General features: G+C 33.5%; 2 protein-coding genes across 2 annotated transcripts; one reads left to right on the forward strand and one right to left on the reverse strand.

The window, feature by feature from the left end:
* The first annotated feature begins 6,207 nt into the window (after positions 1-6,207).
* On the forward strand, positions 6,208-12,800 carry LOC127858598 (acetylcholine receptor subunit delta-like). Its single transcript, XM_052395797.1, has 4 exons — positions 6,208-6,270; positions 6,786-7,166; positions 11,963-12,110; positions 12,694-12,800. The coding sequence occupies exons 1-4, from the start codon at positions 6,208-6,210 to the stop codon at positions 12,798-12,800; spliced, it is 699 nt and encodes a 232-aa protein (XP_052251757.1).
* A 44,793-nt stretch (positions 12,801-57,593) lies between these two features.
* On the reverse strand, positions 57,594-58,671 carry LOC127858599 (neuronal acetylcholine receptor subunit alpha-9-like). Its single transcript, XM_052395798.1, has 2 exons — positions 58,609-58,671; positions 57,594-57,995 (listed from the first exon to the last, which is right to left on the reverse strand). Exons 1-2 carry the CDS (start codon positions 58,669-58,671, stop codon positions 57,594-57,596), a joined length of 465 nt encoding a protein of 154 aa, XP_052251758.1.
* Between the last annotated feature and the right edge of the window lie 13,418 nt (positions 58,672-72,089).

Raw genomic sequence — 72,089 nt, forward strand, 5'->3', positions numbered from 1 at the left:
CTATACTACTAAAACTACTTACTACTACTACTACTACTACTCTACTACTACTACTAACTACTACTACTACTACTACCCTACTACTGTCTACTACTACTACTACTACTACTACTCCTACTACTACTACTACATCCTACTACTACTACTACTACCACTACGACACTACTACTACTACTTCTACGACTACTACTACTTACTACTCCCTACTGCTACTGCTACACTACTACTACTACTTACTACTAACTACTAACTACTACGGCTACTACTACTACTACTACTCTCGACTACTACTACTACTATTACTTACTTCTACTACTACTAACCTTCACTACTACTACTACTACTACACCTACTACTACTACTACTACTACTACTACTACTACTACTAAACTTCTACTACTACTACTACTGCTACTACTACTGCTATACATTTCTAACTACTACCTACTACTTCTACTACTACTACTACTACTACTACTACTTCTACTACTACTACTACTACTTCTAACTACTACTACTACTAGCTACTACTACTAATACTACTACTACTACTACTACTTCTTACTACTAACTACTACTCCTACTACTACTACTACTACTTACTACTAACTACACTTACGACTACTACTACTATATACTACTTTACTAACTACTACTACTACTACTACTACTACTACTACTACTACTACTACTACTACTACACTACTACTACTACTACTACTACTACTACTACTAACTACTACTACTAACTTTTTACTACTACTACTACTACTACTACTACTACTACTACTACACTAACTACTACTACTACTACTACTACTACTACGTACTACTACGACTACTACTACTACTACTACTACTACTACTATACTACTACTACTACTACTACTACTACAACTACTTACTACTACTACTACACTACTATCTACTACTACTACTACTACTACTACTACTACTACTCTACTTACGAATACTCTACTACTACTACTACTACTACTACTACTACGATACTACTTACTACTACTACTACTACTTACTACTACTACTACTACTACTAGACTACTACTATACTAACTACTATACTACTACTACTTACTACTACTACTACTACTACTACTACTACTACTACTACTACTACTACTACTACTACTACTACTACTACTACTACTACTACTACTACTACTACTACTTTTACTACTACTACTGCTACTACTTCTACTACTACAACTTTTACTACTACAGCTTCTTCTACTTCTACTATTACTGCTGTTTGTACTAATACTACTGCTAAATCATTCGTTTTTTTGAAGTACAAGTTTTATCATTCGTTTTTTTGAATTACAAACTCAGTAAATCCAAACGACTGAAGGAAACAAGTTTTACAAAACTTTTTTATATAAAAAAAAAAAAAAAAAAAAAAGTTTTATAAAACGTTAACTCGCTTTGCTTAAAACATTCTATGCTTGTGATTTGAATATTAATATTGTAAAACTACGTATACAGAAAGAGTGCTCTAATGACTTTTGAACATTTACATTCTCTTAAAATTATTCATAACTCAGAATAAGATAATAATCCTTGTTGGAGTACATCTAACATATGTGGATACGTCATGCAACCAGTCGCTTTAATGTGTCAATAAATTAAGAATCGCAAAGTATAGAGACGTTATACCAAGACGTTTCTGCTTAGTCAAAGTAACTTTTTTTATGTACTTGCTTAACTATGCGAATGTTATGCTGGTAAACCTTCTGAAACAGGGAGTGTGGGCTCATTAAGTTTCCACCACAATATAGACGTCATTTATTTGTCAAATTTATATAAACAAAACAAGAAACCTGACATTAACAGCCCAACCATCCCTCCGAAAACACGCCCTAACCATGTAACTATGCAAATAGGGTATTGCTTATTAGGATGTTTTAGTCAGATGTATAGGGAAAGGTGCCACTCATATATTGGAACGGTTAAAGCAAAGCATAGTGGGTTTAAACCGGTTGAAAGGATTCCAAACCAAACACGAGGCTCAGAATTAATCATAACACGTACAATTGTGAATAAACATTAACCTCATAGCAACGTTGTTTTAATTTAAAAAAAGTCACTAAAAGAGAATAACAATTTGATTTAATTACTATTTATTCACCAAATGGTTAAGAAAATACACGAACAACAGAATAACAACTTTTTTAAGCACGGGGGAAAACATGTGTACAAGTATCTGAAAAATCCCTTTTTTATAAATGTATTTTAATTATCAAATAATGCATTATCGAACTGTATCTCATGAAAAAGTAGTAACATTTCGTGTTAAATGCCCCATAACTTATTTAAGATGTATATGCATGATACACATATTCGATATAATCTATATTGACAGTGCATTTAATGGCTGATTTTAAAAGCACACTTTAAACAAACTATGGAGCCTGTATAGGTAGGTGAAGATTGGGTTATAAAATATGCATTTGTAAACCAGCAACGAAGCGTTTCAAAACAGATCAAATACCAAACGAATAGACGATGCATGTGAACTGTATGAGCAAAAGTAAAACCTAGTATTCATCATTACAATATACGTACGGATGTATGCGGCTGTGGTATTAACATGCCCTATGAGTTCGTTCGGCTGCTTATGTTGCAATGGATTTGTACCACTGGTTTTGTGACTTCAGAGACAGCGGATGATGTCAAAAACCTAATCAAAAAGTTGTTTCACTCAGATGGATATAGCAAAAACATTCGCCCTTTAATAAAGCAGAGCGATGTTGTTGAGGTTGAAACACATATGATTTTAAATAGTAAGTTATTTGTTTTTTAGAATGTATTTAACTTTTAATACAGCAAATATATGGAGCAGGTTGTTTCTACAAGAATTTATGCGTTTTTCGGATTATTGACAAATAAATAAATTAAATCGTTTTTTTTGCTCCGTAAGTATAAGAATGGGTATAAGGAGCATACAAATAATGACAATTATTTCTCGGTGCATAAACAAAGACATGTGTCTATATATATATATTATATAGACACATATAAGCGGTAAAAAAAAGAACACACATATATATTTCTTTTTTAAACCGCCTAGCCATTCATCCCATTCGCGTTTTTTTAGAAGCACATGCTTCGAGATATTTATAAATTTATTTATTTGCAGTAATAATAATTCAGTAAACCGTACAATGTATGATTCAGACTCTTCATAAGAAAACAAAGCAAAAAAATGCAAACTGTCCGACGTACAGTGAGGAATGTCAATAACTATATTCTAACCGAGATCAATGACAGATACGTGCAATATTAACGATAATAAATAATCCCCTTTGTATGATAACAATTTGATTAATTGATCATAGACGTATGTATAATTTCGTCCAATAGTTGTTAAATGCCATATATATTGGCATGGGTTTCAATTACTGTTGTAAGTTTACTTTTCGGAGATTGTCTTATACATATTTTGACCTTTTCTATAGGATGTTGGAGAAATTTCAATTCAGAATAAATAATTGTTTATATTACATTCACTACTGTAAGATAAGTTCACCAATTCGTTAGCTAAATATAATTTTCGATTTGAGTCGAAGTTTTAACATCTTTTTGATCAAGTTGTAAATCAGACCTATCTTTTAAAAAGGCTCTCTTTTTAAGTTCTCACTCAGACCTCTATTTCAACATAGTTATTTTCAAGTTGAAAGCCAGACTAATAATTAAACATGGCTTTAATCGACTTGTACGTCAGAACTTCCTTTTAACATGGCTCTTTTCCAGTTGTCAGTCAGGCCTATCTTTTGGCAAAGCTATGTTCCAGTAGCAAACAAGAACTATATTCTGACCTTTTTTAATATAGTTATCCTCCAAATGTAGGTAAGAAATATCTTTAAACATGGCTTCGTCCCAGTTGTGAGTCAGAACTTTCTTGTAACATGGCTATGCTTCAGTTGCTAGTCAGACCTATCTTTTCTCCTTCGAGTTGTGAGTCAGAACTTTCTTTTAGCATAGCTATGTTCTACTTGTAAGTAAGACCCATATTTTGCACAGCTATGTTCCAGTTGTCATGCAGACCTTTATTTAGGATAGATATGTTCAAGTTGTTAGTCATACCTATATTTTAGCATAGCTATGTTCCAGTTGTAAGTCAGACCTATCGTTTAGCATAGCTATGTTCAAATTGTAAGTCAGACCTATCTTTTAGAAAAGCTATATTACACTTGTTTAGACTGGAAATATAATCATAAAAGTAGTTGTCTTTAAATGAAGAAATCTAGCATCATCCAGCACTAATTTTATTTATGCCGAATGCAGCAATACATCTGCTCTTTGTATTCTTTATGCGCTTTGAAGTTTCGAGGCGGTATTGTTTTTACTTTATTTATATAATTTATTTTCATACAAATGAACATAATTTGTACATTTGACTCTTTCCTTATTGTTTCGGTACACTATTAAGACGCTGACTATATTTCAGCGACTTTTCTAGTTGGTTTTTATAAGGGAATGTACCGTTTAATAAGTGTAATAGTGATGATATGTTAACAATGTAGTATGTGTCTGTCTTGGTAAATGGGCAATTTACGTACTGATTCAATCATATCTTTCACAGCGTTGAAACCGTCGTGATTGATCCTGCCTAACACTATAAGCACCAGAACACGAAATCGTTTTTCGTTTAATATCATCAAATGGTTACTGAAAACCTTTGTGCTAAACATTTCTTGCATAACATAGACATAACTTTTCCTTGTTTCCATTTAAGCTATTATTGATTTCAATGAAAAAGAAGAAAGCATAAAGATCAGCGGATATCTTGGAATGGCATGGTATGATGATTTTCTCAAATGGAATCCAACAGACTACGGAGGACTGGGTCGTCTTTTATTTGTAACAGTTTATTCATTCGTTTTTATTTGATATATGTAACCACACCTGATTATGGACAAGTGGGGCTAATTGAGTATGTGATAAACAGAAAGTCAATATTGTGTAAGTCCAATTTAAAGTGACCTGTTCAATTTAGCTTGCTACTAAAGGACATTACAAACCATACAAATGGGGTTTTACTGTGCATATATGAAATGTGAAAGCACAGCGACAAAATATTGGCCGATATTTCGATATTTAGTAAAAAATATGTAGCCGCTATTTCATTTACATTTGATACACATACCGGTCACAAAAGTGTTAAAAATTTTATCTCAATATTCATGATGCCTAACTTCTACTAAATCTTAAACTAAGAGGTATAGATCAGTGTGAGAAATATCATAAAGTAAATTCGGAGACTAAAATCATACTCATCTTATAAAGAATCACTTGACATTTTAATATTGTTCAACAGTCAAACATGTTAAACAGTTAAAAGTATACAAAGAGAACTGTTGATTTATGCCGTCTTAACAGACACATGACGGCTTAAATGACTTTTTATATCATAAACAGTTGTTGTTATTTATTATTGAAAATAATAGGAAATCATAAGAATTTAATTCGTTTATTATCTTCTGTGATTAAAAAGGCAACGTATAATATTTTAATGTGTCAATCTTATTATTAATATTAATACAACAATTACTTTATAATACATTATAACACGCACGGTTTTCGTTATTTAATTAATCTCCATTTTGTTTAAATGAAGTATTGTGTACCATGCTAATTTGACAAACCAAATATAATAATGTTATTAATTCTTTGCATTTATAGCCACAAAATGATGTCTGGCGACCGGATGTTGCTCTTCATAACTCCTTCCGGAATTTTACCGGTCTCGGATCCAATAATTTGTTATTGGCTGTGGATAACACTGGTGCAGTTACTTGGTATCCTTATCAGGTACGAAACACTATCGGTCGATGATGATGTAAATGTATATCACTGTAAGCTTATGTCTATGTAGGTTATTTGTAAAAGGGAATCTAAATTAAAATATATAAATTATATTTCAACATGCAATATTGACAAGTATCACCTGAACAATAAACACAATGAACAATGAGCAAGCAAAACAACATATTTTAGTTGCAACAAGAACATCAGCATCAAACTAATGGCAATAACTTTATACACATTTGGACTTACGCATATGTATGTATCTATGTACAGATTCTGGAGGCAACGTGTGACGTAGACATCACATATTTCCCGTTCGACACACAGGAATGTCCTCTCAAATTTTCCGCTTGGAGCTATACTATCGATGAAGTAATAATGATTGAAGGAGAGAAAGGCATCATTACTGAACAGTTTGAAGAAAATTCAAGATGGTCGCTGGTACAATTTGTTACTTTTTAACAGATTAATCCAATGCTAGCATCACTTACAAACCATCTATCATAGCCTTAATTCATTGCGTAAATTAAAACAAAGTTAAAAAGTATTTCCTATCACTCTACCCTGTAATTAACGGTCGGTAAAAAGGTCATAATCGGCATATGGAATTTATAAAGTAAACAATATTTATCCGTTAATAATTGTTATTGTCGAATGCAGCACTGTTAATTTTTGTGTATTTTAAAAAAAACTTAAGATCGCAAATTTCAAACTAACACAGCCGTTTATTTTAAAATATATAAAATTCAAATACAATGAATAAATAACTGTCCATCCTGAAATCAACTGTAAGTTATTACAAACGGAGTTTTCGATACATAATATGTAAAGGAATTATTCTAATAGCAAAACATGTGCATATTCAAAAACGAATACGATTAGGACATGTAATCTTTGTTTACACATTTCGCGTAAATTTGGATAATGTTGGTGAGCTAAATGCTGCATATTTTCAGGTTAACACAACAGTTGAGGAAGTCAAAGGTGTTGATGCCATGGTTATTTTCAAGATGAAACTGAAGCGAAAGTCAACATTTTACGTGTTCAATATACTCATCCCCATGGTTCTACTTTCGTTTTTAAACGTCCTCACATTTGTACTTCCGGTATCGTCTGGCGAGCGCGCTTCCTACGCTGTCACAGTGTTCCTGTCTTTGGCCGTGTTTCTAACAATAGTAGCGTCTGAGATTCCAAAAAACTCCAACACCATCTCCATCGTCTCAGTTTACATGACGGCAGTGCTAGCACTAAGATTTGCTACTGTGATGACGTCACTGTTAGAATTGCGACTGGCGTCCCGAGCTAAGGACAAGGACTTAATCAGCTCAGGATATATGGCAATCTACCGCTTAGCTCGGATTTGTCAATGCAGACATGACGGAAAGAGCCGATCCGCAACTGAAATTGGATGGACAGATGTTGTTTCCGCATTGGACTATTTCTTGTTTTGGTTATTCATTGGGCTTACCTTCGTAGCAACTGTGGTATTGTTTGTAGTGGCGGTCAAACGATAACGGGGCTAGGCATCTACCTTTAATGGGTATTTCTACCACTGTACTGAATGAAACATAAACATATTTTACCATTATAACGCACTGAGATGAAACAAATTGCTTGTTATCTTGATATGTCCTACATAAACGTGTGGTTAACGAACTGCCTCGATGGTTTCCGATTTGAGCAAATCAATGTATATTCTAAACTGAATCTCAATAGTATCATAATTTCTGTATGAGTATTGAAAGCGTCATTAAAATCGTCGCGACAAAATGGCTCAATCCTCTACTTATATTCATCTCCTCTAGCTATATTCATCCACGAGGTTGAACAACAGAGATCGTTTTCATACAAATCTCAAGCTATTGATAACATTGCAGGCTAAGTGTCTAGAGGTGAACATATTACGCGCCAGGACCTTTTTATAAGTATGGCGGCAGATTTCATTCATATGGTCCTGACGTTTTTGCGGCTTTGAATTAGGCCGAAACTCCCGGACACAACAGAACGACAAATAAACCCGCGTATACAAAACAACTAGGAAATTTGTTTCGTTTTTTTTCTACCTTGTTAAATCGTTTATTTTTTGCAATTTTCTGCGAAATGTACTATTCTGTTTCATTATTACATAAAATTATGTCAGCCAATTTATCATACCCATAATTTATCATAACGGACTTTTTTGCTATGCAAAACGTATAAACATCATACAGTTTTATTTATTTTATTTTATCTTTGTACCAATAGTTCGTATATTTATTCGGTATCTTTGTATGAAAGAAGGCCTCATTTTAAGTCTCCACATTCAGCGCTTAACAACATCACAATAGAAAACCAAATAGCTGCTTCATACAAACTGCGTTTATCTCATGAACGTTGCAAATGCTTTCGTTCCAAAGAATGATTTTGATGTTCATTTTAAGTGTTGCACATCAAGTTTGGAATCTAGCTCGCTTAAAGTACCTTTTCTTCTTATTTTTATTGTAGTTTGTCATTCATCAACGCTTGAATTGTTTGTGATACATAGTACGCTGTTTTGGCTTTCAATAAATAAAACATTATGTTTCTTTTTTATTTCATTCCTTTTAAGAAACCGGTTCATCTGTAATACACAATTCATACAATTCGAAAAAAGCATGAAGGAATTCAGTGTTAAAAAATGTTACCTCGCATTGCTTAAAAGGTAATATACTCTTGATTCGATCATTATTATTGTGAAAATATGAATATAAAAAGAGTTCTTATACGCATATTTTAATGTTACCTTCTCTGAAAAGTTTTGCAAACTCAGAATTGAATAATACCTGTGTTGGAGTACAACTTACATCTTTGAACACGCATTAATACGCAATCGTTTTAATATAGAGGTGATATAATTTGACGTTACTTCCCGGCTAGTTTGTATTTACTCGCGTAAAAAGGGCATGTCATAATGCTTAACCTTCTGAAACAGGAGAATAGGCGTAATTTAAGTTATCGTCGCAATGTAATGGTAATTCCCCCCCCCAAAAAAAAAAAAGAAAAAGAAAAAAAAACACACACACATAGACATGCACTCATGCACTCGAAATGTAACCATAATACTCAAATGGTATTGCTAGGTCGGATGTCTGAGTTAGATATAGAGGGAAAGATGCGACTCATATATAGGAATGGCCAATGCAAACCATTGGGGTTTAAACCGTTTGAATGGATTCCAAACCAAATAGCCCAGAATTATTGTCAATAAACCTGAACCTTGTTAAATCGTTGTTTAAAATAAAAATCATTTACAGCGAAAAACAAGTTCATGTAATTTCTATTGTATCACCCAATGGTAAAGAAGCACCACAAAACAGAATAACAACTTTTTACAGCAAGGTGAAAAAAATCTACATTTGAACAAGTATCAGCAAAATCCCTTGTTGTTAAAAATATTTTCGAATTTAGTGTCATATGCTACATTATCAATCTGCATCTAAGGAGCAGGCAGTAAAGTTGCGTGTTAAATGCCCCATTGGTAAGTAAGCATGTATTTGCATGATACATATGTTCGATATAATCTATATTGACATTGTATTTACTGGCTGATGTTAATAACAAAACCTTTTACAAATTAAAAAGCCTGTAAAGTCAAGTACAATTCGGATAATAAAACACACATTGTAAACCAGCCATGAAGCGTACCGAAACAGATGAATTGTTAAAAAGCGACGCACATAGTAAATCTTGACGCTGCATGTTAACTGTACGGGCAAAAGTAAAACATTATAATCATCATTATAATAAACGCACGGATAAGTTGTACTCTGGTATGAACATGTCCTGTGCGTTCGTACGCATGCTTATGTTGCAATTGATTTGTACCACTGGTTGTGTGACCTCAAAGACAGCGGATGATGTCAAAAACCTCATCAAGAAGTTGTTTCACTCAGATGGATATAGCAAAAACATTCGCCCTTTAATAAACCAGAGCGATGTTGTTGTGGTTGACACAGATATGATTCTAAATTGTAAGTTATTTGTATTTTAGAATGTGCTTACTCATCCAAACCATTGTTTGTAGCGTACGGTGTAATTATTTCTATTATCAATTTACAAACGAACGAATTAATGTTGATATGTTCATATGAACGTACTCTGACAATTACCTTCATTTTGGTTGTATTTTACAAGCATCACAAACATAATAAAAAATGTGTATAACAATACTAGTAATACTTGTACTATTACTACTACTACTACTACTACTACTACTACTACTACTACAACTACTACTACTACTACTACTACTACTACTACTACTACTACTACTACTACTACTACTACTACTACTACTACTACTACTACTACTACTACTACTACTACTACCACTACTACTACTACTACTACTACTACTACTACTACTTCTACTACTACTATTACTTCTACTACTACTTCTACTACTTCTACTACTTCTACTGCTACTATGACTACTACTACTACTACTACTACTACTGCTTCTACTACTACTAATACTAATACTACTACTACTACTACTACTACTTACTACGACTACTACAACTACTACACTACTTACTACTACTACTTACTACTACTTACTACTACTACTTCCTTTACTACTACTACTACTTCTACTACTACTTCTACTACTAATTACTACTCTACTACTACGAACCTACGACTAGACTACACTACGACTACTACGACTCCTACTACTACTACTACTACTACTACCTACTACTACTACTACTACTACTACTACTACTACTACTAATACTACTACTACTACTATACTACTCACTACTACTACTTACTACTGACTACACTACTACGACGACTAACTACTACATACTACTAACGACTACTACTATTAATTATTATTATTATTTTTATTATTATTATTATTATTATAATGTTGAAACAATTACTAGTATTCCTTTTGAAATAATTTAATCAATTCTCCGTTGCGAAAACGGATTCGTTTCGTTCTGCGATGCGCGATTAGCATGTGGGCAATATAAAGCATTAAATGTGATTAAAATAATTTGTACATGGATTTTTTTGCAATCATAATGTTCGCCATTTTAGGAATATTTTTATTTTAAAAGAACAATTTTAAAGTTTACAAATATTTGTCCTGATTACAAAGTTCTAATTTTATTGGACCATTGGAAAGTTTTATTGGAAGAATGTGACCATAAAGAATAGCAAGCTATGACTTCGTTTACAAAAATCGTTCAGTTTGCTTCTTAAGTACAAATATGGAATACGTAAAAATAATTATTCGTGCTTATAAAAAGACTTGTGTCTTTAATATTGATTGTTGGTTTACAAAACAAATGTGCGTCGGTTGGTTATACATAGGTTACTGTTTCTCGCTGGCATATTCGTCCCTTCGCGGATGATTCACAAACACATGCTTCGAGATATTTAAAAGTGTCCCAATCCCCAACAATAACATTGCCACAGTATTTTTTCCAGACAAATAATGTGTGCAAACTAACCGAATTGTTCATGAATTATTATTGAATAGGAAAACAAACGGAAACAATAATGTCTCCAGAATTGTTTGTTCACATGTGCATTTCACCCGCATGCATTAACAAGAGCAACGCATAACTGGTGCCACGCTCGGCTACGGGTGCAGTTTTTAATAAATTAAAGCTTGTCAGATTTTTTTTAAAGGTCACAGTGACATTGACCTTTGACGTACTGACCCCAAAATGGGTGTGACGTGTAGAACTCATCAAGGTGCATCTACATATGAAGTTTCAAAGTTGAAGGTGGAAGCAATTTGATTTTAGAGCCAATAATCAAAACCTTAACACAATATTAAGGTTTTAGCACGACGCGGACGGCGGAAGTCAGACGGTGGACGTCAGACGGCGGACGTCGGACGGCGGATGACACGACAAGCTGGCTATGACAATACCTCGGGTTTTCTCCGAAAACGCCCAGCTAAAAATCGAAAAAAAAAAGTCAAACAAAATACACGCTTAACTTCAGCACAGTATATCGAGATTTAAATGACAAACTGGCTGATCAGCATTATATATTTGAACTTCTTTATCTGTTGACAGGTTAACACACTGAACGTATTGAGAATCCATAATTTATACTAGTGCGTTGATATCTGATGTTCTCTCCATTTAAGAACTCGGGCATGTCCAACTTCCTGTACGCTACACAGGGTTGCCCGTTGTGTCTACTAGTCCAACAAGTCACACAATTTATCTCAAAATCAGTGTATGATTATATCAATTTGATGGCAGCGCAAATGTTCGTTCTGTCTGACATGACGTGTATGAAAACATGTGTTGGACGTGCGGTAAAAACTTGCGTTCAAATGAGTTCATAGGATCGAACAGCCTGCAATTGTCTTGGTTTTGTTTCACACAACTCCAGCCACATTATTAAACTAAACTACCGCCTACGTCCTTAAAGTTGTCTCTTCAATACGAATGTATCGCTTATATACATGCAAGTAAGGCCCTAACATTATTAAGAGTAAAACAACTCATTTCCGTAACTATGCGATTCTAATACTTTACTAAGGTGTATATATATAAATAAGTGGCTTTGAAAATTATATTATGTTTGCAAATGACGAAATAACATGGGCCCATACAAATAAATTGAAAGACCGTTAGCGTATCATGTTAAAATTCATGCATGTTCACACTATCTCTGATAATCTACCATAATAAACGACTCATGTCGTTATGTTGCATAGCCTTGAAACCGTCTAGAGTATCCTGCCTTGCACTCTAATTATCAGAACACGTGATCGTTGTGTTTTGTTTCTTTGAATATCGTCAAAGGTTAATCAAAACCTAGGTGCTAAATATTTTTTGTATTGTTTAGAACTTATATTTCCCCTTTTAGCTATAATTGATTTCAATGAACGAGAAGAAAGCATAACGATTAGCGGATATCTTGGAATGGAATGGATTGATGAATTCCTCAAGTGGGAACCAGAGGATTACGGATGACTTGATCGGCTTTTATTGGTAACACGCTTTTATCATCATATGTACATTATTACACTTAGTTTACTGCATCGAAACACGACTCTGCAATTCATCCATTCTATTATATTGACTATACGTTTAAATTAATTAATATAAGTTGGTAAAACGTATTATCATTCTTTCCACCTGATTATTGATACGTGCGGCTTACTGAGTATGTGATTAACAGAATGTCAATATTGTATATGTCAAACCGATAGTTACCTTTTCAATTGAACTAATTACGAAAGTATATTACAAACCATACAAATCACGTTTTTATTTGCATATATGATATGTGAAAGCAGAGCGACCAAGTATTGGCTGGTAAATTAGTTAAAATATGTTGCTGATATGTCATTAAAATTTGGGACACATACCAGTGTGAACACTTTAATACTCAATTCCATTTTGCTTGACTCATATTTAAGGTCTAATAAAGAAAAAGAAGTGGAACCGGTAACTTTCAGCAAAATCTTTAAGTACGTTCGGAAAATATAAACATCCAGAGTTTATAAAGAATCAAGTAACATTTTAATAGTGTTATTCAGTCAAGCATATTTTAACTGTTTTACAAAGGGTGCTGTTAATTGATGCCGTTATAAGAGACACGTGCATACTAAAGTGACGTTCTAGATCATATAAAGTTGTTGCTTTTATCAATCAAAATAAATGGCAATTATAAGAATGTAATTGTTTGCTTTTTTTCTTCGGTGGAAAAGTAAAAATTAGTATGTTTTATGTGTCAAGTTAAGCATACATTTATGTATTAAACAATAGTTACTTCGCAGGACAATAGCATAGTCATTGGTTTTTATTTTCGCTTATATCACCTGTTTGTTTCCATGTATATTGCGTTTGCCAAACTAATTTGACAAACCAAATATGATTAAGTCTGGCGACCGGATATTGCTCTGCATAATACCTTCAGGAATTTTACTGGTATGGGATCCAGTAATTTGCTGCTGACAGTTAAAGTGGTGAAGTGTCCTGGTTTCCTTATCAGGTAAGAAAAAATATGTCAATTATGATAAAACGTGATTAATGTAATTTTAATACAGTACCTATTTGTCTGAATTTATATATATGTTATTTTTTGGTTAACAGAATTACAACAAATAAATTAATCATTCAATGTTAATATGAATATTTAAGTATAATTGAAATACTAAACACACGCACGCAAGCATGCACACACACACGTACGCACGCACGCACGCATACAAACACATTGCCACAAGAAAAATCATACTTATGTCGGTTGCTTTAAAAAAAAGAGGCACTGACACATATGTATGCAATTATGTACAGATCCTGGAGGCTATACTACGTGTGACGTTGACATCACATATTTCCCGTTCGACACACAGGAATGTCCTCTCAAATTTTCCGCTTGGAGCTATACTATCGATGAAGCAGTAATGATTGAAGGAGAGAAAGGCATCTATTTGAAAGAATTTGACAACAATTTAAGATGGTCGCTGGTACTTTCTGCAACGTTCTAGATTAAACCAATGCTATCATCAAAAACTAATAACATAACAACGCCAGAATTCTACCTATGGATCTTTAATCATTTATTTCAAGGGATGCATTTGAGTTGCAAACGTTTAAAATCATTCAATAGTTTTTCTTGTTAATTTAGCTTGTACAACTGTAATAATAGGTAAATGACATTCATATATTAAACAAAATGTGTCCTTTATTAATGGTTATCATGGAATGCAACACTGGTTTTTTTTTGTTTAAATTGAAAACTTAAACTCGCAATATCAGCCTTACACTGAACTTTAGTTAATTATATACATTAAAATACAAATATAATCAATACCTTCGTTTTCCTACTGGAATTGAGTTAAATCGATTATGACAGAATTGTAACATTTACACACACATATCTCTATGTTATCTGAATCGTACTTGGACGTAGATGATGATGCAATTGTTATTTTTAAGATTAAGCTGAAGCGGAAGTCAATATTTTATTTGTTCTATATTATAATGCCTTTGGTTTTACTTTCGTTTTTAAACGTCCTCACATTTGTACTTCCGGTATTGTCTGGTGAGCGTGCTTCCTACGCTGTCACAGTGTTCCTATCTTTAGCCGTGTTTCTAGTAAAAGTAGCGTCTGAGATTCCGAACATTTCCAACACCATCTCTATCGTCTCAGTTAACGTGACGGCCATGAAAGCACTAAGCACCGCGACTGTGATGACTGTGTTAGAATCGCGACTGGCGTCCCGAGTTAAGGACACGGACTCAATCGGCTCAGAATATATCAAAATCTACCGCTTAGCTCGGATCTGTCAAAGACGTATCGGAAAGAGACATTCCGCAAATGAACTTAAAGGGATCTTTTCACGGTTTGGTAAATTGACAAAATTGAAAAAGGTTGTTTCAGATTCGCAAATTTTCGTTTTAGTCAGGATACTTGTGAGGAAACAGTATTACTGAACATTTACCATAGTCCAATATAGCCATTATATGTATCTTTTGACGATTTGAAAACCTAAAAATTATAAAGCGTTGCAACGCGAAACGATTGAATAATTTGGAAAGTTCTGTTGTTGTCGTTTAAATTTACGAAACAACGAAGATTGCTTATATAATGTATAAAATACTCAAACTGTGTATACCCGGCGTAATAGTCGAGAGGGCTAATGGGTTTTTACTTCAGACTAACTCCAGGACTCCGGGGGTCACTGGTTCGAGCCCTGATACCGGCTACATTTTTTTCCTTTTTTAAATTTATTCTTGATTTTTTACTGGAGCTTTTAAGATCCAATGACATTAAATGACAAACTTCAAAATATGCCAAAATCTGTGAAAAGGTCCCATTAAATGGGAAGACGTTGTTGCCACATTGAGCTATTTCTTGTTTTGGTCATTTTGTTTGCTTACCTTCGTAGCAATTGTGGTTTTGTTTGTATTGGCGAACACACGTGTCGATTAAGAAAGCAAATGATTTAGTGCTACTGTATATGCCACCAGTAACAATACCTGTTTTAACCCACCAATCGCAAAGGTACACTTTGTGTTATTTCTTATAAATTCAGACAGGAATTATGGTTAAACACAAAAGAATTCAAACCATGTCTCATGTTATGCAGGGATAAAAATATGTTATAAACAAGAGGCAGGCGTCCCTATATTACGAAAATACATTCACATCCACTAATTTTCACAGATGTTGGTATGGATTAAAGTTTGTCATTAAATGTTTGAAATTGATAAATGGAAAAATCGGTAACGGTATAACGTATCTGCATGTTTGATAATTTTCTTGGCTGTCTTATCAACTAATTGATGAAGCAAGTACTCTGCGTCTACGTATTGATAATAATACTGGTAAGAGTCGCCGCAACGTGATTACAACGAGATTTTAGTATAAACGTTTAGAAAACACGAGATTTTAAATGGGGTACATCCACAAGGCTTACACTCGTGTTAAAGATCATAGTGTACCATAATTTTGAGAATCATCTCCAGTCATTGTGGTATATTTGTTCACATAATTTAGTCAGAAATAGAGTGGTACTGGATATTTTTTATAAGAGGCAACATGATCCAATATAGTCAAATACTAAACATTACGGTCGCAGGTGTTTATCGTTGTAAAGTTTGTTGCAAAACTTGAGCATCCATGTATTTTAATATACAAATATCAAACAATTGAATGGTATAGGATGCTTTTAATTTACGACTAACATTGCCATTAGGCATCTACCTTCTCGTGTTTTTTTTACCAACGATGTGAATAAAACATATACATACTTAACAATTGTAACGCACTGAGATGAAACAAATTGCTAGTTATATTGATATGTATCACACAAACGTGTGATTAACGAGCCGCTTCGATGGTTTTCTGTTGATTTGTCAGCCAAAAATGAATCGACTCTTTCATAAAACATTTAAAGTATTTTACAAGTAATATGTTAAATAAAAACAATATCTTTGCTTGACTGCATTTCACTAGTATGCTAATGGCTGTATCAGTATCGATTAAAACATCAAAAACATCTCGACAAAATGGTTGAATCCTCTTACAATATTCATCTTCTCTTACTACATTCACCCACAAATCTGCCTTAGTCAAATAAAGAGCTCCTTCTAACACATTTCATAATAAACATGAAGTTTTAATGCTTCACGCAAACAGAAAACAATATGAAAGTACGCACCAACACGATATTTATGACATTGTTCATTGTAAATAGTAAAATATATAATAAAATATAAAATATACAAATTTTTTATAGTAAAATAAAAATTGAAGCACTTTGTTAATGTTTAACTTTGCTGTTTGTCATTCAATTCGATAAGTACGATACAAAGTTCATTTTCATGGTTGTGTTTATGGATATGTCATTTAAGGTTGTTTATTATGTTAGTATTAAATTCTGCGCATGTCTTTTAAACGGCCATCCATCAGAGTGGCTTGCCACCAATGTCAGTATCGAGTATGATCCGCATTGTTCTCCAAGTGCATTAAGGGTGGTATCGGACCTTGGACCATCTTCGTGATAAGTCACATGCTGTGTAGATCACTGACTAGCGTATGCGAATCCCCTTTGAGGTAGCTAATATTATGAATCCAACAGTGGATGTTAAATCCGTTAAAATAATTGGTTGCGTTTAAAAGAAAAATTAACAAATGAATCTTACTTTTTGTTGTGACATACACACGTAAGAGCGTCTTAATTAACGAAATCATAGATGGAAAAAAACCCATCCCTTACATATGCCTTACGATAGCAAAACATACGAACATTTCGCAAAAATTATCACACAAGGGGAACCAAACGGGTCCGCGTACGCGATTAGAGAAGAGCTTGAAGCATAACGACCGGTGTTTTTAGGCGTTTGTCTTGTTGGTCTCGGATAAGCAACAATGATCAGAATTGGGGCACATCTTATTTGTAGGAAACATAGGCTTCTATATAAATTGAACGAGAAATGCATACACAAAACCCTATTAGCCTAAGTTGTTAGAATTTACCAGCATTACAACTCGTATACCATTGTCACCATCATCAACATAATTATTGCTATTTGATATTTGGGTTTCCATATCTAACGCTCAAACATAAACAAAACGATAACACATATTTCAGTGTCAACTTTATCAACATAATAACTGCTATCTGAGAGTAAGTCTTACACATCTCACGGCTAGATTAAGCCATGTTAACACCACCACTACCATCATCATCATTAGTATTGCCATCTGAGAGGTGGCATTAGCAATCTTATTGGCTAGACTTATGTCCATAACAACACTACCATCATAAGCATTATAATTGCTCAATGGTTCATTGTCGACCTGAAATGGCCCACAAGACTAGCGGGGATTGACTATACGCCGATTCTTGTCACCCTAGGGTGACTTCAAGCCGACGCTAGACACCTTCGGTCGACATGAAGCTGATTGCAGTCATCGGGGTTGACATGAAGCCGATTCTTCTCAACCGGGGGTGACTTCAAGCCGATTCTAGTCACCCTCGAAATCAGCATAAAGTCACCCTAGGCAACAATTTTACTTTTCAACAAAAAATACATGATTTGGTCGTTCATATGCGAGGGAATTTGTGTACAAATATTACAAAAACGAACGTAGAGTTGAATGTCTAAAAAAACAAAGACACAATAGCCTATATTAGATACCTGCAAGCGGTGCCGTTTGATAAAAAATACACGGGTGACTAGAAGCCGATTCTTGTTACCCGGGGATGACTAGAAGCCGATTCATGTCAACCTGGGGTGCCTAGCGTCGGCTTGAAGTCACCCTAGGGTGACATGAATCGGCTTCTAGTCACCCCCGGGTGACTTGTGGGCCATTTCAGGTCTACAATGACCCACTGAGCATTATGCTTGCCATCTGAAAGTAAGTTTTTTAAATCTCATGGCTAGCTTAAATCTAGAAAAGAACACCCTTGCTAATGGTATCAATATCGTTATTGCCATCTTACAGAGTCTTGCAAAGCTCACGACAACAAATATAGTATAATGGCACCACTAAAACCATATTTAACATCAGTATTGCTATCTGAGAGTTAGTCTTACATAGCTCACGACTAGACCTAACCATGTCAACCACATGTTTATCACCATCAACATTATTATTGTCATCTACATATTGCACATTACAAGTTGGCGGCTACCCTTGCCATATTAAAAGCACCTCTACCTTAGCAACCATCAACATCATTATGCTATCAGCAATTTAGCCTTTCAAATGTCACGGCTAACTATTTGATCACAAAATCACTACCACAAACATAATCATCAATATTGAAATTGCAATATGAGCGATGGTCTTGAGAATCGCATAGCTAGTATAACTTACAAACATATGACACAATTACAAATAGAAAAATATTTTTCTTTCGCACACTGCCAATTTTACATTTCTTTTAACACATAAACATGAGAAACATAAAACATATTTACATCCACTAACATAATCAGTATTAACATAATAGAGATAGTAAAATTAATTAAATGCAAAGTTGCTTACATATATGACGTATGACTTATTAATGCAATTATCATAGCTGCGAGTTGTTCTTTAAACCCGTACATGTGTGTACTGATTGATCTCGTTATTCACGGATCCTTAATTTTGAACTGTTGACGCTTGTTGATATTAACCCAATCAGCTTGCTTCATAAACAGAGGAAAAGTTTCAAAATAGAGAAAGTTCACTAAATGATCATTTTATTTTTTCCATATGACTGAATTCAGAGTATAACAAGAACAGACTTAAACACAGTCCAAATTAAATAATTAATATAACATGTAGTACAATTAATGAACTAAATTGGACGTTTGGTTCACCAATGAAAATTTTACGAATCGTTCTATTGTATGTTTTCTAAGCTTGCTATTATTGATATGAAACTGTTTTTCACCCCTAACTTAATAACAAAAGGGGACCATAGCTCTTTATCAGAGCCAATATTAACAAGCTCTTCAAGAGATAACTCTTCCCCTATGACTGGTCCATTTCCAGGCAATCGTACTGGATCTTTACTTGTATTTATCTTAAACGAGCAAAGAATACATAGAGGAAATTTGTTGGATTCGATGGAATATCGATTTTATTTCACGAGTGATCATATAAAATAATATGTTCACGAGTGGCGCAGCCACGGGTGAAAATATGTATTTTTATGATCACGAGTGAATTAAAATCGATATTCCATCGAATCCAACAAATTTTCTTTTTATTTTATGTTTTTTTTTTCACCGCTTATTTACATTGTATACGAGTTTAACTGGATGATTTCGATGGATTTATGACGTCATTTCGTCGAAAAAATGACGTCATTTTTTAGTAAAACAGTGAAAAATATCGATTTTTTTCATTGTTATTTATCACTGATTAAAACAGTGAAATACCAGTTTTATTATACTGATATTTCTCTATACACCACCGGAAAACATAAAAGAAATAGTTGTATAACACATTTTCGATTTTATTGTGCATAAGTTAGCGATAGACAAAAAACAATGATCATAGTAATGATAAATATAATAACCATAAACAACCATGTTCACATTCATCACTAACAATATTTCAATAAAAGGTTTGGCTTATTGTGTTATTTATGATGACCATTGAAATTAAATTAGAGCTTTTGATGAATTTATCTCTTAATCCGAAAAAATGTATTTATGTTATGAATAAGTTTTTAAGATATGTATTGTAAATGTTACTAATATATGTCTGACATTATTAATTATATGATATTTTTGTAATGGACTTTAGATGTAAACATAATATTTCAAATTATTTATTTCTGTATTGTACTGACAGTTTTTACCTTTGAATTATAATATAATGAGGAGGTTTGTTTTCAAACTGTAAAGGTGTGTCTCAAAATCAACCTATGTTCTGCTAATATTTCATATTTTATTTAACATGACTTCTTAAAAAGTATTTGCTCATGATACCGCCTATAAATACTATGTAATCAATACATTTATTAAGACGAGCAAAATCTCTCATTACATGAGCTTCATGATGTGTATTTACTTACAATTACTGTCTCTCTGATGTAGTTATTTCACTTTAAATAAAAATAAACGCCACACTATTATGCATAATTGATGATTGCATGTTTACCTATGCTATATCTATAAATTACCAACAATACTTAGTAACATCATGTAACTGTAAGCTTCTTTCATGGTAATGTAATATTATTTTGTTATTGCAAGGAAATATTGGTACTTGGTAAATAAAATGTCAGTTTATCAACATTTACGGTTGTCATTTAAGTATTAGACATTCAATTAAGGCCATATGAAAACTGGCCATATATTTGAATTGTTATTTAAATTACAGCAATATATTCCTCACAATGGTTCATAAAAACAGACCTGTCAGTCTCTGCTGCTCAAACTCCCTTTGGTAAACCTTTATTTTCGATTTTATGGTCAGAAAATAAAAAATGTACATCTCGCGTCATATTGTCATGTTGACACCTGGGAGGAAACTAAGCATATACAGGCATGCTAAACCATGTACGAGCATAAGAAATACATCCTCGAATAAAATGTGGATATCTGTTGTCCTTTTTCTCTTAACGTAAGACATTTTATTGAACTGCATTAGTGTTTATTAAGTAACACATAATAATTTGCTATAATAATTAAGTATTAAATAATGACTTATCGATTAGTCAATTTTAGACTTATGTTAAGCTAGGCATGTGCATTGCCTTATATATTTGGTGGTAATTTAAATTTATAATGAAAAATAGTATTATTACTTTTCATAAATGTTAATCTTCTGTGAATACGTGTTGACATTATTCTTATTCAAATGATGTGTTTAGACTACTTACTTTCATGGTTAGTAACTTTATACAGTAATTTTAACATTTGAATATCTAAATTATTACTAGTATAAAAATATTTTCATATAAAGCTTATATATTAACAAATGCAGCTTTGGTTGTTATTGTATCTGTTATAATTAATGTTCAGTCATTAATATAACATATTATATAGTGTTTTGATTATATTACCTTTTACAGACAAGCGTGTTCACAGCACGAAAGCTTATTTTCCACAATAATATGTTATAATGAGAACATGTTTAATTATTGGAATTCCAATATGTTTATAAATTATGTTTTTTTTTAAACTTTTTGTATATAAAGAAGAAATAGCTGCTCGATGCAATCATGACATCTGCTCTTCAGTATACGCAACGACGCATAGAACTTAAACCAACTTAAGAATTACAGTTTCATATTGTTTCCCTTGAATAATATCGCTCAACAGACAAATATAGATCAGTTTGTCACGTTCTACCGGAGTTGGCCTCCATTGAAAATCAACAGTCACTTCCGTCTATAGTTATAATCGCTTGCGAAGTAAAGCAAGTTCTTATGATTCTGCCTATTGGTAAAGCCTGTGGACCTGACGGTATAAATGTCAAATTACTTGTAGAGGTATCTTATGAACTCTAAGTGAACCACTTTTGATATCTTTAATATGTCTGTCGTTGTCAACAGTGCCATATGATTTGAAAACGTCAAACGTATGCTTAATATTAAAAAGCGGACTTCTCCACTCCCTCGAATTATCGTCCCATTTCACTTCTAAATATAATTAAACAAGTACTAGAACGAATTCTCTTGAAACATGAATTTAACTTCTTTCTAGATTCTATTTTTTTAACAAGACTTCAATCTGCATTTACGCCAGGTGACTCTTCTGTTAACCAGCTTACGTACCTTTACAATACGTTTTGTAAAGGCTAGATGGTGGATTTGAAGTAAGGGTGGTGTTTATCGACATACGTAAAGCCTTCGGCTAAGTATGGTTTTGCAGCCTTTTATTGAAACTGAAACATGCCGGTAACGATAAGCTTCTGAACTGGTTTTCTAACTATCACTATCAAAGGCATCAACGGGTAGTGGTTCCAGGTGATTCTTTTGCAAGCCAGCTAACGTACATTTACAATACGTTTTGTAAAGCGCTAGATGATGGATTTATTGTCAGGGTGGTGTTTTCTGACACACGTAAAGCTTCCGACAAAGTTGACATCGTGGTCTTTTATTGAACCTGAAACATGCCTGTGAATATAATGAAACTGAAACATGCCAGTGAATATAACCTTGTGAACTGGTTTTCTATATATCTCTATCAAAGGCATCAAATGGTAGTGGTTCCCTGGGGCTTAATCAAGGCTGTTCCACGGGGCTCCATTCTTGGTCCCCTATAATCCCTTGTATATATTAACGACATTATAAATGACACTGAAGCTCATATAAATTCATTTGCAGACGACACTAAGTTATTCGTAGTTGCTGACATTCTAAATAATGCAGCCGCCGTTTTAAAATGCGAAATAGTTGGAATTAAAGTAAGTTATATCCCGTAAGAGGGACAAACCCTTTTATATGCCTACCCATATGTACGATACTCCAATACCTTCAGAGAATAGTCATTAGGGCGTTATTCTGTCAAACGATGGACACCGGCATCAACATATTGAGTGTGTTAAATTAAAGGCCTTGTCAGACGTCAACATTTTTAAAAAGCTTCGTTTACGCCTTGATTCAAGATATCTGAAATAATTGACTTCACGTTTATTTGACATGTTCTAGAATATGCCGATGTTTTATAGGATAATTGTACGATGTAAGAAATAAATAGATAACATTCAAACTGAAGCTGCCGGGATCATTTCCAGACTTTTATCCTCCAGATTTCTCCAGATTACTTTGAACGAAGTTTGCGGAGAAAATCTGGGCACAACAAGGTCAAATTACGCACGCATTCTTTTTTCAAAATGGTCAAAGATCAAGAATATTTGCCCTCACTGTCAATACAATCAGTTGGGGAGCGATCTACAAGATCGTAACGTAATCAATTCCACTAAGATTGTGCTCGAACTACGATTTCTGTGTATCAACATTCCTTCTGAATAAGATTGAAGTCGTGTACACAGGTCTAAAAAACATTATAAAATAACTTACAGAAACCGACTCAATATGTCACGTGATATGCATTTTACATGTCTGCACATAACGATCTCTTGCAGTATTTTACTGCTATTTCCTAAAACGCCATTTATTCAGTGTAATTATTGTGCAATATAAACAAAAATTAAACAGTCGATGTATCTGTTTAAAGCGTCATTATGTCCGTTTGAAAGTAAAATCAGGTTTTATTATATATTTTTATGTTTGTTTCAATGAATTTATCAATTCATGATTAATTTGCATACACTCACAGTGTAAGTTTCCTCCACAAACAAGTATATTTAACCATTTATTCATAAAATGTTGATGTTAAATAGGGTAATTCTGCTTAGGAAGTTTGTTGCATTTTATTTTCATTTAATAAAGTCATAATAATGTTTAATGTTTTACAATAAAGAATAATTTATTTATTGTTATTTGGCTCTTCGCGATGAAGAACCAGTACCGTTTGTCGTGTCCGTTCAAAACTCCCTAAAATAATGATGGAATAGCTAAAGTTTTACGTGGTTCATATTGAACGGGTAAGGGTTGAAAACCAATGAGGAATTTTCGCCATGCCAACAAAACAATCTGTTTGTTTAACCACATGTATTTGCCCACATATATACATGTTAAGAAGTATATACAATACAACAATAACATAATGAATTGCTAAAATTACAAAGGAATTAGAATGCATGGACACGTGGATGTCAACAGGCATTGCTTAATAATAAATTTTGCTGCAGTATGCTACTAGCTTAAAAACAATCGCAGATATTAATTATACAACAATTCACGAAAGGAACAATTATAATATAAAAATAAAAGAACAACAACAACACAAAAATAAGCAACTAAATAACAACATGTAACACTTGCTCAACAGCAATCGTATTCAAATACAGAAATACGTAGTATATAGTTACGAGAGAGATCGTGTGTGTCAATAACATTTTCTTTAAAGTTATACAGCGTCGAATACAAATAAATAAGATAAACTATTCCGAGTAGCATTGCCATAAATAAAATATTTGATAGAATTATAGCAAGTCGGATATCTGAATGCACAAGTTCAACTAATGTAATTATGAGTTGGACACGAAGTAAAATGCATGTACCTATCTCCCAACGTCCTTCAGTGGCAAATAATGTTAGTTTTAGTTTAAACATAATTTATTTCAAGAACAATCATATTATATGCAAAGTATGCATACATAGTTACAATTGATTAACATGTTCTGAAAATGGATAAGAGCGAAAGACCAAGTCTTGTAAAGTTCTTCTCCGTACATATTTTTAGCAGGATTATAACTTTACGATTCAGTGGGTGGTTATAATGTTTTAGTAAACATACAATAAGACATTTTAAGCAAAAAAAGGAAACTTGTTATATAGAAGGAAAAAATAAAAATAAAAGAAACATTTTGTAATACAATAAGAAGAAGCGAAACAAGACATTGAGACCGGGATCGGACGAAGGAAGCTAATCAAACGTACCGATATAGTGTGGAACACAGATGTTTGAAAAAATGATTTTTGTTAGTTTTGATTGTATTTTAATTTGATGTTTTTGATGTGACAGGTATCAAAGCGTTTACTATGCTTAATATACTTATGAACTGCATCAAACAAACGAGTGTTTTTCTCAAAGTCAATACTTTCATCTCCATACAATGATGTGTTGAGAGATGTAGGTGCCAAAGGGGTAATTGTATTGATTAGAACTTCACATTGTTGCCTGAAACGGTCGCATTCTAGAAAATAATGATATACGGTTTCGATAGATCCACAACTACATAAGGGTGACTGAACAATATTGCACATATAAAGGTCTTGATTTAATGAAAAACAACGAATTCTGAGTCTAGTATGGAGCATTTGTTGGCGTCTTTCACCATAGTAGTACAGTGAATTAGGTTTAATAGTATCGCTAAAAGGCGATCCATCTTTGCTATCTAACTATCGACCTATATCTCTGTTAAATACTCTTGAAAAGATTTTTGAGAGGATACTCTACAAGCACATTTTCAACTTCTTACATGGAAACTCTTTTCACCCAATCCCAGTCTGGTTTCATCCCAGGTGACTCTGCCGTTAATCAATTAACTTCCATCTATGACAAATTTTGTAAAGCCCTGGGCAATGGCCTCGAAGTTAGATTTGTCTTCTTTGATATAAGTAAGGCTTTCGACAAGGTTTGTCACAAGGGACTTCTATACAAACTGTTTGGGATTAGTTTATTGGTAACACATTTTCCCAATCTCTCCTGTATAAGAATTTCTGATGTAATGACATGAGGTTGGTTTATTTTTATTCTTTTATTTCGAAAAAAAATTCCGAATTAATATTGGAGGAAATAATTATCTAGTGTACGGTAATGGAATTTTATCCTGTCACATGTTTTTAAATCGGCCCGATAACCAGTTAACCTAATATCCCAAAAGATAATGGGCTAGATGGCCAGGTAACCTAATATCTCTGTTTTACTGTGAAATGACGTCATTTTTTTATGAAATGACGTCATTATTCCAGCAAAACTCTCCAGTTAAAATCTTGTACAATGAAAATAAACGGTGAAAAAAGCATACAATTAAAAGAAATTTTTTACAGGATAAATATAATGATAGGTTGGTGCCATTCTCCATCCACGTCACCAACCTATTATTCTCTATATACATGTAAATAATGAAACATATAAATTGTGTACTAAAATATATCTCACAAACTTTATTCTAAATACAATAATACGAATTGAATCATACTGTGCAGACTAAAATATCATAATAAAATGTATGTATGTTATGTCGTTTTTGTTTCCAAAAGATAATATGATTAAAATATTTATTCCCAATCGATTGAGTCAGATAGAAGATATTAAGAGTTTTAATTTGGAAGCAGCGATGGCTATTCCAGCTGCCTTGAGTGTTAACTTGTAGTAAATAAACAAACTTAAATATCGGCTATGGTTGAAATTTATATCGTGACTCAGTCCATGTATTTCAACGTCGGATCTGAGAACACCGTAAATAATATTTTTAAGACAAAAAGCCATTCGGTCAGTTCAATATTTTCTAACCAGAAAAGTGGCATTTGCAGGATATATCGTTTAATACTACGATAAAGCCATATTTCAAAGAAAACGATGATTTAGATGGTAAATTCAGCATCGATTAGCTTGATGTTATTTAAATACTCTGGATAATATAAAGAACGTACGTGGTTTGAAATCAGACTCAAATCTGATCGGAAGATATCTTTGACACATACAAATGTACTGGAGAATTCAGCTGCTGCTGCAATGGATATAGGTCAATGGTCAGGACGAAGGCCCCTTGATAGCTGTTTTGTGTTATTGGATGCAAATACGAAAAATTCGTTTTCTTACCTCGGGTATGCTCACTATTTTACCACGTCCGAATCGTTCAACGTATGTTCCTTTTTATTTGAATATATTAATATGTTTGCTAAAGCGACACATCACCCTCGTATTTATTTATTTTTTGAAATGCACATTTAATTTGTTTCTAATTACTCACTTTGCCGTCTGTTTGCAATTACAAACTAAACTACAGTTGCTACAATGGTAAGCACAAAAAACAACATAAACAAGAAATAATCCAATGCAGCTACAACGTCTTCCCATTCAATGTCTGTTGCCGGATGGTTCTTTCCGTCACGTTTACACTTACAAATCCGAGCTAATCGGTTAAGTGCCATATATCCAGGGGCTATTGGGTTCTTGTATTTATCTCGGGACGCAAGTCGCGATTCTAACAGTGACGTTATTATGTTTGCAGTGCTGAGTGCTATTATTGCCGTGATATAAACTGAGATGACTGGAATGGTGTCGGAGTTCTTTGGAAACGCAGACGCTACAATTGTTAGAAATACGGCCAAAGACAGGATCACTGTGATAGCGTAAGAAGCACGCTCACCCGACGATACCGAAAAATCACAAAACCATTTTCTTTTTTCGAATCTGCTGTTGTGTTTACCTAAAATCATAACGTTTTGAAATATTTCACAAAACAAGGAGGGGATTTTGTTAAATAGCACTATAATTACGGATAAATTACTGTATAAAGGAAGCCTTAATATTTCCAAATTACAAAATATACTATGAATATATCATACATAACGAGAATCAATTTGCATCACATACAGTTATTTAAGAGTAAAATGTAGGTTATGAAATGTATGATTATGGTACGATTTATTTTTCCAAAATAAACAAATCATATACCAACAACCATCTTGAATTTTCTTCAAAGTCTTCCAAATAGATTCCGTTTTTTGATTCAGACAAAGCTACTTCTTCTTTATCATAGCTCCATGCAGAAAACTTCAGAGGACATTCCTGTGTGTCAAAAGGGAAGTATGTGATGTCTACCTCACACGTTGCTTCAAGAATCTGTTCAAATAAAAATGAATCCGTGCAAGTTAATAATTATAGATTCATTCTTCAATGAATTATTAACACGCAGTATGATACTCCGGTATTATTTCATTCGTTAACGCCAATGAATGTATACTGTATAGATAATCATATTGTAACGTGTTTACAAACTGTAGTCTTTTTTTTCAAAAAATATTTTCGCTATCTATGTTTTCTTTTGTATACACTTAGTTTTTTATTTACATTTTACATTTCTACCCCTCATTATAAATCGCAAATGCTATTATAATTTAAATATTACTGGCCTGATAAGGATTCCAGATAACCCGACCATTATTAAGGACTCTGAGCAACAAATTGCTCGATACCAAGCCAGTAAATGTCCGAAAGGAATTATGGAGTCTAACGTCTGGGCGCCAGGTGTCATTTTGTGGCTACAAATACAACACGAGAGGAAACATTAAATTTCATTTTTTAATGTGAGTATGGAGAAAGAACGGTATAATAACGATAGACACGCATTTTTGGCAAACGAATTTTTTGTTCGTTTGTGTAAAGTAAATGATATGTGTGCATATACCATGAACAAAACCAAGTGGATTAATCATAATATACCTCCCTTATTAACAACATAGCTATATAAATGTGCATCTTTATTTTCAAGATTATCTCATCAGTTTTCTCATTTACACATGTAACTGTACACTTTTATTTTATTTCCATCGGTTAAACAATATGTATTTGTAGATACAATAGTGTTACCAATGAAAGCATAATAAGTCCTCCGTAGTCCTTTGGCTCCCACTGAAGAAACTCATCAAACCACGCATGCATAAGCCAACAGCTGATCTTCAAATTTTCATCTCGCTTATCGAAATCAATTATAGCTTAAACGGAAACAAAGCCAAGTTTATAATAACGTACTTATGATTGCAAGAGGGCATTGGCCCGAGTAATTACTTGCAACGGGAGTTTCGCTTCGTTTCGAATCCTACGACAGTCTGAACTATGCCACATTACTGCAATAATGTAATACGTAGTATCCCCGTACCCTTTTTTTAAAATTGAAATTAAATATTCAGATATAAAATATTTAGTAACTCTAAGCAGTACAATTTCTTGTCACATTGTTATATTTAAACTTGCATCAAACAAATGGCCATTTTTATGTTCAAGTCTTCCTCCATTTAAACTGTGTTGAAAATATCGCACACAACATCCGATTTACTGCACACGCTCTAAACTCATTTAAAACTAAATCAATCAACTGAGATCTTTTTTATTCCGTTCCAGACATATGAAGATAAAATTTGGCTTATGTTCAAAACTAAGATGATAGTTAAGTACATTGCTGTTATCGCGTAATTTCATGTAATATATTTTATATAGACCGCTTTTAAGATTAACGTGAGACCTGTGAAATTACTGTTGGTTGAAAAGCATTTCACTTACAAGCCAAATGGAATGGACAGTAACATGTTGAACTTTCATCTTCGCGTTGTAACGGGCGACAGTTAAGTTTCTTTAAAGAATGTAAGAAATTTTATATTAATATCGGTTTAATAAGTCTAAAACTATTTATTTTGGCTCGATTGAATCGAAAGCCTCAGTCTTATTTTAACGCTCTCGAGTCCGTTCCCAGGGCCTAGAACCAGTACTTGGTGTCTTTGGTGAAATCTTAAAAGCGCTCACTCAGTGGGGATCGAACCCGTGAATACCCGGTCGCTAGGCAGACCTTTATCCAATACGCCACGGCGACCACGGCCATGCCGCGTATTGTTAACGATATAAGACTAAACTTGCTTTGCAATGAAAAGTAATTTCACTAATGTGGGAATGCACTCAACTGTATAGAATGGTTATGTTCAATTCACCCATCCTTGCTATCATAATTAGATTGAATATTTAAGGGAAAAGTATTAGAGTAGCTGTGAAAAAAGTAAGGATATATCGTCTATGTAATTACCAATAACATTGTCAGTTTTTAATACACTGCGTTTGTGTATTTAGGATTTTAATTCGGTTATACTCATAATAAATAAATGTGTATATAAAAACCACACGTTCAAATCTGACTGTTTTTTCTTGAATAACAAAGCAGATGCTCATATTACAAATAAGATATAACACCTTCGGTTTCTATTGTCATTTACACAATTCAATAACACATGGTACGAAATGGTTCAAGCACATCAATTAAAAACAATATGGCAATGAAGCCATTAAAATGTTTTAATTTAATTTGTTATTTTTTATAATGCACATAACAAAAAGACTTACTATTAAGAGTCAAATATGTGCTAACATCTACAGTTTTTCTCTGATCGTTTAGCGGGCGGACGTTTTTGCTATATTCATCGGTTTTGAACAACTTCGTGGTAAGATTTTTCACATCATCTGCTGTCTGAGAAGCTACATAATACGTGACCATACTCCATTTTATGATCAGCAAGCGCACGAACACGAATGGCATGTTTGAAAACACAGTCACATTAATACGTAAACGCATAAGATAAATTCTACAAATTAAATACTAAAATCTATCACGACCTTACAGTTCACTGGTTACGAGTAAATTACCCTGTGCGTTACATTCTATTAACTTGGATGTTCGTATTGATGACGCGCTCTTAAAGTGCGAACCACTTACCGTTTATACACGGTCAATGTAGACATTTAGACATTTGACTAAAATATTTCGTTATTTCGACATCGTTAATAACCCTATTAAACATATATTCTAATGTAAAACTAATGCTCTCTTGTATGGTTTAGTTTGTTAGCAATGCCGATTCGGATGATGAATAACTGTTGTTGTTGTAACTCTTACAGACTGGAGATATTAGATGCCTTATTTATTTTTAAACCCACGACGATTTTGGTAACACTGTAATGATAACGATAGAAACAAGCTCAAACAAAATTGAAAGGACATTGTAAATTTTTTATACCTTAGATATAATATAATTTATTATATAATATAATGGAATAAAACAGAATATAATATAATTTAAAATGATATAATATAATATAATATAATAAACCAAACTAGCAGGAATAAGTGTTTATTGATGTGTTATGTTTACATAGCGGTGTATCGAACTGTTCACTACGTTGAATGTTTGTCTATGCTTAAAATATTCGAAGCCTGAGGGTGATTTTCTAAAATCTGTGTACTGTTGGTATGTTCAATGTTTTTTGCACACCCTCGATAGTGAATTTTAATATTCTTTGAACAAATTATTTCTAAATATTTTCAAAATGAACAAAACGCCTGTGATCATCTTCGTATTTAAACAACCGATCACGATGGTTAGTTTAGTCCAAAACATGTATGTAATAATTACACTGTTAGTTTTATGTTCATGAAATCAGAAAGAACACTAACGAGTAAAGATCCCGGCGATATTGGCATAAACCGAGTTTTTGAAGTGACTAGGGCATTTTGATCATGTGTGCTTTGCAATTATCATCGAATTAGGGTAAGACTCGTTGTTCAGACAGGTGGGGTTAATTCTGGTTACTTCGGCTTTCAATAAAAAAAGTTGGATATTGCAGTTTTAATTTAAAATGTGTCCCAACTTTCGTGAGTGCATTTAGTTAATTAGGGAGGAGTTTAGCAGCGCACTCCTGGTCCTCACATAATGCAGCCTCAGGCAGGACAACATAAACTTTGAAATACAGGTGAATGCATATACATAATTTACCGTTGGGCCCAGCTTCGGCGAGCGGGGAGATAAGTGTTGCATGTTCCACCCATCCCTTATCGTCCTGGTCAATCTAAACCAGGCCTGTACGTTCATTTGTATTGCGCACGTACTCATAGCAATGTTTAATTAAAGCCACCGTATATGTGTTTTTTTTTATCTATCGTAAATCATTAATACGCACGAGGTGTAGCAAAACAAATACGCTGTATCTTTTAAATGTCAATTCCCAATATGAACACACTTCACAAAGTATTCAGAAGATCGAATCTTAATGAAATCTAGCTAACGAGATTTCTATTCCATTTTATCCGGGCTTCATAAAATCCAAACGCTTTGTAATGAGCATTACATTTTACAATTTGGCGAATCCCCGAGGCTTTTTCGCCGGAGTATTCAATTTCGTGTGATACATCATATCTTAATTAATAGTGTATACCGCATTTAAACCACGTATTAATTCTTATTTACCGAGACGTTATAACTTACCGATCTTTGTGGATAAGATTGAAGTCGTGTACAAAGGTCCATAAGACTATATACAATAACTAACATAAACTGACCAAGTATGCAATGTGATTTCCTTTTTACATGTAGTTTCCCGTTGACAAATAGGTCCCACTTAATTCTCACGACAGCGTTGTTAACAATACATTTAGATGCACATCGCGCGCTTCCACCTCTGTGACGAGCGTTCAGAAATTAATTAACCTTATTAGTATGTGCTAGTTCATCGACTCGAACAATTAAGCGTGGATAAAACTACGTTTCAGCGATTTCCAAAGACGCTATTTATTTAGTTTAATCATTCAGCAATATAAACAAAAAGTAAACAGTCGATGCATCTGTTGAATGCGTCAATATGTCAGTTTCAAAGTTACTTCAGGTTCTATGATATCCTTTTACGTTTTTCTATGCATTTATCCATTCATGAATACTTTGAAAAACAGTGTTAGTTTCGCACCAGAAATAAATATATTTCATAATTTATTAATAAAATGTTTTTATGTGTTGGTAAAATCGGCGGATAAATCTGCTTAGGCAGTCGGTTTGCAATAAGTGTTCATGTCATAAAGTCATAATAACTAAAATTGTTTCCACAATGATATTAGAGTTTGTTTAGTGTAAATTGTGCCTTCGCAATGCAGAACCAGTACCGTTTGACTTGATCGTTAAGAAACTTCCTACAGATAAGGTCTCTCTAATGTTGGATTAGCTGAAATTTGACGTTGTTGATATTATACGGGTTAGGTTTGAACACCTAGAAGAAAAATGTTTACTATGACAACATAACAGTCTGTTAGCTTAACCACATGTATTGCTAACATATACACATGCAAAGTAATATATACAATATGATAGTAACACAATGTATAAGTAAAATGGCTATGGAATTTGACGGAAAGCTTATAATATGTTTTGTCTCCATTCTGTTTTGTTAAGAGTTCATGACCATTTGTATGTAAAAAGGGCATACGTTGATACAAAATTTGCTTCAATATGCTACTAGCTGGAATAATGACGCGCTTCAAAAGCGCGGACCACTAAACGTTTGCATAATCAATTTACGACGTGCTATTATCTGAACATATCAATCATGTGTCTATTTAGGCCAAAAGTAAGTTTTACCCTTCCCGAAATCATACAAAATATGTATTGGTTATAAGTGGGAAAATACTGCTTCCAATAAAATTGTGCACTGGAAATGTACTAGATGTACACAGCATTTAGTGCATAAAACTGTACATCTCCCACATTCTATATTTTTAATAGACTACTTGTAGCATATAGCATTAACAATTCCATCACGTCAATATGACAATTCTTTTTATGACAGAACCAGACAACTAACAATTATATTTAGCAAAATTTCGTGTTAGCGTATAATACTCTTTATAATAAATTCCCAAGTCAAACTAGTGTTCGCTTGCAGAATTCCGTTTTTTAACAATGACACGTCGGATGATGTAAAACTTCTTCGTTCTAACTCTCACAGACCGGAGGTATGCAATTCTTAAAACGCTTTAAAATCACAGAGATTTGGGTAAATATGTAGGGGTGTTATTACTTTTTGCTAATACGTTATAGACTAACTGATTCATTAAATTACATAACCGACCTTGTTCGTGAAACATTCCTGTAAAATCTTCCAAAACTAGTTCTGCATTATTCGTTCTATTTTGAAAACAGTAAAACAATGATTTTTCAGATTCGGGCATTTAATGAGAAAAAATTGTAAACAAAACTAGCTGATATTTTTTGATGATTAGAATGTAAAGTTTTTTTTATAATATATTTCATTAATAATAATATATTGCATGCTGATTTTCTTGACAATGTTTCAAAACTAGTATGGAAAAAAAGCTGAAGTGTTGTATGTTTTCGCTTGCGGACACGTATGAAGCACTTCTGCTTGCACTTTTCTGGCATAATTGCTTCGCTTTGTGGTAAACACATGCCGTTAACCGCGATAGGGTAGATTTGTAAACATGAAGATGTGCTATCAGTTATTAAGCTAACCGGACATACTTTTCAGCCTCCGACACCATTATAATAGTTCGTTTCATGGACATTTAGGTGGGTCTGTCGTAAAGAACAAACTAACAGATTTTATTTTGAGTGCTAGGGCCATTAAATAAAGCTGCAGACAAAAAAGTGATTGTGTAAAACGTTTGCAATACTAATTTGTAAACACCATTTCAGAAAATACTGTATTGGTCCACCATATTGCTAGCCTAGTGGATAAGCAAAGTGACTTTCTATTGAGCTTAACGTTCTTTTTTTATATTTTGAAGATGATATAATTGAATAGATATACTTGTTAATTTAATTATATTTTATGACTTTAAAACAAAAAATTGCTTGTGACAGTTAACCAGTTTTGTAAAAGCTGTTTTCACATTGACTTTCGTACCAATTATCATCAGGGACTTTTTAATTTAGAATTGTATATGTACGTCTACTGTTTGAGCTATTGAATTGGATAATTTATGTAGTCTTTTGTAGTTGTATTGTCGTTGTTTGTGTGTGAAGACAAGACATATCCCATTTATCATGTTTAAACCATTCACAGTGATTTGTCTATAGAGGGATATAACCATGTTTATGTTAATGTTGTATCATTGCTGATCCAACTTTATGGTCCTCTTTTAGCACAACACAACAGAACAGTTGATGTTGTTTGTATTTTAAGCGAGGTATAACCTAACCAAGCAACAATATTTATTTAATTTGTTCCCCATTTCTGCCCATATGATTCAACTTTCATAACATATTGACCCACAAGAGACATGCCCCTTGTTAATTAAAGCTTGTTTCCACGTGATAAGGAATGATTAAACATATAAATCAGTATGCCAGTTTACGCTCTTTGTGTTCATGCATGGTATCGATATTGGAATGACTATGGTTCCTTCTGTCGCATATAACTCTAACTGTATAACTGATAGTGTGATAAATCACAACATTTATTTAAATAAACCTGTGAATTTAGGATTTTAATTGTCCAATTATGTTTATTTTATACGTTTAGTTAGTGACTATTCGCAATATTATGCATCTTTCAATATATATTTTTTTAGAATGTCTTGTATCCCCCTCAAAAAAAAAAACGATTGTGGCATGTTATGCGTTTGAATTAAATCTCACCATTTCTTCGCACCGCACTGAAACGGCATTTAGTTGTTTATAAATTGAACATTTTCTAATTCATTTTGTAAGGCAAACAGTTGATCTGCATTATTTGTATTTACTTAATTGTTGATGTCTATCAATTTCTTTTATTAAAATAGACTCATGGATTTTGTTAATTATAGTTTTATATGATGAGAAAAAAATGTTGTTCCTCAGTCTGAAAACTTTGCTTGTTTGAATATAATGCATGCATTGTTACAAGTACATTCTATTTTAAATCTATATCGATTAAAACATACTAAACACTCTAAACGCCATTATTTCAACAGTAGTAAAATGAAAATAATAGACATTTAAGGAAAGACGTGTTTTTTTTCAAACTAGTTTTATTTGGATTGAAAGGCTTTTATCGCAGCCACCAGTTCATCCGAACTGTTATTAGTAGGCAAGAGTTTAAGGCTTTATATGAATGATCAACGAGTTGTTATAAAGTAAAGAAAACAACAGAAACATATCATTTTATTCAATCGTTTAGCTTGTTAAAACCTGTATACTTCTATAAATTGTAAATTGATAAGATGCTCCTCATATTTGCCGCATCTTAAAAGTGTTTAGTGAACTTAAAATATAATAATTTTGTATTTAATTATGTTTTACTGTGCCGTTTTTTTTACCGAATAGCTATTTGTCTAGTCATTATGGTTTAGCATACATGCATTACGACAGAGATTTTTTTCGTAAATCGTGGAATAAAAGAAGCATTTAGGTGATGAATTGTGACTTAAACGAATATGTAATTTTATCTTGACTTTCTCTAAATAAGCCCGTTACCATTATTTCAGCAGATTTATTTAGTCAATCGGCCACCGCCCCTGACTATGAAATGATATAAATGGATAAACTTGGCAAAAGAATTGCTTGTACATAGCAAATAAAACCATGAAACGTAAACGAAATACAAAGACAAAAATAAATACTGAAACATAAAAACTACTTCGATTTTACGCAATGTGCTCAAAATACTGTCTGTGATTTCTCGGCTTAGTTTGCTGCCTAAGAGTGTTAATGATGGGCCTCAAGTTATCAAGGCTAACAGACAAGCAAAACTAGTTAAATAAATAGATCGTTCCTTTGGTGCAAACAGGTACCATGTGCCTTCTAATTTCAATGGCACATGGTACCTTTTTGCACCAATGGGGCGATATACTCGTTTCTTTGTTTGTCATTCACGAGTGAAAGTTGAAACAAGCAAATTCGTTGAATTGATATCCCCGGTCAAAACTTAAAAGTTTGTGACAGACGGACGAACGGACGGACAGCACAAAAACTATATTCTCCGCATTTGGCGGAGGATAACTATGCATAGGCATCAGTAAAGGGTCGTTTTAACAATGCATAATAACATTCAAAGACAAACTCTTGGGCAGATGATTTAAGATTATAATAAAAGTAATAATCAATATAAGTGCTATCTCGGAAACGCCAGATATCTTTTTCGGGTAATATTGGAGTTGAGTAGTGGTTGATAGTTCTAAAACACCACCTAATTTATCAAAAATGTAATACTTTTAAACGATCATGATTAGCTCTTAACTTACTTTTCATTAAAATTACCAATCAATTAGTGCATCAAACAGACTGCGATGAGGCATTTATATTTACTGTTCAGTTCAAGAAAATGTCATAAGATTGTCATTAACCGTACCCATGTTTAACACAAATTAAACTTATTAACCAAGAAAACCGCGCTGCGAGATATACGCTTAGCCTCATGGACATAATACATTATTTTCCTCTTTGGAAAGGATCTCTTAAAATACAGCTTTATTGCAAATGTTATCGCAAAGTATTTTCTATTGTCACGTAATTACACATTGTTCCTTGATAATACACAGTAACAACTAAAGTTCATTTCTATTTTCATCGAGATTTATTTCTGTTGAATATTTTCTAACACAACGCTTGCTAATGTTCATGAAATACAATTTTACAGCGCGGCGGCCGACATGGCCACCACGTCAAGAAGACGTGACAAATCTCTAACCGCCGACTCCCTCGATTGGCTCGAATGGCTCTCTCTGCATATTTTGACGAGGTATTTATACCAATTTCGTTACGTACTCGCCTAATTCGTGACCCACGCCTGTCATCAAGTAATGGGCGTCAAACTTGTGCATCTTGGCGTTCATGGACAGATGACATATCGTCCCACCGGACTTTTACGCCTCTGTACTCGCGGGTCTCCATTTAATTTGACATCTCCAATTTGTATTCACACCTGGAAAACGCATCGGAATGTCGCTTCTTCCCGCTTAATGTACCTACTAATTGTTTATATGCATTTTGCGAGTCACGATTCTTATATTTTTCTGTTCGTTACATATTACTGAAATATACCTATTATCCTTTCATAAAATAAACTCATAATAATAGAATACATTGCATATACATTTTACTGAAATATACCCATTATAACCCGTTACATTACACAGCTTCCCCTTTATTTTAATTTTTTTAAATATTTTATGATATTAAAAAAATCTTTAAAATTTTTACTATTTAATTACTAATTTAATTAAGAAAAAAACTAGATTTATATAAACACACACAAATGAGGGATAATATGCGGATAACAATAAGATTTCCTTGACATTTTATGATATAAAAAAAATTATTTGTGATATTAAAAAAAATTATTATTATTATTATTATTATTATTTTACAAGCGTCTCTGCTGAAATAGAAACATAAGTTTTTGTTACACAATATAAATGTCAATCGGTATGTAGCGGAGTACATCATCTGTTGGTCGTTGGCCTTCAATACGTCTGGTGACGTCCACGTAGTGTTGAAGTCGTCGCGTGGCGAATACGATGTTTATTTAATGTCATTGTCGCCGTCCTGAAGATAAGCCGATTGTAGCTTCGTCCGTGGCGATTGGAATGCGTTTGTTGATTCAGCTCTGCTTTCCGCCGTTTAACTTGCGTCGTCGATCGTCGTTTCCGTTGTATTCATCGTTGTTGTTGTTTTCGTCGTCGTCTGTTCGTTTGTTGATGGTCCCAGCGTCTTCATTTCTCTCGGGACATTAAGATCTTCTATTGGCCATAATGCTCACGAGGAATTTACTATAGCAGTGTTCTCATTGATGTCTTAGGCCTCGGAAGTATCATTCCAAATGCGTTATCTACGCACGTCAAACAGTTGAACGACTGCATCTACTCTATAGTGTTTAACGTCACAAGTATTGTGTCCAGTGTTGTGTCACTTGTTGTCCTTCGAAAACTTCTGGCGTTGGGTCTTCTTTTAGCGATAGAACCAGGTATTCACTTTGAGAGTAAACGCCGTGATGTTCCATCCTAATCATGTTGTTTCTTTCTTCTATTCGTTGTGGAAGGCGTTGTCTCGCGAAGTCGCTCTTCTTCGGCGTTGTCTTCAAATCTCAATTTTCCATCTGCGTTGTGGTGATATAAGTATCAGTTGTTCAAAATCATGGCAAACATTTATAAATATCCCCATAAGTTCCTCATAATAATACCGTCATGACAACTTACTGTGATATCTTATTCAAAAAAATAAATTCTTTACAACGAAAAATATAAGTCAATTCTTCAAAACATACTTCGGATAAGTACATGACAGTTTGACATCTGACAAGCCATTTACTTAATATGACCTGTGTACCGCCTTAGGCATCATATGATTACTATTTCGACTATTTGGTATTTTGTCATTTTACGCACGTGCAGCCAGTAAATTTTTGACAGGCGCGCGCCACTTTATTGCCCTAGAGTAATGGGTAATGATAGACGTACCTGTTCATATCATGATTTCATAAACCTCATCTTTACTACTAAAGTTTTGCCGTTAGGCATAGATTTATTGACAGGTCTGTCCTGTGCACATAGGTATTCGTAAAAATGCGTAAATATAACAAGGCAGACTTTTATATATATGCATTCATAATATAAGAACACGTATCGGTATAATTCAAAATTCAGGTCTTTTTTTCCGAATCGAATTATTCAAATAATTCTTATGCGACATCGCATCTTCTGTCCATAGCGTAATTTGCTTCGATGGCACTGGGATAAATTCTCTAACTCATGAGGACGCGAAGGTTATCAGAACCTCGGGCTCGGTATGTCCGAACGCTGATCAGTCAGTCGTGCTCATAAAATATAATTGTAACCCTTAAACAATTATATTAGAAATTTAATGCGTACATATCGTTATATTTTAACTGCGCTATACGCGTCAGATCGCATTAAATTCTTACTTAAAATTACTCAAGACCTTCAGTATTACCGATATCCTACATATATTTGCATCAACACAATGATATACATACATATGTACATTATTTTAATTTTTTTTTGTGTCTGCCCTATTCATATTCGCAATTACCATTACTGTTCTTATTTCCTATTTACTTTCTTTTACAATTCGGAAAACTATTTTTAAATTTTCCAATAATTTTATCTATTCGTCCTCTTTAATTTTCTTTATCATTCTAATAAACAAAACCCGCCTTATTTTCTTTATTAAAATAATAAACAAAACTGTCTTTAATAATCTAAATTCCTAAATTCTTAATTCTGCCAATGTAAAAAACTAGGTAAATTCTTTGAATATTTTTTTATATTTGTTCCTTCTTCGAGTTTTTCTATTATATTAATAAATAAAATCATCCACAAATTTTCTTTATTAAAATAACTGTTTTAAATACTCTTATTTTTCCTCGTACATTTTAATTAAATGAAAATTTACAAAAATTCCAACAATTTAAAATGTATTGGTATGCAAAAAAAACATTAGTCCGTACATAATCCTATATTCTAACAATATATAAAAATTCTTTAAATACTCTCTGTGTGTACACCTTTAATTTAATGATTTCCATAACTCATAAAAATAATGTAAAACTAAAATATCTCTTTTTATTCTCAATTCACCGCTATTTATAAAAATGTACCGATAACTGCAAAATTGGCATGATTTTGATATTTGCACAATTTGTTCGTACATAATTGATTATCATCATTATTATTTTTAACATCTGACTACGTAAAATTCTTTAAAACAATTTTTAAAAATTTCGTTGTCATGACGCCTTTTACTTTTTATTTCTGACTTGATAGAATTTGAAATAAACCCCTGTTTGCCATAATTTATGAAAACACTGACCGTTTTCCATGTCACGTTGTTCTTTGTTCCGTTGGCCTGTGATTCCGTATAGTGTTGTTTGAACTCCGTCTTCCATGTCGCGTTCGTTTTTTTCCTGTTGGCCGTTAAAATGAGTGGCATTTCTGGTTCATCCTGGCACTGCGCACCATTAAATGTACTGTGTAGCGTAATGACACATATTGTTCCTTGATAATACACAGTAACAACTAAAGTTCATTTCTGTTTTCATCGAGATTTATTTCTGTTGAATATTTTCTAACACAGCGCTTGCTAATGTTCATGAAATACAATTTTACAGCGCGGCGGCCGACATGGTCACCATAATTTCAAAATCAAGGTAAATAACACAAAATGAATATTTCCTAAGAGAAGGCAAGCTTTTTTTTTGCATATTTTGACGAGGTATTTATACCAATTTCGTTACGTACTCGCCTAATTCGTGGCCCACGCCTGTCATCAAGTAATGGGCGTCAAACGTGTGCATCTTGGCGTTCATGGACAGATGACATATCGTCCCACCGGAATTTTACGCCTCTGTACTCGCGGGTCTCCATTTAATTTGACATCTCCAATTTGTATTCACACCTGGAAAACGCATCGGAATTTCGATTCTTCCCGCTTAATGTACCTACTAATTGTTTATATGCATTTTGCGAGTCACGATTCTTATATTTTTCTGTTCGTTACATATTACTGAAATATATCTATCGAAATGTCGCCTCTTCCCGCTTAATGTACCTACTAATTGTTTATATGCATTTTGCGAGTCACGATTCTTATATTTTTCTGTTCGTTACATATTACTGAAATATACCTATTATCCTTTCATAAAATAAACTCATAAAAATAAAATACATCGCATATACATTTTACTGAAATATACCCATTATAACACGTTTCCATTTAATTTGACATCTCCAATTTGTATTCACACCTGGAAAACGCATCGGAATGTCGCTTTTTCCCACTTAATGTACCTACTAATTGTTTATATGCATTTTGCGAGTCACGATTCTTATATTTTTCTGTTCGTTACATATTACTGAAATATACCTATTATCCTTTCATAAAATAAACTCATAATAATAAAATACATTGCATATACATTTTACTGAAATATACCCATTATAACCCGTTACATTACACTATGTTACGTTTAAGAAATATGTGATACATTTCAACAGCAGGTTAGAGTTAAATTTTAGCATTTTTGAACCATTAAGTAAAATTCGGATGTAACACCAATATTATGCAACGCTTGGTTTTTCCTGGTGACGTATCCATTAATGCGCAAGAAAATTGTCGGACTTTTAGGAACACATATGCAGCGACATTTGAAAGCATCACGAAATTACATTACTGGGACGAATAGCGTATATATCGTCTTTTCGTTTTTTGTTTTCGATTCGCCAAAACAAAATAAAAAAATCAACACATATATATTCGTTCTCCGATTTTCAAATAACTGCCAAAGAAGCATCATACAGAAAAACAATTTGTATAGCTTTATTCGTTAAAATAATTATATAAAAAGACGCGAAACTTATTTCCCTATTCGTTTATCGTTGCAATATGATTATTTCACAAATCAATGTTTGAAAATTGAATTGAATTGTGTGTTCCCGTAAACTGTTTTTGAGTAAAAAACAACAACGAAAAAGGACTGGCCTTTTCTGTTTTTGGGGAGATAAATTGTGAACATTTTCTGAATTTTTCTCCTTTTTAGACAAAGTTACTGCTTCGTTTAAATATAATATAATATATACAGTCAGCCAAACGAACAGCACGTTTATACAGTTATTAGCTACACAACAAGTAGCGATAGCTAATATATAAACCCATTTATGCCTAGCGTCTAGAAAAAAGGCCTTGGCAAACAGAGTGGACCCAGATGAGACGCCGCATGATGCGGCGTCTCATCAGGGTCTGCGCTGTTTGCTTAAAGGAATTTCTGTAAGCAATATTCTAAATATAGAAATAAATATAGTAGACATCCCTAATTTTGGAAATAAATTGATCTAATTTAGAAGGATGGGAGAGTTCACTAGGCACAAATGGGTTAACTCCGTCTCTTGTAACAACTAAGCTACTCATATACAAACTACAGTTTATCTGATGTACAATCCAAGATTTTTCGTTCAAATAAATTAGTGTATGTAATTTAATTATTGAATGTATCAAATATTGAATCAAGCTCGCTTTAAGTCGTTAAACACTTTGTGCGTCCTATAGATACAATCGAGCTTATCGTTCTGTTGCAGATCCGAAACTGTTGTCGATGTTTCGTATGTTTATTAATATTTGCACCGATGAGTTGGAAATTGTCTTACAGAATGAATGACTTTTCGACGATACAAACATTATTTGCAATTGTGAAAAACTTTTATTTTGTCAATGTTAAAGTTCACTTTCTTTTTTATTCTTGTTTGTTATTTATAAACGCTTAAATTGTTTGTTACGTTAATAAGGGCATACTTAGTTCTTTATTATTTGGTTTCAATAAGCAATCAACAACACTTTATATTGCGTTGTTTTTATTATTTATTAAAGCATTCGCTTTACAAAGGGTTTTCATAAGGCAGTCAGCAAAACAGAATACTAAAAGTTCAATAACAACAAAAAAGTGTAATTGAAAAGTAAAAAAATAAAAGATAAACAAGAACACTTCGAACTTGCGTTCGTTTGGAAAGAACGAAATAAGTTAATCTAAACTGCTCAAACGGTCTCATTTTTGTAAACCGTGAAGTTGTGTTGCTTTAACTATACATATTCGGCTAACTTTAAATGGACTGTGTTCAAATACATGCGTGGTGCTCTTTAAGATAGTGTATGTTCGATAAAAATGATTGCAATAAAAAAAGCTGTTGTACAGCCCAAACCAACTCAACCCCGAATATACGTGTTCACACAATTTTTAAGCTACGTATCATGTGTATCCGTGGTATCAGCCCTCTTAATGAATACATACGAATTTTGGAAATGAACAAATAAAAAACACGCATGTGATCTATGTACATATATAGGTAAATGTGTATTCTTGGACATAAAAACGAAAATTGCATTTAAATCGACCATGTTTTGACAAAATACTGGCTAGACTTAGCTCCCTTTAGTAATCTGTTTCATCTACAAATTGTCTCATAGTATCGTCACTTCTGATTGGTTGTTAAGATTTGTTACTATGTGCACATGCTTGTTTTAAAAATAGTAACTTAATGGAAAACCGAAACTCTTGCTCATTTTGTTTTCAAATTTTTTTTTTTCAATTTATTGAAAAATAAGCGGCATATAACACATTTGATAAAGCTACTTTAAATCCATTAACAAACTACTTACTTGTGAGTAACGTAATTTAAAAATCATAACATCACCCTGGAATAAACATGACCTTTCCAATGAATACCGGAAATCATTAGAATGATCGTCATAATAGTCATGGATAACCATCAAATAAATTACAACTTCTATATATTGAAAAAAAACATTAACTTTCAAGCACTTCATGAAGGTTGTTCGTTAAGGGGACGATACTATGAGGAGGGCCAATACAATGAAAGTAAGAGATAATTACTTAACTTTAACGTATATTCAATGGCATACATTAGAGATCGATTTCCGAAGGAGTCACTTGTTTTTCGTTTACTGTTTTACCTATGCATATACGGTTATTGCATACACACACTTTAATTCAAACATTAATTTTAGAAAAAAATAAGATTGAAACAAAATATCATTATGGAAACACTTTTCTTATAAATTATAATATCTAATAATAAGTGCGACGAAAAACGCTGTAAAGAAATCATTTTAGTTTTTTGTATTTTATTTCATTGTTAATTATTTAAAAACGGGAATACGAACTATTATGTGCTAACCACGCTGCCCGTGTACGTACTTTCTTTTAGCATTCGAAGCAAACAAAACAGGAAATACAGTACATATGAATTCGTATAACGATTTTTAAATAAAACAAAACAAAATCAACATAAATACAACCAAAGCGTTTATGGCGTTTTTTTGTTGTATTAATTATGAAACAAAACACGAAACTTATTTTATTTCATATTGCATTTCGATCTAAATATTACCACCCACGGAAACCCGATATGAATAGAAAAGTTGGACGTGCTTGGAAAAGTTATCGATACATTTTGCTGAATTTCGGTAGGTAGGTGAATCCAGTTCTATACATGTTTAAAGGCATTTTTGAATTAAAATATCGTTTGGTATATGCACAGGAGGTATAATCATGTATGTTAGAACAATCCTGGTTATTATTATTCATGATTTATTGAAATATGGCTATTTGAAGTCGACGATGCAGGGACTTGTCCCCTATTTAGCGCTTTATTTACAAATTTCGTTAAAGGTATGCCAGTGAAAAAGTTTTTGGACCGAAAATCCATGTTTAAAAAACGAAATGAAAATGAAAAAATCCTGTTTATCGTTCTTGCTTTGAAAAAGGAAACAAATGGCTCTGCTATTTTGGGGAGATAACTCACGATTTACCTTCTTGTGCACATTTTCCCACTTTTGGCATGTTTAGTGAGACTTTTTTTAGATTCAGTTTTCTGTAAAAATTTCTTCAAACATGGTAATTCAGTTTTGCAATAAATCTCTGTGTAAAGACTGGAACTTGTTTAATTCAATTTTTCCAACACTACAATTCAGCCTTATCGTTAATAACTCGTTTTACTTAAATATTGAGTTCCGAAAAGAACACGATTTACTTCCGTTGAGCAAAAACAATAACAACAGCAGATAAAACTTAATTTGCCTGTATGAAGTACATAACAAGAGAAATATGAATACGTTTCAACAGATAGTTTCACTGAAATAATGCAATAAATTAGTATCTTATGTATTTAGGTTATTAACAAGCGTTATACAGAGCACATTAAACGTCTATGCACATGTAATAGCAAAACCTTGAAGGTATAGATCAATACAAAACACTCATATGTAAACACTATAGCAATATAAATTAATGCAAATGTATTTCGATACTATTTCAATAACTACAAATTTCGGAAATTATTTTGTTATGCGATATGGTGATAATGATTATAGGTATGCCGTTGTTAAAATCGTCAGGTAAATTTAATACATGTATAAATGCAAAATATATAGGCAATTTTTATATAATTAAACGAAATAACCCACAACATCACAACATTAATTTAAAAGTAAAACCAAAAAGAGCGACGCATGCCATCAGCAATTTCTTCAGCGCATACCACTCATTCTTCCATTGAAAGCAGTGAACGTTCTAGCTTTATATGAGAAAAGCATACCACACTTGCATTGAACATTAATTATCCTGATTTCCCTAAAAATGGACTGAGCTGAACTTTGGTGCCTAAGAGTTCGTTATTGGATTTATATAATGGCAGTTGACATGACCAATGGACATGGCAAAGTTTTAAACATGAAAAGTATTGATCAGTTGTTGACCTTATCAAATATGGGTTGTGATTTCAGGGGTTATCAATAACAAACAGTTGATTAATCCAATCAATTAACGTCAAATCATAGGGAAATTATAAAAATGGTCGATTTATTTTCGTTTTCTTGGTAATCGATGACATTTACGCTACGGTATCCATAACAACGACTTCTTCAATTAAAAATATCAAAACACAGTCGGCAGTTAACAAGTCCTCAATGAAGTATGCACTAATTAGCTTTATTGGTGGTTACGCACTTAGTAGATTAACTCTTGTGTACGATTTAAGCTACATGTCTATTTCACATATAGCATGTGAAATGTCGGTACACCTTACATTTGACCATCGCCATTGGTAACCTTCATGAATAGAAACGCAAAATTGGTCATCAGGCCAATCCGGCTCTTGCTCACCACGTTAATTTACATAAACTGTATTAATACGCGTCTTCAAAAAACTGTGGCGTACCGTTTTAGTCATTGTTTTGTCAGTTTTGTTTAAGCAAAAGAAATGTTCACTATTTTCGTTAGTTGTTGTATATAATAACAGGAATTTTACGCTTGTCAATTGTTTCAAGAGTTGTATCAATCTCGTGAGTTGCGATATTTCGCATAACACTCGGGGCTCCGCCTTTCGTGTGATACGTTATCACACAAGCCACTCGTCTAATACAAACTCTTGGAACAATTGAATAGCGTAATATTCCGTAATACCGTATGTATTTAAATCCGTATTTCTAAAGATACACTGGCATTCTGGACGAAACAAAATGTAACACACTGGCATTCTGGACGAAAAAAAAAAATCAATAAATTTATAATAACTATGTTAATGGTAATGTAATTGTTGGAGATTGAAACACTTTTAAATATCTCGAAACATGTGCTTTTGAATCATCCGCAAAGGGACGAATATGCCAGCGAGAAACATTAACCTATGTATAACCAACCGACGCATATTTGTTTTGTAAACCAACAATCAATATTAAAGACACTTGTCTTTGTATAAATACATATAATTTGCATTAGTTTAACGTATTCCATATCTGTATTTAAGAAGCAAAATTAACGATTTGAAAACGAAGCCAGAGCTTACTATTCTTTATGTTCACATTTACGAGAATCCTCCAATAAAACTAGAACTTTGTAACATGGATACATATTTTGTAAACTTTAAAATTGTTTTAAATGCATGTCCTTTACAAAACACAATATTCCTTAAATGGCTAACATGATGATTGGAAAAAAATACATGTAAGAGTTGTTTTAATCACATTCACTTCTTTATATTATTTTGCCCACATGCTAATCACGCAACGCAGAACTGAGCGAATCCGTTTTCGCAACGGAGTATTGATTAAAATATTTTAAAAGGAATACTATAAATTGTTTCTTATATCAACATTATAATTATTATTGTTATTATTATTACTATTATTATTATTATTATTATTATTATTATTATTATTAGTAGTAGTAGTAGTAGTAGTAGTAGTAGTAGTAGTAGTAGTAGTAGTAGTAGTAGTAGTAGTAGTAGTAGTAGTAGTAGTAGTAGTAGTAGTAGTAGTAGTAGTAGTAGTAGTAGAAGTAGTAGTAGTAGTAGTAGTAGTAGTAGTAAGTAGTAGTAAGTAGTAGTTGTATTATTAGTTGTATTATTATTAATATTATTATTATTATATTATTATTATTATTATTATTATTATTATTATTAGTTGTAGTAGTAGTAGTAGTAGTAGTAGTAGTAGTAGTAGTAGTAAGTAGTAGTTGTATTATTAGTTGTATAATTATTATTATTATTATTATTATTATTATTAATATTATTGTAATACACATTTTATTATGTTTGTGATTTTTGTAAAACACAACAAAAATGAAGGTTATTGTCAGAGCACGTTCGTATGCACACATTAAACATTAATTCGTTCGTTGGTAAATTGATAATAGAAATAATTAAACCTAATAATACAAACAGTGGTTTGGATGTGTACAAACATTCTAAAATACAAATAACTTACAATTAAGAATCATATCTGTGTCAATAACGACAACATCGCTCTGGTTTATTAAAGGGCGAATGTTTTTGCTATATCCATCTGAGTGAAACAACTTCTTGATGAGTTTATTTTTACATCATACGCTGTCTCAGAGGTCACCAAACCAGTGGTACAAATCCATTGCAACATAAGAAGGCGTACGAACTCACAGGACATGTTTATACCAGAGTAACATATATCCTTGCGTTTATTATAATGATGTAAGCATTTTTTTCACTTTTGCCGATACAGTTCACATGCAGCGTGAAGATTTACTCTGTGCGTCGATGTTTGTAACATTTTATCTGTTTCGGTACGCTTCATGGCTGGTTTACAAATGTGTGTTTTATTATCTGATCTTTACTTGACTTTACAGGCTTCTTAATTTGTTGAATGTTTCGCTATTAAAATCAGCCATTAAATACACTGTCAATATAGATTATATCGAACATATGTATCATACATATACATCCTTACTTAATAATGGGGCATTTAACACCAAATGTTATTACCTGTTCCTTAGAAGCAGTTTGATTATGTAGCGTATGACACTAAATTCGAAAATATTTTTAACAACAAGGGACTTTGCTGATACTTGTACAAATGTTGTTTGTTTCATCTTGCTGTAAAAAGTTGTTTTTTCTGTTATTTTTGTTGTGTTTCTTAATCATTCTTAATCTTAATCATTGGGTGAAAAAAATAGTAATTACATGAAATTGTTATTCATCGTCATTGATTTTTATTTTAAACAACGATGTTACAAGGTTCAGGTTTATTTACAATTGTATGGTTTGTGATTAATTCTGGGCTATTTGGTTTGGAATCCATTCAAACGGTTTAAACCCCAATGGTTTGTATTGGCAATTCCAGTATATGATTCGCATATTTCCCTCTATATCTAACTCAGACATCCGACCTAGCAATACCATTTAAGTATAGTTACATTTCGAGTGCGTCTGTATGTGTGTGTGTGTTTTCTTTTTCTTTATTTTTAGGGGGGGGGGGGCTTACCAATAAATTGCGGCGGTAACTTAAATTGCGCCCACTTTTCCTGTTTCAGAAGGTTAAGCATTATAACATGCCCCTATTAAAGCGAGTAAATACAAACTAGCCTCGAAGTAACGTCAAATTATATCACCTTTAAATAAAAACGATTGCGTTTTAATGGGTGTTCAAAGATGTAAGTTGTACTCGAACACCTGTATTATTCAATTCTGAGTTTGCAACACTTTTCAGAAATTTAAAAGATGCATACAATATAACGAAGTGAAACTCCAGCTGCTGGAGTAGTATTGAATTATTATTATAAACAATGAGTAGGTCCTTTATTTAAGGCAAGTAACCGATCGCCCAAACAGTACAAAACAGCACAAAACAGCACAATACAGCACAATACAAAACAACATAAACACAAATAAGAAAAAAGCTGGGGTCACCGCCTTGGAACGGTCAATGCAAAGCATTGGGGGTTTAAACCGGTTTTGGAGCGCTCAACCTCACACTTAGCTCAGCAATATTCATAATACATTTAAGTGTAAATAAAATTTAACCTCATAGCATTGTAACTCAAATTCAACAATAATAAAAGGGAATTAAAACGCATTCAATTTAATTACCATTTAATTACTCAATGGTATTGAAGATACCAGAGCAACAGAGTTACAACTTTTTTAGGAACGATGGAATTAAACTATGAACAAGTGTCAACTACATTCCTTCTTTATAGAAAAAGATAAAAGATGAAAGTTTATATTTCAGATCATCGTCGCACAAAAACAGGAAGAAGCAGCAACAATGGGTGTAAAAGTTCCATATTTCATTGCTTGGTTGTTTATGTACTAATAAAAAATAAATCAAACAAGAAACGCCAGTCACAGAGAAAAAATAAAATAAACCCAATGACCTATGCATATAGATTAAAACTGGGTAAGTTGGTCGTATGACGTCACAAAAATCAATGTACCCAGGAACAGAAAAGAGTTATGACGTAATTTACAAGCGAAGACACAATGACGTGAACAAAATCCAGGGGCAGTCCTGTAAAGTAAAAATAAAAATGTTAATGGGGCGGAACTGCAAAATTGAACTACTAATAAAACAAGTTAAGGTGATTTAATATTAAGAATCAAATGTATAAAAATGGTAATTCCATTAAAGCGACATTATTGGAATCAAACAATATATAGGTGTTTTGACAACTGACGACAAAAATGATTTGATGTAACATGTGAGTCTAAATGTTGTTTTCATGCAGATTTGTGCAAACGACACAAAGACACAATTATCCTCAAATGTAAAAAATGCCCATAATATCAATAATGATTCCAAATTTTAAAAGAAGAAAGATATAGTGAATCAAAAACCATCAAGCACGTGTTTTTAAGTACATCAGCATCATATCCTTTTGATAAAAACGAGTTAATTAAATTGAAAAGTTTAATATGAACATTTTCTTTACCATATTTATCCCCACGTTTTTCAGAGAAAAAGTGGGGATATTGTGGTGATGTGCGTCTGTCCGTCCGTCCGTCCGTCCTGGCCACCTGCTCCTCCTACACTATTAGCACTAGAACCTTAAAACTTACTTACATGGTAGCTATGAGCATATGTGCGACGGTGACAGTGACGGAATGTTGATCTGACCCCTGGGTCAAAAGTTATAGGGGTTGGGGCGGGGCCGGGTCAGAGATTATCACTCATTTGTTTATGTTATTTTACATTAACTTTTTCATTTCTGCACCGATTTACTTCAAATTGATACTGAGCCTCTCTTATGACAATACGGTCAATCTCAACTATGCATGGCCCCATTACCAACCCTGGGGCGCCCCGGTTACATAGGTCACGCCCACCCAAAATGCCTTTTACTATAATTTCTTCATTTCTACATCGATTCACTTCAAATTGATACTGAACCTCTATTATGACAATACGGTCAATCTCAACTATGCATGGCCCCAGTACCAACCCTAGGGCACCCCGCCAACATAGGCCACGCCCACATAGGCCACGCCCACGCAAAATTGCCTTTTACTATATTTTTTTCATTTCTACACCGATTCACTTCAAATTGATACTGAACCACTCTAATGACAATACGGTCAATCTCAGCTATGCATGGCCCCATTACCAACCCTGGGGCGCCCCGCCCACATAGGCCATGCCCACATAGGCCACGCCCACCTAAAATTGCCTTTTACTATAATGTCTTTATTTATACATCGATTCACTTCAAATTGATACTGAACCTCTCTTTTGACAATACAGTTAATCTCAACTATGCATGGCCCCATTACCAACCCTGGGGCGCCCTGCCCACATATGCAACGCCCACCTAAAATGCCTTTACTATAATTTCTTCATTTCTACACCGATTCACTTCAAATTGATACTGAACCTCTTTTATGACAATATAGTCAATCTCAACTATGCATGGCCCCATTTCCAACCCTGGGGCGCCCCGGCCACATAGGCCACGCCCACCAAAAAATGCCTTTTACTATAATTTCTTCATTTCTACACCGATTTACTTCAAATTGATAATGAACATCTCTTATGACAATACGGTCAATCTCAACTATGTATGGCCCCATTACCAACCCTGGGGCGCCCCGCCCATATTAGGCCACACCCACCCAAAATTGTCTTTATCCCCACGCTTTTTGAAAAGCGTGGGGATATTGTGGTTATCTCCGCCGTCCGTCCGTCTGTCCGTCCGTCTGTCCGTCCTGGCCACTATCTCCTCCTACACTATTAGCACTAGAACCTTGAAACTTACACACATGGTGGCTATGAGCATATGAGCGACCCTGCATTATTTAGAATTTTGATCAGACCCCTGGGTCAAAAGTTATGGGGGTTGGGTCGGGGCCGCGTCAGAGATTTTTACTCCTTTTTTAAGGTTATTTTACTATAATTTCTTCATTTCTACACCGAGTGTCTTCAAATTGATACTGAACCTCTCTTATGACAATACGGTCAATCTAAACTATGCATAGCCCCATTACCAACCCTGGGGCGCCCCGCAAACTTAGGCCACGCCCACCCAAAATTGCCTTTTACTATAATTTCTTAATTTATACATCGATTCACTTCAAATTGATACTGAACCTCTCTTATGACAATATGGTCAATCTCAGCTATGCATGGCCCCATTACCAACCCTGAGGCGCCCCGCTCACATAGGCCACGCCCCACCCAAAATTGCCTTTTACTTTAACTTCTTCATTTCTACACCGATTCACTTCAAATTGATACTGAACCTCTCTTATGACAATACGGTTAATCTCAACTATGCATGGCCCCATTACCAACCCTGGGGCGCCCCGCTCACATAGGCCACGCCCACCCAAAATTGCCTTTTACTATAATTTCCTTATTTCTACACCGATTCACTTCAAATTGATACTGAACCTCTCTTATTACAATACAGTCAATCTCAACTATGCATGGCTCCATTACCAACCCTGGGGCACCCCGCCCATATATGCCACGCCCACCCAAAATTGCCTTTTACTATAATTTCTTCATTTCTACACCGATTCACTTCTAATTGATACTGAACTTCTCTTATGACAATACGGTCAATCTCAACTATGCATGGCCCCATTACCAACCCTGGGGCGCCCCTGGGTCAAACATGCGGCGTGGGGATACGCGTCGGCCTCTGCCGCGCCATTTCTAGTTTAATTTGCGGACACGCTTCAAAACATCTATATAAAATGATGGATGGGAAATTCCATTATTTAAATGCCATTTTAAAGAAAAATTATATTATGAAATTAAATCACCATACTTTGAGTGATCTAGCGAATTTACTTCTTAGGTTATGATACAAAAAGCCTTGTTTTAGCAATATCTTTGTTAATATAAGATTACGATCATTAAAATATTTAATACATGAACATGCTCTGGCATAACGTACCAACTGCGAAATGTAAATACTATAGGAAGGACCTTTAGGGATGTTGCCATCTAGGAACGGAAAATTCACAATTTCAAAGTTAAAGTCGTCCCGTTTGTCGTATAAACTAGTTTTAATCATATTATTATTTATAGGTAGATGTAAGTCTAAATACGCAGCGTCTGTATTGGATTGAGACGATCTATTTAAGACTAGTTCGTTTGGGTAGATTTTGTGAATATATTGTTTAAATAATGGATTATCTAAATTAAGTATGTCATCAATGTACCTACTAGTAAGATTAAAACATTGAATCAAATCTACTTCTTAAGTTTTATATCATTCTAACATAAATTCGCTTTAATAACATTATAATAAAAGATCAGCCGGCGCACAATTATTACCCATAGGAACGCCAATAATTTGTTTAAATATTTTACCATTAAATTCAACAAACAAGTTATCAAGAAGAAAAGTAAGTGCTGCACAAAAGTCAAGACTAGTCTAAATAATGTAATTATCTAATATATGTTTAGTAAAAAAAAGCTGTTTTAATGTTTAAAGCTAGATTTGAACACTTCTCTCTAGCAAATGTTTTTTCAATCAAAGAAACAAGTATGGATTTTATTAAAGCGTGATGAAGCGTTGTATATAGTGTAGAAAAATCATAAGTGCTTACTTGTGACACCTTATATTTTTTCTTTCAATTTTATCAATAATTTCTAAGGAGTTTTTATTGATCAAAATAGGTTTATATTACTATTTTCATAAACTTTATTACAATATTTAGCTATATGATATCTACTAGCACTCAATGCAGATGTAAGATACACTGATAATTGATTGGTGGTACAAGACACTGAATTAGCGATAAAACGACTTTTATATGGCGTTTTATGTAATTTAGGTATCCAGTTAAGTGATGGCAATTTCTTGTCAGTAATATTGACTATAACATTTAATTTTTTGCATTCGGCAATATGGTCGGCAATAATTTCATTTGGTTGCTTATTGTAATCTCAATATGATGTAGTTTGGGAAAGTTCTTGTGAAATAGTTTGAACATAAAACCCTCGTCATATTATTATAACATTATTAGCAGCCTTATCAGCAGAAACTTTGACGAATTTAGATTTTAAGTCTTCAAGCAATTTACAGAGATTTTGTTTATTAAATAGAATTATAATTAAAAACGATACTTCTTACAGGTTTACTATATTGGTAGCAAATAAGTGGCGATTCAGTATTGCGGAAATAAGGGGGAATCAACCGACATACATTTTTATCATTGAATATTTTTGGAAGGTCGATTAAATCAAGACCTTTGTTACAAAACTCAATTTTGATACGATTTATAGTTTTGTTAAGTGCATTTTCAATAAAAGATTTAATAAAGTAGTTAGTGAAAGATTCAATAATACAAGCACATTCATATAGAGAGTCAGATTGAAGTAAAATAAGTTTACATTCCTTATCAATATGCGCCAACGAAGAAACAGAAAGAGAGCAAAGTGCACTTAGTAGTTTATGTTTACCCCCATTTTGTAATAATGTGTAGCAGTCATTTAAAGAAAGCAGACGTTTAAATTTACGCCTTACGTTACCATTTTTCCTAATGCCGTGTGAAGGTTTTTTATTTATTAGACGTTTACTAAACAGAGAAAATGAATTAATCGATTTATTTTTAAAAATAGTTCCAACATTAAGAATATTATCATTTAATCCAAGTGGGTAAGCTGATTGCAAACGTTTAATCCATTCAAATTCCGACATGTTCCTTGCTTTTAATTGGCACTGATTTGAAGTACTATTATTAAAAATAAGTTGCTCCACAGGTTGAATTGAAATATTTGTAACACTATGACCCGTTTTATTAAAGTGCTGGTAAATGAAGTTGTAAAATTTATTGTTATTTTTAATTTAAAAAAATGTTCCCTAAAACGTGTTTTAAGTGATCTACCAGTCTGCCCAACGTATTGCGCACCACAACAGGGTACATTTAAAGTAATGACATAAACCAAATGCATAGAATTTTATGAGGCATCGGATTTAATGTTAACTGAAAATTTGCGGTTATTAACAGATGAAAGAATAAAAAGGACATATTTAAAAACTTGCAACATAAACACTTCCTGGAGTTGCACTAATTTATTGTAGGATACCGATTACACGGGGCTTGATTACGCTGCGAACTACAACCCTGCCGCATTGTATCTCCAATGAAAGATGTTCGAAGTAAACTTAATTTGACTGTAGGTTTAGAAAAAAGCAACTGTCTATAATTTAACGGCAAATGAATGCTACGTGCAATCGGAATTCTCAATGGGGAGAGAACAACTTTAGGGGTTTTTGTTATCAATCTGTTCATATGTAAACACTATTTTTATATTCATATTTTCACATTAATAATGATCGAATCACGAGTATATTACGTTTTTAGCAATGCGTTAACGTTTTTTTAACACCGAATTCCTTCGTGCATTTTCGAATTGTATGTATGAATTTTGTTTTACAGAATGAGATGAACCGGTTTCTTAAAAGTAATGAATTTAAAAAGTAGCATAAGGTTTATTTAATGAACATCTAAAAGAGCGTACTATGAATCACAAACAATTCAAGCGTTGATTAATGACAAACTTCAATAAAAATAAGGATGAAAGGTACTTGAACATCAACGAAATAATACTTTATACGATTGCATTTACGGTTTGTACATTCGAAAAGTCATTCATGTTAAATTGGCATGCACTCTGTAAAGAAGACTCCCACTATTCTGTGCAGATTATTATGTTCATATGACACATCGACAAACTTTTCGGTTCAACGACATATTATAATCATGTCGTTATGTATCATGACTTTTAGCAGGCTAATTTCCAAATTTTATTTGCAACACTCAAAATACACATAAAAGCAGTCTTTGGAACGTAACCATTTGCAAAGTTCATGAGATAAACGCATTTTGTATTAAGAAATTGTTTGGTTTTCTATGGTGATGCTATTAAGTGCTGAATCTTAAAACGATAAATGAGACCTTCTTTCATAAAAAGATACAGAATAAAAATATACGAACCATCAGTGCAAAAACGTTAAATAAAACTGTATGATGTTTATACCTTTTTTCATAGCAGATAAGTCCGTTCATCAGTTTGATAAATTGGCTAACTGTAATTTATTTAATAATCAAACAGAAGAGTACAACATGTCATCTAAAAAAACACGAAACAAATTTCATAGTTGTTTGTATACGCGGGTTTATTTGTCGTTCTGTTGTGTCCGAGAGTTTCGGCCTAACTCAAAGCCGCAAAAACGCCAGTACCATATGAATGAAATCTGCCGCCATATTTATACTTATGTTGACCTCTAGATACTTAGCCTGCAATATTTCCCAAAGCTTGAGATTTTGTATTTAAACGATCTCTTTTTTTCAATGGCGGTAGATTTGTGGCTGAATATATCTAGAGGAGATGGATATATGTAGAAGATTCAGTCATTTTGTCGTCGCGACGATTTTAATGACTCTATCCATACGTTTACAGCAAGTATGATACTAATGAGATTCAGTTAAGCACATATATATTGTTTTGCTCCAACAGAAAATCCTCGAGGCGGCTCGTTAACCACATGTTTGTGTAGGACATATCAATATAAAAAGCAATTTGTTTCATCTCAGTGGGTTATAATTGTAAAGTCTGTATATGTTTAATTCAATGCGTTGGTAGAAATACCCATTAAGAGGTAGATGCCTAGCGGCAATACAAGTCGATAATTAAAAGCATATTATACGATTTCAAATGTATGATATTTGTATTTTCAAATCATGGATGCTCAAGTTTTTCAACGAACTGTAATAAAATAAACACTTTAAAAATATGTCAGAATATCATGGTCCATGTGTCCTGTATCGATCATACCGAGTACCACTTCAGCGGTAGAATAAACATATCATAAAATGATCATATATTTTACCCGCTCTCGGTAAATATAAACGAACTACATGTAATATATTTTTTTAATATCATGCATTATTACATTAATGTAGCCACTATCTAATATACTTAATATTGATCTGGTGTATATTCAATGACTAAATTTTGTGGACAAATAAGACACTGTGTCTGGAAATCATTTTCAAAATTATGGTACACTTTGACCTTCGCCGCAAGTGTAAGCCTTGTTGATTTACCCCATTCCAAAACCACATGTTTTAAATTATATCATAATACAAAGCCGTTTACACATTTTTCAATTTAATTATATCCTTGTCTGAATTGACATGAAGTAAAGCAAAACTTGTGTACCTTTACGATAGGTGTATTAACACCAATAGTGTTATTGGTTGCATATAAAGTAGCACAAATCATTTGCTTTTTAATTGACACGTTAACGTGTGTTCGCCTCTACAAACAAAACCACAGTTGCTACGAAGGTAAGCACAATGAGTAACCTAAACAAGAAATAGCCCATTGCGGAAACAACATCTGTCTATCCTACTTCAGTTGCAATACGGCTCTTTCCGTCAAGTCTACACTGACAGATCCGAGCTATGCGGTAGATTGCCGTATAGCCTGAGCCGATTGAGTCAGTGTCCTTATCTCGGGACGCCAGTCGCAGTTCTAACAGATACGTCACCACAGTCGCAGTGCTTAGTGCTAGCATTGCCGTCATGTAAACTGAGACGATGGAGATGGTGTTGAAGTTCTTTGGAATCTCAGACGCTACTATTGTTAGAAACACGGCCAAAGACAGGAACACTGTGACAGCGTAGGAAGCGCGCTCGCCAGACGATACAGGCAGTACAAATGTGAGGACGTTTAAAAACGAAAGTAGAACCATGGGGATGAGTATATTGAACACAAAAAATGTTGACTTTCGCTTTAACTTCATCTTAAAAATAACCATGGCATCAACACCTTTGACTTTATCAACTGTTGTGTTAACCTGAAAATATGCAGTATGTAGCTCACCAACATTATCCAAATTTACGCGAAATGTGTAATCAAAGTTTACATGTCCTTATCGTATTCGGTTTTGTATATTCACATGTTTTCCTAGTAGACTCATTCCTTTACAGATTATGTATCGTAAACTCCGTTCGTAATCACTTACAGTTGATTTCAGGATGGACAGTTATTTTTCCATTGTATTAGAATTTTATATATTTTAAAATAAAAGTCTGTGTTAGTTTGATATTTGCGATCTAAAGTTTTAAAAAATACACAAAAATAAACAATGCCGCATTCGACAGTGACAATTATTAACGGATAAATATTGTTTACTATATTTATTCCATATGCCGATTATTACCTTTTTACCGACCGTTAATTGCAGGGTAGAGTGACAAGAAATACTTTTCCATTATTTTTAATTAACGCAATCCAACTATATCCCTTAAAATGAGTGTTTGAAGATTCATGGTTAGAATAAAAGGCTTTGATAGATGGTTTGTATTTGATGCTAGCGTTGGATTAATCTATAAAAAAAGAGTTGCAAATTGTACCAGCGACCATCTTGAATTTTCTTCAAACTCTTCCGTAATGATGCCTTTCTCTCCTTCAACCATTATTACTTCATTGATAGAATAGCTCCAAGCGGAAAATTTGAGAGGACATTCCTGTGTGTCGAACCGGAATTATGTGATGTCAACGTCACACGTGGCCTCCAGAATCTGTACATAATTGCGTACAAATGTGTTAAGTCCAAATGTGTATAAAGTTATCGCCATTAGTATGATGCTGAGGTTCTTGTTGCAACTGAAATATGTTGTTTTGTTTGCTCAAATATTTGTGTATTGTACAGTTAATACTTGTCAATATTGCATATTGAAATATAAATCACGTTATATCATCATAAACCGAAAGTATTTCGTACCTGATAAGGAGACCATTTAACTTCACCAGTATAATCAACCGCCAACAACAAAGTATTATTTCCAAGACCAGTAAAATTCCGGAAGGAGTTATGAAGAGCAACATCCGGACGCCAGACATCATTTTGTGGCTATAAATGCAAGAATTTATAACATAATTATATTTGGTTTGTCAAATGAGCATGGAGAACGCAATACTTGATTGAAACAAAAAGGAGATATAATTGCATATTGAAAACTGTGTGTGTCATATTTTACATGTATTATAAAGTAATTATTGTATTTATATTAATAGTTAGATTGACATATTAAAATGCTATACGTTGCCTTTTTATTACAGAAAATAATAAACGAATTAAATTCTTATGATTTTCTATTATTTTCAATAAAAATAAAAAAAACAACTTTGTACGATATAAAAAGTCATTTTAGACGTGTGTCTGTTAAGACGGCATACATCAACGGTCCTCTTTGTAGACTCTTAACAGTGTAATATGTTTGACTGTTAAACAATATTAAAATGTAACTTGCTTCTGGATAAAAAATATGTATGATTTTATTTTCCAAATACCAATGCCTCTTAGTTTTAGCTTTAGAAGTAACATTGGATAAAATTGTTCACACTTTTGTGACTGGTATGTGTATCAAATGTAATTATATAGCGGCTGAATATTTTCTACCAAATATCGGCCAATATTTTGTCGCTCTGCTTTCACATTTCATATATGAAAATTAAAACTCGATTTGTATGGTTTGTTATGTCCTTTCGTAGTAAGCTAAATTGAACAGGTCACTTTAAATTGGGTATACACACTATTGACATTCTGTGAATCACCTACTCAATTAGCCGCGCTTGTCCATAATCAGGTGGGTTTACATATAGCATATAAAATCGAATGAATAAACTGCTGCCAATAAAAGACGACCCAGTCCTCATTAGTCCGTTGGATTCCATTTGAGAAATTCATCATACCAAACCATTCCGAGATATCCGTTGATCTTTATGCTTTCTTCTTTTTCATTGAAATCTATAATAGCTTAAATGGATACAAGGAAAATTTAGTTCTATACTATGCAAGAAATGTTTAGCACAAAGGTTTTCAGTAACAATTTGATGATATTAAACGACAAACGATCTCGTGTTCTGATGTCAACGCTGTGAAAGCTTTGAGAGAATCAGTACATAAATTGCCCATTTACCAAGACCGACACATACTACATTGTTAACATATCATCACTTTAACACTTATTTTACGGTGCATTCCCTACTATAAAACAAAATAGAAAAGTCGCTGAAATATAGTCAGCGTCTTAATAGTGTACAAAAACAACCAGGAAAGAGTCAAATGCACAAAACTATGTTCATTTGTTTGGAAATAAATAATATAAATGAAGCAAAAACAATACTGCATCGAAACTTCAAAGCGCATCAATAATACAAAGAGCAGATGTTTTGCTGCATTCTGCATGAATAAAATTAGCGCTGGATGCATAATGCTATATTATTTCATTTAAATACAACTACTTGCATGATTAGATTTCCAGTCTATACAAGTGGAACATAGCTATTCTAAAAGATAGGTCTGACTTACAACTTGAACATAACAATGCTTAACGATATGTCTGACTTACAACTGGAACAAAGCTATTCTAAAATATAGGTATGACTTAAAAACTTGAACATAGCTATGCTTAATATAGGTCTGACTGACAACTGGAACATAGCTGTGCTAAATATGGGTAAGACTTACTACTGGAACATAGCTATGCGTAAAGAAATTTCTGTGATAAAACTGGAACATAGCTATTCTTAAAGTTAGGTCTAACCTACAACTAGAACATAGCTATGCTAAAAGATAGTTCTGATTCACAACTCGAACTTAGCCAGGATAAAAGATCTGACGAGCAACTGAAGCATAGCCCTGTTACAAGAAAGATCTGATGCACAACTGGGACATTGCAATTTTTAAAGATATTTATTACCTACTCTGGAGGATAGCTATATTAAACAAGAAGGCCTGAAAGGCCCAAAGTCGCTCAACTGAGATAAAAAGAAATGACCTGTTCTTTGCAGCCAAAGATATCAATGGAACAAATGTTTTAACCAAGTTTCATGAAGAATGAACGACAAATGGCACCCTGGCGGCCATGTTTTTTAAACAGACCTGAACCATTTTTTAACTATTCCAAGACACGTCCAAAGTTCATAAAGAATGGGCAAAAAATGTCTCTTCTAGACTGTTCACATGTTTTCACTATATACATAAAAAGAAAACTGCACCACCCCCTGGCGGCCACGTTTTATTTCACTGATCACGACCATTTTCAAACTCGTCCGAGACATCCACATTACTAATGTTTTGACAAAATTTCATGATGATTAGGCAAAAAATGTGACTTCTAGAGTGTTCACAAGCTTTTTAAATATATAAATATAAGAAAAAAGACACCCCCTGGCGGCCATGTTTTTTTACCGATCCAAACCATTTCTGAACTCAACTCTCGTATCCAGGTGTGGTAGTGCGGTCTCGTTCGCTTACGCAAGTGAACCGGTCACGGGACGTTTACGAGTTTTGTAACTTTGTGAGCACTTATGTAATGCGGAAATATTTATTTGACGAACGCTTATTTCCGGTCAAGATGACAACACTTACTGGTTGTAATTCAATTAACTAGAGGCGTCCAGTCAGATACGCATGAATACACTGAAAAAAATTAATCTATAAGTGAAAACCAAAGAAGCTTTAACGAAAATAACTAACTTTTAGATAACTAACTTTCCAAGAACTCGGAAAATGAAGAACAATGACAGAGAATTAAAAACAGGTACAAGCCAAGTCTAAAGAATCTAAGTATCGTTACAAAAATGAACAACCTAAAGAAAATACCTTAATGAATGTAAAAGGAAGTTCACAATCTGTTAAAACAACTGATATAAATAATAGTTACTGTAAGTCTAGAAGTTGCTTAAAAAATCTAGTTTAGAAAATAGGTCTTACTTAATCTAAAGAACACAATTTATGGAAATTAGGAAACTTCAGTGAATCAAATGTAAAAATAAGAAGAATTTACTAAAGTTTTTTAAATAAAATAGAGTCTTTCTAATTTGGAAAATATCATAGAGTCTTTCCAATTTAGAAAATAGCATATACAAATAATCTAAATAATAAGAATTATTTAGAAAATAATGCCAAATGTCTTGATGCTGGTGTTACAATAATTTAGAGTTAAATATTTCAAAATACCAACCTCTTTCAAGAGCTGTTACCTTTTCAAGAAAGCATCAAGAGGTGATTAAATCAGCCAAAACAGCTTATTTTATACAGTTCTGAGAGCACTGGCAGAAGAGTCTATTTTCCCTCAGAACAGTCCATTTATCAATGATCAATATCTTCCCAAATTCCAGAGCAGAACTAAAAATAGATTACTGAGCCAGGTTAAACAAGGGAGATAAATACTGCAAAATTATGTACATGTTGTCTTTCTTTCAGCTATCTCTTAGTTCATAGGCTTATCATAAGTGCAAATGACTGAAACAGTTTTGTTAATTATGAAAATTCTGTGTTATGAAAATTACATAATACAGTTAATGTTACATAATTATGACATAATAAAACCAAACTTTAATACACAGAAAACAAATGTTCTGATCAAATTTCATGAAGATTGGGCAAAATATGTGTCGTATAGACTGTTCACATGTTATCACTATATACATATAGAGCAAACTGCTCCACTCCATGGCGGTCATGTTTTTCCACCCATCATGACAATTTTCGAACTTGTCCGAGTTATCTTTAAAATCGATGTTTTGAAAAAAATGTATGATGATTAGGCAAATAATGTGACTTCTAGAGTGTTCACAAGCTTTTTGTACTATAAAAAATATAAGAATAATGACCCCCCACTCTGGCGGCCATGTTTTTTCACCGATCCGAACCATTTTTGAACTCAACCGTCATATCGAGAAAACACATGGTCTGATTAAATTTCACTATATACATATAGAGAAAACTGCCCCGCCCCTTGGCGGCCATGTGTTTTTTACCGATCTGGACCATTTTCAAACTCATCCGAGATATCAATGAAACCAATGTTTGACCAAGTATCACGATGGGCCATTATTGTGACTTCTAGAGTGTTCACAAGGTTTCTCTATAACCATATAAGGAACACTGCCCCGCCCCCTGGCGGCCATGTTTTTCAATGGACCGAAACCATTTTTAAACTCTACCAACATATCATTTAGACAAACATTATTACAAAGTTACATGAAGATTGAGCATCAAATGTGACATCTACAGTGTTCACAAGGTTTTTCTATGTTGACCTAGTGACCTAGTTTTTGACCAAGCATGACCCAGTTTCAAACTCAGTCGAGGTATCAATAGGACAAGGGTTCTGACCAAGTTTCATGAAGATCAGAAAATAAATGTACATGTACGATATGCTGTATAGTGTCGAGAAACGTTCTGAATTCATGTTCAACGGCCACCGGAAAAACTTTGCGAAACCGAAATTTCGCAAACTTAAGTACCCTTTTTCTTAAAGATTTGCTACTTTGAGACATAGTATGCGATAAAAGTCTTATCGTTGATTAATAATTGGTTATTTTCACTCAAAAAACGCGTTTTCTTCACTATGAAATTTATAAGCAAAGTTGGGGTTCCCATGGGATTTTTGCATTTTCCCATGGGATTTTCGATTTTCCCATGGGATTTTTTCTCCAATGGGATTTTTTTTCTCCCATAATTTGCAAATGGGAGAAAAATCCCATGGGATTTTGAACATTTTAAAAAACGTGTTTTATTTGCGTTTGCAAGTATTTTAACGTTATTTAAGGACTGTATATTGGTTTTATGCCAATTATATATAAAAATATTTAGTAATAAAAAAATCCCATTTTAAAATGGGAGAAAAAAATCCCATGGGATTTTTTTCTTATTTTGAGAGATTTATTCATGAAACTTTCAGAAACATCATATTTTATGAAATGATGAACAACCACGATATTTTAATGCGTTTAGTCGTGTTTAAAAAAAAAAAAAATCCCATGGGATTTTTAAATCCCATGGGATTTTTAAATCCCATGGGATTTTTTCTCCCATGGGATTTTTTTCCAATGGGATTTTTCAGTTTCGTAAGCCGAATAAGTTTCTTAATGCGAAAAACAACAATAAAGGAAATAATAATTATAATTTTGAATAATAAATTGAATAATATAAATAACATGAATATTTTTAAAATGAGTTACAATTAAAGGTTTATGCTAGTAGAACTTATCATTTCTTGTTCGAGCAGATGGTTGAGTCCAATTGGTGAGTATGCCAGCTTAGAACCAGTATAAATGCATCGCAGACAGACAACGCTGTCATACTGTACACACCGCTGAGTAACAATCTTTATTGCATTTCATTTTGCAACAGAAAATGAACTCCGTAGTATAATTGATCTTATATATGCCCCCTGCTTTTGAAAGCGTGCAACACATTAACATAACAATAAGTCCATGCCAAAAACTATGTGCAAATTCCATTCAAAGCTATATACACATTATAAAGGTCAGATGACCCGCGTCATGCGAAAATGGGTCTTATGTCATATGCGGCCGAAGTTGGTCCATCCTAGCTTGTCCAACCGCGCAGTCTGGTCAGGTACTACGCTGACTGATATATAAAGTCAAGCCATGATTCGTGGTCTCATATCCAAACTCGGTAGCTGCTGTGCGAAACTTTCACCGGAAACGACGGCACCGAGACGGGCGCTCGAACTTTGCGGATGCGCGTTATATGTTATATATAATAGCGCGATGTGTTTTTTCTTGCCTCAAATTAGTAAGCCCAATCAGCATTTTATTGTGTTCTTTGCTTCTACTATTAACAAGAACTTCAACTGATACGAACATGAATTTTATTTTAATATGTTTATTTAATGCTCGGAAAACTCATTGTATATTTAGACTACTACTTATAAAACAAAGTCGGGTTTTCAACATCTGTTTTCGGCATAAAAATTGTTATTCCAAACCAGATTTTACGCACTTTACTGTACAAAATACCGTTAGGGCCACCGTGGTTACTCATTAAAATCCAGAGGGCGAGAATGCGAGAACGCGAAAGTACGATGACGACAGTGCGACAATACGATGGCGACAATGCGTTCGTACGATTGCGAAAACGCGCTAGTACGATGACGACAATGCGACAGTGCGACAATACAATGGCGGCAGTGCGATAGTACGGGGCGACAATGCGATAGTCATATCGTACTGTCGCCGTGGTATCATCGCAATGTCGCCATCGTTCTATCGCATTGTCGCCATCGTATTGTCGCACTGTCGCCATCGCATTTTCGAATTGCCGCCATCATACTATCGCGTTATCGCATTGGCACCATCGTACTATCGCACTGTCGGCTATCGCCATCGTATTGTCGCACTGTCGTCATCGTATTTTCGCACTGTCGTCATCGTATTATCGCACTATCGAACTGTAGTACTGTCGCCATCGTATTGTCGCACTGTCGTCATCGCACTGTCTGATTGTCGTCATCGTATTATCGCGTTCTCGCATTGTCGCCATCGTACTATCGCATTGTCGCCATCGTATTGTCACCCTGTCATCATCGTATTGTCACATTGTCGCCATCGTACTATCGCGTTCTCGCGTTCTCGCCCTCTGGATTTTAATGTGTAACCACGATGGCACTAACGGTATTCCGTAATACTGCTAAAGCACAGTATGATTAGGTCACTCCCAATGCTCAAATCTCTATGTCTATTTTAGTAACAACACATGTCTATGGAAGGATATTTAGGTAAAAGTTACATCATTCGTGGTGAATATTTACATTATGACTGATGCTTATTCTAATTTGCTTTATGACAATTCCAACATGCTTGTTGTCTATTCGTTTATACTTGATGATTACTGCAACATTACATCATTCATGAATAATATTTACATTATGCGTGATGTTTATTCTAACATGCTTCATGACAGTTCCAACATGCTTGTTCTCTATCGGTTATACTTGATGATTGTTTCAACATGCTTGGTGACTATCCAATGTTTGTGTGTTCATTATTCCTGAAACCAGTCATAATCGGTTTTGCCACTAAGCGTCATTAACAACGGCAGTTAGCAACAGGCAGTAAGCAGAATGCAAGTTACTAAATTATGACATCAGGTGGCGCGCGTTTATTTTCCGTATGTTGAATAAATTACTTTTCGGAAAAAAAAGCGAAAACATCCGAATCATTTTGACTAGTAAACTGAATAAGCTGAATTAGTTCCCTTCGTTATATAATCTCCATTAAACTAAATACGTTCATTATTGCCATGAAGACCAGTAAGTTTACACAATGAATTGACTGCCGTGAATGTTTTTGATATTTGTAAGATGCAATTGGCACTCAAGAAATTATACATGTATTTTATTCAGAACATAACGGGGCTGATGTGTTGGAATTGTGGCCCTTCCCTAGTCCAAATAATTACAGTAGACGTAATCTACCGATGTGCATTGCATATCGACCTCATATTTATAAAGTAGCCCAAACCCCCATTGCCACAGACCTGTGCGTGAAACTTTCAGATTTCTCTAGTCTGTTTACCATGCTATAATTACAATTTCTATAAACACATATTTATCATTTTATGCTCAGTTTTATATCCAGTAGGGATAAAGATATACAATAATTGTTTATCATTTTATGACTATATAATGTCTGTGGTATACAGAGAAACCTGAAAGTTACAAGTACTCGTGTCTAGTACTGTACAACTATTGTACTCCTCGTTGAGAAAACAACTACTTCATCTACATGTATTAAAATATCATAAAACATAATTTTCAATCAAGTTGGAAAAAATCAATAAATAAATGTCATATAAACAGGTTTGTCATGAACGTTGACGTCGCTCTTGGTTACCAGAAAAATTCCCACGCACGGATTTCAACCGTCATTGTTTACAATCAATTAAGTGCATAAGTACTTGAATTTGTATAGTGTTTTTTAAAAGTGTCCAGCTACAGGTGGTTAGCGTGTGGCTATAATACTAGTTAGTGAAAACATATTTTGGAATGATAAGTAATCATATTATAACGAAAAATCAACTTTTCTTAAAAAAAATAAGTTAAATATATATTCAACAAGGTATCCAACTCGAAATCATCCGAAAACGGGATGCATCGTTTTAAACAGCCATTACTTCATCAATTTTGCAGCGATTTTCACGATCTTGGTCTTATTCAACGCAGAAATAAATTTCCTTTCTGGAAATGTATATGTCTTGCAATATTTTTTACAAATACTGGGTCAACTTTTAAAAAATAACACGATACACAACTCGCGTGACCCAGCTGTGATCGATCAGACAGTATTCATGACTGAAATCTTCAAGGGGAAATGGGCATTTTCCCTGCAAAGTTCACGAACCTCGATACCATAATTCAATAAAACGTATGAAAAAAACATTCTTACCGTGCTTGCCGTAGAATTATGCATCAAAACTAACTGTCCAGCGCATTTTCAAACCTTTGTTTACATACATTTCAACCAACTGACATTTTAAACACAAGAGTGATTTCATTGCTCCAATGCGGAGTTGTGTCTTTACAACTGGAGATTTCATTCATAAATACGGTCTGATCGATAACAACTGGGTCAAGCGAATTATGTATAGCTTTATTTCTTAAAATTTGACCCAGCATGTGTAGAAATATAACAAAATATATACATTTCCTAACAGGAAATTCATTTCTGCGTTGAATAAGACCGGGTCATGAAAATCGCTGCAAAATTAATTTAGTAATGGCTGCTCAAAACGATGCACCCCGTTTTCGGGTGATTTCGAGTTGGATACCTTGTTATATATAAAACGGTAGTGATTTTTTTTTATATAGAAAATTTGATTTTTCGTTTTAATATTATTATTTATCATTCAAAAAGATGTTTTCACTAATTATTATCATAGCCACACGCTAACCACCTGTGTGTCCAGCACGTGTGCCGGGAGAACAGGGCTTAATGTATTTTTTGTTAAGCTCTATAATATTTATATCCAATCTGTATGAAAAAATGTCGGTGAACATTATTCCGGTGTTAATTTTTGAAAATATTGAGGCATTCGTTAATTATGGATCTAAAACGGAACATTAATCCGCAAAAAAAACCACCGGGCATATTGCATATTAGATCGGACACATGAAATTATTTCGAAAGAAAGCAATAAGAGTTTCAATTCTACATGAGTAAGTCTCGCTGTGCACGATTACGCTCTTACTGCTCGTATATATTTGACTCTTGGCAAATACCTAGTGTTTTATTTTGCTTAATCTAAATTGTGTCATGCATCTATATGTACTTAAAGCAGCATGACCAACAGCTCTTTCATATGTGAAAGAGATTGACACGAAATACCTACCCATCTATAATAAAGTTTATATGTGCACTTCAATATTATAGTTTTAAAGCATTTTATGTGGTGCAATATAAAAGTACTCTAGTAAATTTGAAATTATGTAATCGATTTCCTCTCAACATACATGCAAAGTTCCAGATAACTTTTTCAGCAAAATCTTGGTTTACACTCTATAATAATCCAGCCTTAAAGTCTATTATTAATTCTTTTTTTCAGGTAAATATAATTTTTGGCACATCCGCATTTAGGTTTATAGTCTAAGAAGAGCTAATGACAATTGCCGGGTTACAGCAGACATTTTGCGATAAAAGGACCAGATAATGGAAAACGTTCGGCTTTTCGACTGTTGTAAAGATGGTCTGTTATTCATAATAACGTTAAAGTGCTGTTGATTTCATAATTGTAATGAGGGCCTAGACGAGTGGGAACTCATTGATAAAATGTTTACATTATATGCATTGATATTGAGTTTTACGCATGATCACACATTTTGAATTCTTATTTTATTTTTCCAATGTGTAACCGTACGCACAGAATTTAAGTCTACTTTTTTACTAAATTTAATTCAATTTTTTACGACTTTAAGCGTCTTATCTGGAGCTCTGCATACATGCATTAGTAGCATATATTGAAATATATCCATAGACTTTCTTTGGTTATTGAAGGTAAATTACTGTACAAAAATTATGGTTAGTCATTAACCAAAAAAAAGTTAAGTCTACAAACACGCGGTTAATTTCGGTTCAGTAGCAAATATCTTACAAAGGTGCGCAACTTCTCCTATAACATAAAATTTCCGTTATACGCCGTAAATTTCCGTAGTCCTCCGTAGCATTTCGGAATGACTGTCAATTGACATCATTGTATCATGCATGATAGTATGTTGCTTTGTGCTTGGGTGAAACTCACATCTTACCATCGCGTTAATTTATTAAACGCATTAATATTTGATTTCATTATGCACTGCGCCTATTGCACAAGTCTCTCTGCACAAACCAACATACACATATGCAGCATGCAATTAACGAACAAGAATGTTGCATCTGTACACATGCATGATACCATTAAGCAGAATGTAAATAGACATTGGACAAGATGTAAGTGTCATCAAGCATGAAAAGGTGTCTACATACTAATTGAAAGTACCATCAAGAATCATGACACAGTCACAAAGAAGGATGTAATTTTTACCTAAATACCCTTCCATATTTGTCGGCACTGTGTGTTTGCTTAATTTCACTGAAGAACGTCTACTGGTAAATCTTACAAAAAAAGTGATAAATAAGACTGAGTAGCAATTTTTTCGGCGTTGCTGTTTAACGTCAAATTTGGCCTTTCAACGAACTTCTTAAAAGCCCATTGAATTTTAATGAAGAAGTTTCCCGCTTGTAGGTCCGAATGAATTAAATCAAATTTTGCAATTGGCAATTTGATAGAAATCCCCATAAAACATTGCACATAGCTTTCTGCAATAAACAGGCCACATTGAACGCATTCACGATATCCAACAGCTCTCTTTGCAAAGACCTATCTAGTGTTTCTTGGCCGTGTAAGATCTATAATTAGAACATCGTCACCTAAACATCTACTAATAGAAGAGCATATTTTGGGGAAACAAATTCAATAAGAGTATAAAACGTCCACGATCAATAATGTGTAGTTTGTTAAAGATATCACGGCAGTAAAAACATAGCACTTTAAAGAGACCACAATCTGGTACATTTGGTCAATTGTTGCGTCCGTGGCGGACAATACATTTTTAAAAAGAAAGCGTACAAAAAAGCAAACACAAAGTTCTTCGTAAGCTTGTTTTAATCTTAAAAACACATAATCGACAGTCATTCCAGTCAAATACAATACTAACAGTCAGCACTCTAGAGATCAAAATTGCGGATATAAATATTTAATTCAGGGATATCAAGTGTATCAAGTTCGAATTCCGGAAAAAATAGCCGGTAGTCTGGGGCATTAGGTCCCTTACAGGGATAAAAGGAAAATCCCCGCCCGAGCCGTAGCTAACTGATTTATTGTAGTCTTTCTAGTTGCAATTTCTGGTGAGTACAATTCGGAATATTACGGATATTTGCAACATGTCGAAGATTTTCGGAAAGTAGCGAAGAGGTTTTCGTCAGTTAATATTCATGTCTGTGCCGGCCGCTAACTTATCAGAATCAATAAAAAAGAACCAGGAAAAATCGGTACCGATCGCAAATTTCCGGAATTCCGATAAAGCTTCAACATAATTTGTTCTCAAATGATCGCGTACTCGAACGAATCTGTCCCTACGCCTCCAACTCCCTTTAAATCTCATCGGACGTACATTGATCTCAAAATCTATCCTTGACGACTCAAATTTCCTGAATAGTTTGGCCTATTGACGTCCCTGTAATTATAACAATGGTCTTTTGGATAAACACCGCTAAGTTGTTGCAATATAATAACCGTTTAAAATAGTTACCGGTTTTCATTTAATAAAATGATTAAGTCATATTCGAGATTTCAGCGATTGCCAATATTTTGCTTTTGTTTCTCATAAGCATATGGTGCTTGGTATCTGCTATTGACTCCTATGTAGATTGCAAATATTACATAACCCTTACAGCGGCCGAGCGCAGATATCTGCATTTGGCCGCTAAAAAGAAAAATCTTTGCGCATTAATTTAATTCAAATCTCATTATCATAATCAAAATCATCATCATCGTCGTCGTCGTCACTACTACCACCACCACCATCATCATCATCATCATCATCATCATCTTCTTCTTCTTCTTCTTCTTCTTCCTCCTCCTCCTCCTCATCATCATCATTAACAACAACAGCAACACCAACTTAACATCATCATCAAACAACAATAACATCGGTAGCATACAATGTGCTTCATCAACCATACATAATTATAAGCGTTAAAACACCATAATAGAACAGCATGAATGAAGCTGTCTATTACTCTTTTATATTTCCTATACCAATATTTTTTTTCGTTAATTGAAGGACTAGTTGAAATCTTCTATAAAAGCCCTCCCACCCCCCAAAAAAAAAAAAAAAAATAAAACATAATAATAATAACCCTAGCAAACAACAATAAACATAGGTTAGTTAGTATACACTGTGCTTTAGCAACCATGCATAATGAATGTTTATGACTTCGGACCGTTGTGATCAAATTTAAAAAAGCAAGATGGTATGTATGCGGCACACAACACATAGATAATTATAGTTTTATACCTTAAACGTAGTTCATCAAAATAAAGATAAGTTATTATCTATGTAATACTTAAATTAGGTTTATAACGTATGCATATTTGTCTAAAACTTGTGAAATGTGATTCGTAAGCCGACGACAACATTATCATTCGGACCCTTCTCCCCACCTAACAATCGAGATTAAACACCTGTGGAGATCCCGATCTTATCAATGAATAAACCGGTTCAATGATGTCAAGTCAAATAAAACATACTATTACTATCCAAATAAATATCTATCAAAAAATGTAAATTGATATACCTACTTAACTAAAACTAAACTTAAACGATTAGCAAGAAAAATATATAAAGAAGAAGCAGGCAAAGTAGACAAATTAATTGTAACATATGTTTTCTCAGTCTCCCACTGTTGAACAATATAAATAGTATTTATCGCCACCACAAAAGGGATCTTTATCACACGTTTGGCTCAACTAATATAT

This window comes from Dreissena polymorpha, chromosome 14, assembly GCF_020536995.1.
Source record: "Dreissena polymorpha isolate Duluth1 chromosome 14, UMN_Dpol_1.0, whole genome shotgun sequence".
Classification (NCBI taxonomy): domain Eukaryota; kingdom Metazoa; phylum Mollusca; class Bivalvia; order Myida; family Dreissenidae; genus Dreissena; species Dreissena polymorpha.

What these genes read in the sequence shown, in the direction of transcription:
- LOC127858599 (XM_052395798.1), bottom strand. Translation starts at nt 58,671, where the DNA reads ATGGTTGAAGGAGAGAAAGGCATCATTACGGAAGAGTTTGAAGAAAAT. An exon ending in AAAATTCAAGATGGTCGCTG is followed by an intron (nt 57,996 to 58,608) that starts GTACAATTTGCA and finishes GTTATTTTTAAG; the next exon opens with ATGAAGTTAAAGCGAAAGTC.
- LOC127858598 (XM_052395797.1), top strand. Translation starts at nt 6,208, where the DNA reads ATGATTGAAGGAGAGAAAGGCATCATTACTGAACAGTTTGAAGAAAAT. An exon ending in AAAATTCAAGATGGTCGCTG is followed by an intron (nt 6,271 to 6,785) that starts GTACAATTTGTT and finishes GCATATTTTCAG; the next exon opens with GTTAACACAACAGTTGAGGA. An exon ending in CGTTCTGTCTGACATGACGT is followed by an intron (nt 12,111 to 12,693) that starts GTATGAAAACAT and finishes TTCCCCTTTTAG; the next exon opens with CTATAATTGATTTCAATGAA.